Genomic DNA, 72,089 nt, shown 5'->3' with positions numbered 1-72,089 from the left:
ATGACAGATGTGTAATGAACAATCCCAGCAGATTTTAAAAGAAGCAACATGATTGGTCACTGATCATGATGTTATTTAACTCGTGGTTTGTGCATTGAAGAGCTAGCAGAAAAGTTTATACTTTATATAATCACTCATAGTTTATATAATGTGGTAACTAAAATTTGAACAGTGTTGTGGAGGGACTGGTGTTACTTAACTAAACCATGGTAACTGAATTCATGCATGATAGAATGAAGAAAGTCAAGGGCTGCCTATATATAAAAACATGGAGAATTTAAAAAACAAAGTAATAAGAGCACAGTGCATACCGGGATGGCTGGAAGTCTAGCTGGAAGCAAGGTTGTACGAAGGAAATGGGATTCATGCAGAATCTGTAGGGATGAGGCTTGAGACAAGATTGTGATGGTTCTTTGGCATAAGACTCCGAGATAACTTTCACTACCGTATTGAGCAGAAAGAAACTGCTCTTAACTTCATTCCCACCTTATACAGTTATTTCCCTATTCTCACCAGAGGTTACCCAGACATCAGAACTGCAGTCCATACGTTATCCCTTCTAGTGCATCGTTTTCCCCTGGCCTTGGTGCCTGGTCTGAGAAAGCTGGCTGACATGTGCTCCTCAGAGCCAGCACGTAGCTCCCTCTTTACAGCCAGCTAGAAATGACAGCAGGAGCCAGCTTAGAGCTGCCTCAACATTTTTTGTTATAGAAACCTCTTTGGTCTTCCCTCCATGTGATGAGGATCATAGACACTGGCAGTAAGTGTGGTCATCTGTAACTGACTGGCCCTGTAGTGGAGTACTGAAAAACCCAGGGGATTCAGTCAAACAGTGTGTTTCAGTGTCTATTTCACCAATTACTTTCCTTGAGCAACTCATTTCACTTCTCTGGGCCTAAGTTTCCATAATGGAAGAAAGATCTAAGGCCTCTTAGATATAGTTCTCTTTTAAAAGCTGTGGCTACCTCTGTTTTTGTCTGTGTTGTCTCAACAGTTATACTACATTGCAGGCAACAAGAGGAAAGGAGAAAGAGTAAACAGCCAAAAAGAATTCCTGCTCTAAGAATTGACAAAGGTTTATTTGACATTCATATTCAGAAATACTGGCTTTCACCAGACCAAAATATACTTTTTTCACTTAGCGTTAAGTAGTTTAATTGTGAAATAAATACATATACATATATATTAAAACATACACAAATAGACTCAGCTAAAGGACAGAAAAAAAGAAACAGAAATGATTTTAAATAAAAAATAAGTGTTGCAGTTTTCAGAGTAAAATGAGAGAAGAAACTCAAATAACTCTGGTAAAAATGAGGAACAAAAATTAAGTTAACTTGGAGAATTTGTAGGAGACGGAAGTTGAAGGTGGAGGTGGTGATGTGTGAATAAGAAGAACTAAAAATGGCCATTCAAAATAAAGTCTCTGTCTTTGTACTCTCTGCAGGACAAAAAAACACCACTATTTTATTTACCAAGGTTGGAACCTGAGGAAAAGAAAACACCATGCATTATTCTGGACTGTGTCTATGTGCATGTGTAATGCACCCTGAAAACACAAGGGAAAGAGGAGATTTAAAACAAGCAACTTGAGTTGAATGGGTTTAAGAGTCCCACATGAGTTAGCAATGGCCATGAAACAAAAGAGACTTTTCTCTCCAAAACCAATTATTGATTTGAGGAATTTCTCAAGTACACAGCAATGAAGACAGGACATGAAGTTTGCTCATTTCCTCTCACTGTATTTTTTCCTCACACTTAGCAGTATAACTGCTGCTTTTCTGTTCTTTACTGGGAAGGAATAGCACTGAAATATAAGACTGAGTGCCTGAGACAGCAGAAAGAGAGAACCACACCCCAAAATAATGTTCTTCCAATGCATTTTGAAGACAGTTCTATGTTCCTAATGTCTCAGTTATGTTTTTTCTGATTCAGTCTTAATTTTTTTCACAGTATGACTTCCATAATGGTGACACCGGAATCTTAGTAGCTCTTGACTGTCTGTTAAAGATGGGCTGTACAAACTAAAGGAAATAAACTGAAGGTCATTGCTGTTATTTATCAATATACCAGATAGACCAAACAAGCCAAAAAAATAAAAATAAAGAAAATAAAGAAGACAATTGGAAATTCTGGCTGATTCACAAATTGGCAGGGATGTTTTGTTTGTTTTTATTCATAATTTTCTAAAATTGCTCCCTTCATAATAGTCTCTGCCCATTAGCATAGAAGAAAGAATGGGCAGTATTCTGGAAATCTATGAGAATTATAAAAATGAACTCATCTCAAAGCCTCTGGGAACATGTACAAAATAAGCAAGGAATCTTACTTCTGAGAAATTATTGTACAGATCCTTCCAGTTCATTAGAATCTTCTCAAGTGGCGTGAATAAGTCCTGCTAAGAGAATCATTATGGCCTTACACCCCACAAAAGTGATTTTTTACAGATATAGGATAAGAAGAGAATTTCAAGGCTTCAGATCTTCACAAGAAGAGACTCGATTTCTGTTTTGAGAAATATATCTCCCCTAAAAGAGACTATGAGTTGCAAACAACTGTCTTGAAATTAGAGTATATCATACAAGTTATGTTTGGTGTCTGCATTTTGTTGGCCTCATTTTACGGGGCAGTAAAATGTCAGGTCACACAGAAGTGCTATAATTTCTTGTTGAAAAGGATGATGTTATTTGCATTTTAGGATCATTTTCCCCAAGATTTCTGTGGAAGCCAAGACAATTATAATAATTAACCAGTATTTGAGATTGCAAAATAGTCCTTTGAAGTCGTCAAATACAGGACTACCAAAGTGGGCTAAGAAAAGAAAAGAATGTAAAAGAGTAGACTGGAAAAAAGCCATAAAGGAATAACAAATTTTACCATGCAAAGAAGATGAACAACTGTAGAAGTACTGAAGAGTCATGGACTTGTTCTTCTTCTTCATGAACCCTTTGCTGGACAGACACATCTACTTACATTTTTTTTTTTTTTGAGAGGACATCTCTCATATTTATTGATCATATGGTTGTTAACAACAATAAAATTCTGTATAGGGGACTTGATGCACAATCATTAATCAACCCCCAGCCTAATTCTCAACAGTCTCCAATCTTCTGAAGCATAACGAACAAGTTCTTACATGATGAACAAGTTCTTACATAGTGAATAAGTTCTTACATGGTGAACAGTGCAAGGGCAGTCATCACAGAAACTTTAGGTTTTGATCACGCATTATGAACTACAAACAATCAGGTCAAATATGAATATTCGTTTGATTTTTATACTTGATTTATATGTGGATCCCACATTTCTCCCTTTATTATTATTATCATTATTATTTTTTTTTTTAATAAAATGCTGAAGCGGTAGGTAGATGCAAGATAAAGGTAGAAAACATAGTTTAGTGCTGTAAGAGGGCTAATGTAGATGATCAGGTGTGTGCCTATAGACTAAGTATTAATCCAAGCTAGACAAGGGCAACAAAACATCCATGGATGCAGATTTCTCTCAAAACAGGGGGGTTGAGGTTCTAAGCCTCACCTCTGTTGATCCCCAATTTCTCACCTGATGGCCCCCCTGTGACTGTGCCTGTCTTAGGTTGTTCCTCCCTTGAGGAATCTTACCCGTCTCTGGCTAACCAGTCATCTTCCGGGGCCATACAGGGAAATGTAAAGTTGGTAAGTGAGAGAGAAGCCTTATTGTTTGAAAAGGTTAGCTTTTTACTTCTTTGCAGATTTATGCCCTGTGGCTTCTGTGCCCAGCATTTGTCTTGAGGTATCTTTACCACTTGGAAGATTTATGATACTCAGTAATTTTCGATATGAGGCATGAATTCTACTAAAGAGCTGTAATTAGGAAGGAAGAAGAAAAGCTATAGAAGTAGCAGATGGAAGAAAACATGGGAAGATTGATTATTTCTTTGACATATCTTCTTGTAGAGTAACATAAGCATGTATAGCTTTTAAACTACTAATTAAATTGCGTGCACACATTAACATAATAGGAATACAGCTACATAACCAAAGCAGATCTACAATTACCAGCCATCTCCAGTGAAACCAAGAAAACCAGATAGGCACCCTAGGCATTTGTGAAAACTTATCAATGATATGATGGACATTGTCTAACTGAATTTGCATAGTTTGAGAAAAATCAGACATAATAAAACAACACATTCCTGGGAACTGTTCACATCCCATATGTTCTTTTAACAGTAGATCATCTATAGTCGCAAGATTTTGGAGCGCTGCAACTTGCACTTCTCCTAATTTTTGGTTGAGTTCCGACAGTATAGATCCAGTCAAATTTGTTGTTTTACTGTATGCACAGGCCAGCTTAGATATCTCCTTCTTGATTCCAATGGCAAGTCCAGAAACCAGTGGGATGAATGCAGCTACAACTGCAACAGCGCCGGGATCTTTGTTGAAGTTTTTTGATGATCATCTTCTGGAATGACTCTTCCAGAGAATGTTGATGTTGGAAGTTCTTCTTCATATCCTATCTTAATTCGTTTTCTGGGTAGCCAAATTAGGCTACAATCCTCTGTTTAAACACAAACAAACCCTTTGCCCACCCTTTGATATGCCCTTATACCATTATGAAGAACTTATTGGAGATCACCACACAGGAACTGCTTTTTTTTTTTTTAAGAGAAAAGAATATTATCAGAAAAATGTATTTACATAGCTGATCATCTGACACCCTTTAAATGATCAAAAGTAAGGGTATTTAAAGCATGCATTAATCGGTGATTTGCAGTTAGATTAATCCTATCAGGGAGTAATCCCCTTTTTCTTTCTTTCTTTTTTTTTTTGTTGTTGTTATCATTAATGTACTATTACATGAAGAATATTATGTTCACTAGGCTCTCCCCTATACCAGGTCCCCCCCACAAACCCCTTTACAGTCACTGTCCATCAGCATAGCAAAATGTTGTAGAATCACTACTTGTCTTCTCTGTGTTGTACAGCCCTGCCCTTTTCCCCACCCCCCATTATGCATGCTAATCATAATACCTTTCTTCTCATCCCCCTTATCCCTCCCTACCCACCCATCCTCCCCAGTCCCTTTCCCTTTGGTACCTGTTAGTCCATTCTCGGGTTCTGTGATTCTGCTGCTGTTTTGTTCCTTCAGTTTTTCCTTTGTTCTTATACTGCACAGATGAGTGAAATCATTTGGTATTTGTCTTTCTCCACTTGGCTTATTTCACTGAGCATAATACCCTCTAGCTCCATCCATGTTGATGCAAATGGTAGGATTTGTTTTCTTCTTATGGCTGAATAATATTCCATTGTGCATATGTACCACATCTTCTTTATCCATTCATCTACTGATGGACACTTAGGTTGCTTCCAATTCTTGGCTATTGTAAATAGTGCTGCAATAAACATAGGGGTGCATCTGTCTTTTTCAAACTTGAGTGCTGCATTCTTAGGGTAAATTCGTAGAAGTGGAATTTATGGGTCAAATGGTTAAGTCTATTTTGAGCATTTTGAGGAAACTCCATACTGCTTTCCACAATGCTTGAACTAATTTACATTCCCACCAGCAGTGTAGGAGGGTTACCCTTTCTCCACACCCTCGCCAACATTTGTTGTTGTTTGTCTTTTGGATGGTAGCCATCCTTACTGGTGTGAGGTGATACCTCATTGTAGTTTTAATTTGCATTTCTCTGATAATTAGTGATGTGGAGCATCTTTTCATGTGTCTGTTGGCCATCTGTATTTCTTTTTTGGAGAACTGTCTGTTCAGTTCCTCTGCCCACTTTTAATTGGGTTATTTGTTTTTTGTTTGTTGAGGCATGTGAGCTCTTCATATATTCTGGACGTCAAGCCTTTATCGGATGTGTCATTTTCAAATATATTCTCCCATACTGTAGGGTTCCTTTTTGTTCTATTGATGGTGTCTTTTGCTGTACAGAAGCTTTTCAGCTTAATATAGTTCCACTTGTTCATTTTTGCTGTTGTTTTCCTTGCCCGGGGAGATATGTTCAAGAAGAGGTCACTCATGTTTATGTCTAAGAGGTTTTTGCCTATGTTTTTTTCTAAGAGTTTTAAGGTTTCATGACTTACATTCAGGTCTTTGATCCATTTTGAATTTACTTTTGTGTATGGGGTTAGACTGTGGTCCAGTTTCATTCTCCTACATGTAGCTGTCCAGTTTTGCCAGCACCATCTGTTGAAGAGACTGTCATTTCACCATTGTATGTCCATGGCTCCTTTATCAAATATTAATTGACCCTATATGTTTGGGTTAATGTCTGGAGTCTCTAATCTGTTCCACTGGTCTGTGGCTCTGTTTTTGTGCCAGTACCAAATTGTCTTGATTACTATGGCTTTTTAGTAGAGCTTGAATTGGGGAGTGAGATCCCCCCTACTTTATTCTTCTTTCTCAAGATTGCTTTGGCTATTTGGGGTCTTTGGTGTTTCCGTATGAATTTTTGAACTATTTGTTCCAGTTTGTTGAAGAATGTTGCTGGTAATTTGATAGGGATTGTATCAAATCTGTATATTGCTTTGGGCAGGATGGCCATTTTGATGATATTAATTCTTCCTAGCCACGAGCATGGGATGAGCTTCCATTTGTTAGTGTCCTCTTTAATTTCTCTTAAGAGTGACTTGTAGTTTTCAGGGTATAGGTCTTTCACTTCTTTGGTTAGGTTTATTCCTAGGTATTTTATTATTTTTGATGCAATTGTGAATGGAGTTGTTTTCCTGATTTCTCTTTCTATTGGCTCATTGTTAGTGTATAGAAAAGCCACAGATTTCTGTGTGTTAATTTTGTATCCTGCAACTTTGCTGTATTCCAATATCAGTTCTAGTAGTTTTGGAGTGGAGTCTTTAGGGTTTTTTATATACAATATCATGTCATCTGCAAATAGTGACAGTTTAACTTTTCCTTTAGCAATCTGGATTCCTTGTATTTCTTTGTTTTGTCTGATTGCCGTGGCTAGGACCTCCAGTACTATGTTAAATGACAGTGGGGAGTGTGAGCATTCCTGTCTTGTTCCAGATCTCAGAGGAAAAGCTTTCAGCTTCTCGCTGTTCAGTATGATGTTGGCTGTGGGTTTATCATAGATGGCCTTTATTATGTTGAGGTACTTGCCCTCTATACCCATTTTGCTGAGAGTTTTTCTCATGAATGGATGTTGAATTTTGTCAAATGCTTTTTCAGCATCTATGGAGATGATCATGTGGTTTTGTCCTTCTTTTTGTTTATGTGGTGGATGATGTTGATGGATTTTCGAATGTTGTACCATCCTTGCATCCCTGGGATGAATCCCACTTGGTTGTGGTGCATGATCCTTTTGATATATTTTTGAATTCGGTTTTCTAATATTTTATTGAGTATTTTTGCATCTACATTCATCAGGGATATTGGTCTGTAATTTTCTTTTTTGGTGGGATCTTTGCCTGGTTTTGGTATTAGGGTGATGTTGGCTTCATAGAATGAGTTTGGGAGTTTCCCTCCTCTTCTATTTTTTTGGAAAACTTTAAGGAGAATGGGTATTATGTCTTCTCTGTGTGTCTGATAAAATTCTGAGGTAAATCTGTCTGGCCCGGGGGTTTTGTTCTTGGGTAGTTTTTTTATTACCATTTCAATTTCTTTGCTCATAATTGGTTTGTTTAACTTTTGTGTTTCTTCCTTGGTCAGTCTTGGAAGTTTGTATTTTTCTAGGAAGTTGTCCATTTCTTGTAGGTTTTCCAGCTTTTTGGCATATAGGTTTTCATAGTAGTCTTTAATAATTCTTTGTATTTCTGTGGAGTCTGTCATGATTTTTATGTTGTCATTTCTGATTCTGTTGATTTGTGTTGATTCTCTTTTACTCTTAATAAGTTTGGCTAGAGGCTTATCTATTTTGTTTATTTTCTCAAAGAACCAGCTCTTGGTTTCCCTGATTTTTGCTATTGTTTTATTCTTCTCAATTTTGTTTATTTCTTCTCTGTTCTTTATTATGTCCCTCCTTCTGCTGACTTTAGGCCTCATTTGTTCTTCTTTTTCCAGGTTCGATAATTGTGATGTTAGACTATTCATTTGGGATTGTTCTTCCTTCTTCAAGTGTGCCTGGATCGCTATATACTTTCCTCTTAAGACAGCTTTCGCTACGTCCCACAGAATTTCGGGCTTTGTGTTGTTGTTGTCATTTGTTTCCATATATTCCTTGATCTCTATTTTAATTTGTTCATTGATCCATTGATTATTTAGGAGCATGTTGTTAAGCCTCTATGTGTTTGTGAGCCTTTTTGTTTTCTTTGTAGAATTTATTTCTAGTTTTATACCTTTATGGCCTGAAAAGTTGGTTGGTAGAATTTCAATCTTTTGAAATTTACTGAGGCTCTTTTTGTGAGCTAGTATGTGGTCTGTTCTGGAGAATGTTCCATGTGCACTTGAGAAGAATGTATATCCTGTTGCTTTTGGATGTAGAGTTCAATAGATGTCCATTAGGTCTATCTTTTCTACTGTGTTTTTCAGTGCCTCCATGTCCTTACTTATTTTCTGTCCAGTGGATCTTCTATCCTTTGGGGTGAGTGGTGTGTTGAAGTCTCCTAGAATGAATGCATTGCAGTCTATTTCCCCCTTTAGTTCTGTTAGTATTTGTTTCACATATGCTGGTGATCCTGTGTTGGGTGCATATATATTTAGAATGGTTATATCCTCTTGTTGGACTGAGCCCTTTATCATTATGTAGTGTCCTTCTTTATCTCTTGTTACTTTCTTTGTTTTGAAGTCTATTTTGTCTGATATTAGTACTGCAACCCCTGCTTTCTTCTCGCTGTTGTTTGCTTGAAATATGTTTTTCCATCCATTGACCTTTAGTCTGTGCATGTCTTTGGGTTTGAGGTGAGTTTCTTGTAAGCAGCATATAGATGGGTCTTGCTTTTTTATCCATTGTATTACTCTTTGTCTTTTGATTGGTGCATTCAGTCCATTTCCATTTAGGGTGACTATTGAAAGATATGTACTTATTGCCATTGCATCCTTTAGATTTGTGGTTATGAAAGGTTCAAGGTTAGTCTCTTTAGTATCTTACTGCCTAACTTAGCTCACTTATTGAGCAGTTATATACACTGTCTGGAGATTCTTTTCTTCTCTCCCTTCTCATTACTCCTCCTCCATTCTTTTTATGTTGGTTGTTTTTTTCTGTGCTCTTTCGTGTTTCCTTTAACTGCTTTTAGTGGGTAGTTGATTTTATTTTTTTGCCTTTAGTTAGTATTTGGTTGGTCTGCTTTCTTTGTTGTGATTTTATTTTCACTGGTGACATCTGTTTAGTTTTCGGAGTGCTCTCGTCTAGAACAGTCCCTCTAAAATACCCTGTAGAGGTGGTTTGTGGGAGGCAAATTCCCTCAACTTTTGCTTGTCTGGGAATTGTTTAATCCCTCCATCATATTTAAATGATAATCGTGCTAGATACAATATCCTTGGTTCAAGGCCCTTCTGTTTCATTGCATTAAATATATCATGCCATTCTCTTCTGGCCTATAAGGTTTCTGTCAAGAAGTCTGATGATAGCCTGATGGGTTTTCCTTTATAGGTGAACTTTTTCTCTCTAGCTGCCTTTAAAACTCTTTCCTTGTCCTTGATCTTTGCCATTTTAATTATTATGTGTCTTGGTTTTGTCCTCCTTGTGTCCTTTCTGTTGGGAGTTCTGTGTATTTCCATAGTCTGTTTGATTATTTCCTCCCCCAGTTTGGGGAAGTTTTCAGCAATTATTTCTTCAAAGAAACTTTCTATCCCTTTTTCTCTCTCTTCTTCTTCTGGTACCCCTATAATACGGATATTGTTCCTTTTTGATTAGTCACACCGTTCCCTTAATATTGTTTCATTCCTGGAGATCCTTTTATCTCTCTCTATGTCAGCTTCTATGCGTTCCTGTTCTCTGGTTTCTATTCCATCAATGGCCTCTTGCATCTTATCTATTCTGCTCATAAATCCTTCCAGAGTTTGTTTCACTTCTATAATCTCCTTCCGGGCATCTGTAATCTCCCTCTGGACTTCATCCCTTAGCTCTTGTATATTTCTCTGCATCTCCGTTAGCACGTTTGTGATTTTTATTTTGAATTCTTTTTCAGGAAGACTGGTTAGGTCTGTCTCCTTCTCAGGTATTGACTCTGTATTCTTTGTCTGCCTGTAATTTTGCCTTTTCTTGATAGTTTGCAGAGCTGGCACAAGTGTCAGCTGGAAGAGCTTTCCTTCTTGTTGGTTTGTGGCCTTCCTCTCCTGGGAGAACAGCTACCTCTAGTGGCTTGTGCTGGGCAGCTGCACGCAGACAGGGCTTCTGATTCCTGCCCGGCTGCTATGGAGTTTATCTCCGCTGTTGCTGTGGGCATGGCTTGCTTCGGGCTGCCACTCCGATATGGTGGAGCTGTGTTTGAGGGGGAGCAGCCGGGAGGCTATTTATCTCCATGAGGGACCTCCGTGCTCCCTGCTGCCCAGGGTGTTAGAGTGCCCAGAGATCCTCAGATTCCCTTCTGCTGGACTAAGTGTCCCAGGATGCTTCTGTCTGGTTTTGGGGTCCCTGTCCCTTTAAGCCTTCCAAAAAGCACTCGCAAAAAAAAAAAAGCCACTTGCTTTTCTTTGTTCCCAGGCACCGGCCTCAGGGACCTGCTCACAGATCTTTCTGTCCTGTTTCCCTAGTATCCAGCAGCCCCTGCGTGCACTGTGTGTGCGCTCTGTTGTGGATGACTAGGGCTGGGTGTTTAGCAGTCCTGGGCTCCCTCTCCCTCCCTGCTCCACCTCCTCTCCTCCCACTGGGAGCTGGGGTGAGGGGCGCTCAGGTCCCGCTGGGCTGGGGCTTGTATCTTACCCCTTTCGTGAGGCGCTGGGTTCTTGCAGGTGTGGATGTAGTTTGGATGTTTTCCTGTGTCCTCTGGTCTCTATTCTAGGAAGAGTTGTCTTTGTTATATTTTCATAAATATATGTGGTTTTGGGAGGAGATTTCCTCTGCTCTACTCACGCCACCATCTTGGCTTCACCCCCCCACCACCATTTTTTATACTTCCCTTTTTTTAGTGTGTGTTGTTGTCTGCTGGTTAAAGTGCTTCAGGATTTCCTATTTCCTGTTTTATCTCCTAGAGTCCTTTATTATAAGTTTTAATTTGCAAAAAAATCACAGTTTAAAAATTTTAAATGTACACATTTAAATAAGATACAACACTGCATAGCTTTTCCAAACATTGTGTGCTGTTTAAAACAAAACTAAAGAAAAGGCTTATCCTTGAAATCTTTTTTAATCCCATTTGCTTTTCCTTAAATTTAGCCCCATCATTTAATTTGTGGCATATTATTTTTCTTGTAATTATTGTTTCTACATTCCACAAGTCACACCACAGCAGGAATTTCATTTTTCTCACTAGTATTTGTGAAGTCCCTTAAAATCAGAAACTGTGCCTTCTAATTATTTTTTATGGTATATAATGATAAGTTAATAGAATTGATGATTTTCATTGTATGAAAGCATAACCTATCTGCAGAAATGCACACAAATCATAAGTGCACAGTGCTCTGAATTCTGATGAATTAAATACAGTCATGTAACCACCTATCAAGTCAAGAAACAGAACATTGTCAGCATCCCCAAAAGTTCTCTTCATACTCCCGTCACTTCTCCTCAGCCAAGGGTAACCACTGTCTTGACTTCGTAACATCACAGATTAATTTGTCTGATTTTGAATACGAATAACAGTTGTGTCTGGCTTTTTTGTTGTTGTTTCTCATTATGTTTGTGAGATTCATCCATTGTGATGTATATAGTTTCTCATCACTAATTCTTCTCTGTATAAGATTCTTTTGAGGGAATATACAGTTTACTTATCCCTTCTGCTCTTGATTGGTATTTGACAAATTCCAGCTTTTGGCTATTTATTATACATATTGCTGCCATGAACATCCTTGTACATGTCTTTCAGTAAAAATATATACTCATTTCAGTGGGATAATTATCTAGGAGTGGAATTTCTGAGCCATAGGCTATGTATGTTTTCAGCTTAATAAATATTGCCAAAGAGTTTCCAATGTGGTTGCAACCAGTTTACACCCCTGCCAAAGTATTTAAGAGTTCAGATTGCTCCACATCCTTGCCAACACTTGGATTTGTCTGTCTTTTCCATCTTAATCATTCATGTGCGTGTATATATAGTGCTGTAGCATTGTGCTTTGAATTTGTGTCTTCCTCAAAGTTCAGCAACCTTTCATATGCTTATTGCTCTTTCATGTGTTATTATTTCATATGTTCATGGGCTATTTTGATGTGCTCTTTTGTGATATGCCTTCAAGAATTCTGCCCATATTTCTTTTGACATGTTTAGCTCTTACTGACTAATAGGTATCTTTCATATATTCTAGAGTCTTTTTAGATATGTGAACTGGAAATGCCATATTCCATGGCAAGGCTTTCCTTTGCATTCCATTAAGGTGTGTCATAATAAAGTGAAATTCATAATGTTAATATGGTTAGATTTATCAATGTTTTCTTTTAGAGTTAGTGCCTTTATAGTCTATTTAATAAATCCACACCTACTTCAAGCTCACAAAGATATCTTCCTATGATATTTTTTCTACAACTCTTATGTTTACCTTTTAAATTTAGAACTGAAGTACATCTGGAATTGATTTTTGTGTATGGTGTGAGGTAAAGATTTTTTTCAAGTGGTTATCAATCAATCCAGCACCACTTATTGAAAAGACCTCTCTATAGCAGTATCATCTTTGACATAAATCTGGCATCTCTATTTGTGTGGATTGTTTTTTGGAGGAAATGGTTGGTCTTTCTTCTGTTATATTGATCTTCTGTTATATATATATACTGATTTCTTCTGTTACATTGTCTACCCATGAGCCAATACCAGTTGTCTAAATTAGCTTTCAATAGGTCTTGATATTTGGTAGAATAAATTCCCCTGCTCTCTTTTTCAAATTCCAAATGACTTAACATCTATTCTTTGCCTTCCAATTTCCATACATAAATGTTATTAAAGATTGTCATTTTTCATAAATGACTTACTGAGATTTTAATTGAGATTGTGAGGAACTATAAGAGAGTTTGAGGGTGATTGACATCTAAATAATTTTGTCTTCCAAGCTGCAAGCATGATATACTGTTTATTTTACTCCTTAGTAACTTAATAATGTTATTTTCAGCATAGAAGTCTTGAATATTTTTCTCAGGTTTATTGCTAAAAACCTGATGCTTTTTGATGCTATTATGTGTCATATTTTTAAATTTTATTTTCTATTCGTTACAAGTATGTAAAATAAAATTGACTTTTTATATTAACCTTTTATTCAGCAATGTTACTAAGTTTTAATAGTTTGCATGTAAATTCTTTTTCATTTTCTACATACTGAATTGTGTGGTATGTCAGGAAGAAAAGACAACAATATTGTCCCATTTCTCAATTATTTTGCCTTTTGTGTGTGTGCATGTTGGGAAGAGTGTGTTTGTTTCTTTGTTTGCCTTATTGCATTGGCTAGTAATTCCAACACAGTGTAATAGTGATTATCTTTGGCTATTCTCAAGCTGAGAAAAAGCTTTGGATATTTCACCATTAAGTGTTATTGTTTTAGTTTTTTATTAAATTGATGTTTTTAAAACAAGTATTAGATTATTTATGCTTCCAAAGGAATGTCTATTTTGTAAGTGGTTTAGGAAACAATACGTTAAAGTCATTACTCAGAATATTTTGGTCTTTACCTTGGGGCTTGCTACTAGAACTTTATAAGATATATATGAGATACATAATAATATATATTAGCAAATATATCAGCATTATTGTTAATAAATCTAATGCCTTGTTTTAAATCTCAAAATGAAGGTGCCTTTGTTGTTTTATACCCCTTACTTTCCTATATTTTCTCTCTGAAGCTCTTTAGCTGCTTGTTTTTCAATAAAAATTTGTTAACTGATTAAAAATCAACTCTTAGTCATCTTCGTCCCCTTTTTAAAAATAAATTTGCAACACTTCTTTAGCGTAGTTTTACCGTACTTCCCTCTGTTTTACTTTTTCAATTCTAAGATTCCAACATAAGGCTTCCTCTTCTTCTATATAAAATCTAGTTATCAGCTATGTTCACTGAATACCTTGAAAGTAGGAAATGTTACGTAGGCCTTTTGCCAAACAGCACACTTACCTTCCCCATACACTTTAAATTGGCATGCTATCATTTGGCAATCTCTCCAATATACATGTGGGCTTAATTTGATTACTTCTAACTATAATTTCTTATTCTCAGTAAACTCTCAGTCTTAATCCTGTTATTGTTACCATTGGCAGAGATTGCCAATTGTCCCCCAAGATTCAATTTCTCTGTGATGATTTAAAGTAGAATTTCCCTCCTATCAGGTTTTAGCAAGACATACCTTTGGTCAGGTAGACAGTACATTTCCCAGCCTCTTTTGCACCTTGATGTGCCCATTTGACTAAGTTCCACCTAGTGATATTTAAGAAGAAACAAGTTTGCAACATATGACTCATGTCCTTCAAAGAGAAAGCTGTTTGCCTGTACATTCTCTTTCTTACTTTCTGCTGTCTGGGAAATGATAACAATGGAATAGTCAACTTGGACCCAGAAATGCTCACTCACTTGGGTCCCTTTTTGGCTTTGTACAGAACTGCCTGCCTGACTTGAACTGGTGACCTACACATGATTGTAAGATGAGAGAAAACTGAACTTCTGTTCTATTTTAAGACTGTGCAATTGGCTTTTCTTTGTTACAGAAACTTAGCTTGTACTTTATATTATTCAGCACTCAAATCTGTTTTATTTTCTCTGTCCCACTGAAATTTCCAAATTCAAAATAATGTTTTCATACTATAATGATGTATGTTTTATATATATTTATATTCTGAGACAAAAAATCAATTCTTTTCAAAACCCAAGATTTAATATGACATTGGTTAAATGTATAAATATGTAAATAATATATATTTCTTGAGTTGAATAGAGCTGAATTGGATTGAATCAAATCAAATAGAATCAAACTGAATTGTGAAACTATGTTTCACTTATTTTGTATAGGGTAACTGTAAAATAGAATAAAAATTGTAACTTTAAAAATATTCTGTTTTTATTCTGGGCACACTGTTATTATTAAATAATCAACTGTCCTATTACTTCATCATTGTTCTCTATTAGAATCCTAGCAGCTAGAAACAAATTTATGATTTTATTCTCTGGTGATTCATTACATTAGAGAGTGAAATTGAAGTGATACATCTTAGGCAGTCTGTTCATTAGAATGAAGGTCAGCGTTCTTGGGTATTTTGTGTTCTCCATTTTTGTGCAGTTGAAGTCAAATTATATAGCATTTCTGGGCTTTCAAGTGTTGATTATGTCAATGTCCTATAATCTTTAAACAAGTAAGATCAGAGCATAGCAGACAGTCATTGTACTAGAAACAGAATGCTCACGCAAAGAACAAATGAGTGATTTTTTTCATCTCAGTATGAATTCTGACAAAGCTGGGAGACCAACTCATCTTTTCAGTATTTCAGCTGCATTTTGGTTGGCTTTTAATAGTAAATCTCTCTACATTATAAATAAATATATGTAAATATGTATGCATGTAAATTTAAGTGTTGGTTATAATTCTCGTATTCCTCCTATCTCTGATCATTAATAATGTTTTCTTAGCTATGGGAATGAGACAGGGACCATGGGCCTAGACAGAGTAGGGTGAGGGCCTCTGGAAAAAAACAAAGCAATATAATCCATTGTGAGATTTGCTTTGGCCTACTGAGTGGGGTCCCAGCTTATTTTTCTAACTTTACCCAAGTGCTGCTTTTCTTCCTTCAACCCTAAACAAATGATTTGTTGCAATTCAGGCAATGTAGCAAGCAAGCCCAAAACAACATAGTAAAAACGGGAAGGATTCCATCTTAAAACCCAATTAATTAAAAAGTAAGGCAATAACTCAGCCCACCTTGGGAGCAAAGCAGGCAGCCTTGAGTGATATGCTCCCAGACCAGAAAGCTGACATCCTGGGATGAAATCAGAGCAGTAAAATTCTGGTAAATAACCAGGAAGACTAACAAGAAACTTAGTGTTTCTTCAAAAGCGTTTGAGACCACTTAGCAGGTGTGCATCCCTAGCTCTTTGTCTCTCAACTGCCTATAAAACCCCTAGACAACCAGCACCCCGGGACTCTCTTGTCCCCTCCTGGCCTGAGCCAGGAGCTCTGTCCTCTTGCTTTCTCTCTAAATAAAAGCCTCTGTCTTGCTCTCCTACCTTGACTGTTCTCAAAGTTCATTTTTCGACTCCATGAACAAGAACCCCGGCATCAGGAATATGGTTTCCTTAGAGAAAGAAATACTACTAGACTCATCTATAGACATAACTGTTTAGTAGAGAAGTTTGTGTTTTGTTCTCTCAATTTTCACTTTCCATTATGTTGCTTCCCCTAATTCATTTGTTCAACACCATCTCATTCCCTGTGGCTATTCATCACCTTCAACGTGGGTCTATAACTCTGTATATCTATGCTTTTCTTGACCCTTGCCTTCATCATTCCCTATTCTCCATGAAAATGTATTTATTCTCCGCTCCATTTTTTAAAGTTCTTAATTGTTTTATCTTTCACAAAAATTCTCAAAAGAGTTGTGTATGTGTGTATTTCTGCTTCTCCCACTAACTCTCTTATACCTTTCAAGTCTACCTTCTTTCTGGTTACCTCATCAGAAGAGCTCACGTGGTGGTCATTGGTGACCTTCGTTGTCAGGGTAAGGGACGTTTTCCAGTTCCTAGGGTGGCTGACATCTCGGTCACATCCAACATAATCTGTCGTTCCCTTCTTTGAACCGATCTCTTTCCCTGGTTCCTATGACTCAACTTTGCCCTGACTGAAGTGCCTCAGGATTCTTCTCTTCTCATTATCTCTCTCTCTATGTAATCTTCCCACATCCGTGTCTTCTGTTACATCTAAAATTATGTATCAACGTGATGAGGTGTCCCATGAAGGAGGGAAAATGCTATAGCCAGAGGCTGATTGAACAGAGGGAGTTAAAATTAGAAAGCCAAAAGCAGTAATAAAGCCCTATCAGGGTGGGAAATAAGAATAAACATTTTATGAACCAATGACAATAGAAAGCTATCTAAGACCTATCCAAGGTGGATAAAGGGTAGGAGCTAAAGGCAGAGAAGGAAGGATTGTCAGAGAACACAGGAACAGGAGTGAAGAGGGCTCTCTGTTGCCCTTCCCCTCCCTCTTGCTATGTCACACACCTTGCCACCAATGAACTCTAAAATGAGAAGGTAATTCAAGACAGGGACCAGAAATAGGCTAGGTAAGTATACAACAGTGATAAGGACCTGAAGGAGGGTGATGTGCTCTAGGATCTGCAAAAAAGGAAGGAGCCCAAATCAACTTGTAGCAGCAGCATCCATGACAGAAAAAGGGAATCTCTGCCAGAGTAAACAATTATATATGAGACATACACTGTGTGCTAATTAGGGCCATGCCAGCAGTTGGAACAAATGACTGAAAAATGTATGATGGCTCATCACAAAAGAAATTTGTTTCTCACTTTTGTAATGACCAAAATGATGGAGGGCAGGGACCTGGGACAAGCATCCTGGTTTACTTTTCCTGTCTGCGATGAAAAAAGCTGAGACATAAACAGTATAGTAAGAACAGGAAAGGTTCCATATTAAAGCTTAGATTCCATTTTAAAAGCAAGGAAATGAGGAGGTGAGATTCCTAACATATTCTTTAGCAAACAGACAATAATTCAGCCCACCTTGGGGGCAGGCAGTCCTGACTGATATGTTCCCAGAGGGAAGATGCTATCCTGGAGAAGAACTGACCAATTTCTTGTGTTAATTTATTTTGCAGAATTACCTGGAGGACTGATAATAGAAAACACTCAATGTCTCTCACCAGAGATAAGCATTTTGAGACCACTTGACACGTCTATACCACCACCTGGCCCTTTGAAAAATCCTTAGAAGAGGGAACCCCTAGGCCTTTAGGTCACCTCCTCTCTGAGGACACCCACACTTTTTCTCTCTTTAAGTCCATAACTTTAGATAAAGCTTTCTCACTGCTCAACTTACTGCATTTTGTCTTTTTGCTATTTCATTCTACTTCCAACTCTTCATTTAACCCCTGATATATAGGGAGGAGCTGCTGAGAGCTCAGGGTGACCCAGACAGAACTGCAGCTGCAGGAGCCTGCCTGAAAATCTCCTTTCTTTTGGAAGTTCTCAGCACATAATCTCTCTCCATTCCATGCTCTGTGGCTCCCCTAATCCTGGGGTGTAGGGGCTAGTTCCCACGAAGCACAGATCCAAGCAGACACATAACGCCAAGTGACCCTGGCTTTAAGAGATGGCAAGGGAATCTCCTCTATACCAAGAAAATGTTTAGCAAACTTTCCCTCTGCCCCTCTGCATTTTCCTGCTCTCAGCTGCCTGCAAGGCCTCTGCCATTCATTTCTACTCTCACTTTAATAATTTCCCTTCTTACCCACACTCTTCCAACCTGCTCAAGAATTTTCTCATTCAGAGTCAAGAATCCTTCCCTGCTTTCAGCTAGTGCACAGGAATAGACCTCCTAGACACAGCTGCTGGGGAGCAAAAACAATTGTTCCTGACTAGCAGACAGCTCCATCTGAACAGGGACCCCAGCTTCTTTATGCATTGGTTTCTCCACCTTTAAAACATGGCTTCCAAGTTCATTGTGCTCATCAGCATAAAGCCAGCAGAAGACATAAGAACATGAAGGATCATGCCGTGGGCAGATTTCATGGGCCAGGTGTGTTAGTGGAACACATCTGATCCACCCACATTTCAATGACCAGATGTCAGTTACATGGCAGTACCTAGCTGCAAGGAAGACTGGGAAATATAGTTTACTGTATCCCAGGATGGAGAGGAAACAGGCTTTTTGAACAGTAGTAAGTCTCTGACATGCATTGTAAAATGAGAATGCATATGTTTCTGAAAGGAGTGCACTTGAAATATTATGTATTCATCAGTGGCCAGTGACTTATTTGCAACATGAGCATGATTTGAATTGAAGCATAGTGGTGTGTTGGAATGCTACAATGAAAATGAGTCCATTGAACCCATTCATATCTTCCTGAAATGGAAGCACCCCACATAGTTCTATTTCAAGCCTTGGTACAAAACAACATGTCAAGTTTGGATATTTTCCCTGCTACCCATCACACAGTACTACTGTGTATAACAGGAATATTTAGTATGCCTTTCTTCATGCATTTCTCAATTTCGAGCCAACAAAAAAAGCCCTTGAACCTCTTTAAAAGACTGTTCTCGAATCCCCAAGGTTTCAGACTTTTTACACCTCAGAGCCACATCTGTCAATGGATTAACTGCGAAACAAAGAAAGAGCCAGGTATTCATTAGCTCTAGGAGGAAATCGCCCTGCCACTTCTGCAATTGCAAATACCATCATTCTCCTATGGTGATAGAAGATCATTTGAAACCAGTTTCTCACTAACTGAGATGACAATGAAACAAGTTATTCCTGCTGGCTGATTCTCTTTTTTATGTGCATTTTTGGCCATGAGGCATTAACCTTTCCCAGTAAACATGACTTTTACATCATTTTGGAAATATATGTGGTGAAAACGTACAGCTAGCTGTTGGTATGTGTTTATTGCAAGTGGCATAATATATTTTTGGCTGAGCAAGTGACTAGCATTCCTCGCACAGGGAAAGTGTTGAAGAGGTATTAGTTGAGCTAATTAGGACTTGGAGCAGCATGGTCTTTCACTGGCTAGTAAATAGATCTGGGGCATTTACTGTTATGTATCTCTATATGTAATATAATTCATATCCAAAGATCTTTGGTACTTTTTTTGTATATGCAAACAACATTTACTAAAATAAAGTTGATCTTTCTTAATATTAAAACATAGAAGTAATGGGAGGAAAGAAATTCCAGAAATGAAGAGTTCAATGACAAAGGGAAACAATGCTTCCACATTCTGAAAAAGGCATCCTTATCTTTTAAGTGTTTATTCTTTCATTCAGTAAATCTTTCAACATCCCATAGAATCTTGTTAATCACAGTGTATCTGCAGGGCAGCACACGGGGCATCACTTGTAGCTTGTTAAAAATGCACCAATTCACGATCCTGAATCAGAACTCTTTTGAACAAATCACCAGGTGACTTGTGTGCACATTAGAGCTCGAGAAGTACTGGATATACAGCACTCAATATACAATGTGCCTAGAGTTTTCCATGTGGACAATCAGTAGTCAGGTAGAACTTATAGAGAACATCTACAGCAATGGTTCTTAACTGGGGGAGTAGGGGAGGTGGATTTTGCCCTGCGTCTGGAAACTCTTTGGACGGACACAGCTGAGGGGATGCTGCTGGCATCTGGTGGGTAGAGACCAGGATACTGTTAAACGTCCGGTAATTCACAGGACAGTCGCCACAACAAAGAACTGTCCGGCTCCAGATGTCCGTGGAGCACTGCTGAGAAGCCAAAGACGGTGGTTCACAACCTGCAACACACATCACAATGACCTAGAAGGCTTGCTTAAGCACAGATTGCTGGGCCCATCCCCAGAGTTTCTGGTCACAAATTTAGGGTGAGGCCTGAGAATTTATGTTTCTGTTAAGTTCCTAGATAATATCGTTGCTGCCAGTCCTGGAGCTGTCCTTTGAGAAACACTGGTATGGAGCAACAGAAGAGGTTACTTGGCCCATTGTAGCCCTTTGCTTTACGTTCTTGATGGCTCTGGAAACTCCTGGCAAGTTAACCAGGGCCTGCAGTGCCTTGGTAGTTATGGGTTGAGAGTAGAAGATAAGAAGTGAAATCTCTTCGAGGGTAGCTTGGGGTGAGGGTGGAGGCCCAGGCAGGGCTGAGTCAACAGAGAAGACACAGCGCCATTGTCATTTACAGATGATACCAGATGGCAGCTGAATTCAGAGTCCAGACTGCCTGAAGGACTTGCTAATTACAAGAGATTTCAGCTGCAGGAAACACCCTACTCACCCCAGTAGCAGCTGGGCAGCCCTGGGGAAGGCCCCTATTGCCAGTAGAAATTTTTGTTTAGTGTAAAGTAGGACTTGAAGAGTAAAAATGACACGTTCAATTTGGACCATATTTAACAGGAGAGGGAGAAAGAAATATATTTATGATGGGGATGGTAGGAAGTGAACAGGGGCAACAGGTAAGTTTGATTAGAGAGGAATCGGAGCGCAGAAGGTGATGAACAGCTGGACCCCAGGCATCTCTGTGTGCCACACCCATGGCCGCTTTACACCAAAGCCTTGGAGTTAGAATCTGTGGTTCCTACTTGCCACCTGCTATATGTCCTCTACCATTTGTTATGCTTTTCAAAAAAGCTATTGATTTAGCACCTTCAGGAAGGAAGGAAGACATCTTCTGCTTTGTTTAATCAGCTAACTGCGTTTCTTCAGTTGGCAACCAACACCGAGATAATTTTGTTCCATGGGCGGCATTTAGCAAAACCCCAGGAGTGTGAATGAGGGAAAAGCAGCAGACAGGGGAAAAAGTACCCGAGCAGCTGTTTCTGGGCTCCACCCCAAGTCACAGGGTTCGGGCCAAGTCCATAATATTCCCTTCCTTTAACAAGATTTCTAGCAAAGTGGGAGTAGAATGGAGTCTATGTATCTAAAATAAAATTGTTTACAGTTTAATATGGTGGGATACAAGATTTTTAAATAGACTTTCCCCTTTTGAAATTTGTTTTGACAAGGAGAAATAGTACAAATAAAACCCAAGTAAATTCACATTTGAAAAACACTTCAGACTTCATTTTGTGCCCCTCTCTAGTACCCTGTAATTTGCCAAAGAGTATAGAGAGAGACGCAACACAATTTCCAGAAAGAAAATATTAATGAACAGCCCTCAGACACACCTTTCCTTGTTTTTGTTCCCTGAGCCCTTTCAGTGCATGCCCGACACAGCACAGACCCCAAAGCGCCCTCTCTCAGATTCACTTTCCTTTTCTACCTCTGACAATATCCCCAAGTGTCTAGTCATGTTTGAGGAGGGCCCAGAAAGGCCTTAATCCCAGGAGGGTGAGGTGGAGATACCTATGCAAGCCACTTCACTCACAGATGACCATCTTTCAGATTCCTCACAAATGTGACTCTGCCAATCAAACCAAGCTTCTCCTGTTAACATAGAGCCATGAGCCCACTGCTCAGACTTACATTAAAAATCCCCTTTCCTATTAGCATGAAGAGCAGTTTCCAGCCCACAATGTGAGAAGCTTGAAAGTTGCCACTCTGTCCTAACAATAAGTAACAAGCTGAACACACTGAGAAGCAACAACTCTTAGTTTGGTAAAAGATGTGAGGTAACAGGACAAATCACCAGCCCCAGTACTGGAGAGACAGATAGATGACTACGGAGAATTCTCACTTACTGCAACTGAAACCCTTGAGCTAACATCTCCCTGGAAACCAGATGTCCACTCAAATCAGCACGACTGTTAGAATGTAAGAAAGATAGAGTTTACTCATAGTCTCACTGAGGACCATGGCCCAAGAGCAGCCCATCTGTGTGCTCAGATGAAGCCCCTGCATTTGGAGACATCTTACATTACTTTCTCTGCAGCTGGGGACATGTGCGGGAAAGAGGCCCCATTTATCAATACATCAAGCAGGATGGAATGGATACATCTAGTTAGTGTCATAAAAGACCATGCTATGCACATTCTGATGCTATCTGTGTGTGTGAGGGGAGGCAAGGATCAGGGTATCGTTAGATGGATGACCTCATCTTCCTTTGAGGTCAGAGAGGACATGTGTGATTTTATCCATGCTGACCAGAAAACTCCTGACTGACTGCATTTCTAGGAGAAGTTGAAACTACAATTAAGAGAGGCATTTAGCCCCAGTTTGGTGACTGGCCTGGCAGGAGAGACACCATGTGGGGCCTGTGTCTTTTTTTGTAAGGTGGAGCAGGGGTATTAATGAGCATGAAGAGAGGCCACAGAGAAAGGACAGAAAGCCCCATCTTCCACTTAGTGATGCTCGCCTTTCTGCTTCCTGCCTACGACTGCAGCTACACAGTGTTTACTGTGGCTACTAAAACCTCAAATTTATAGTTTTTGGGTTGATGTTAAAAGGCATTCCATATACAAAAATAGAACTTGAACCAGTTTTTGCCTATGGAATCTCATTTATAAATATATGCTCATTTCTTCTGTGGGGGCAAACATTATTTACTTAAGAGGCAAGAACTTGGTCCTTGACTGATGGACAAAACAGCATCAAATTCTCCCATCAAGTCCTTACTATACAACTCCGAGGAAGGCATCTCTTCAGCGGGCCACCAAATCCCATGTTCTTGCATTGTTTACCCTAAAAGTCACACCATGGCCACAGTAAGTTTTCCTCTTCCTCGTCAGCATATGTGCATTGTGGGTATGTCGGAGCTCCTGAAATACAGCGACCTCTGACCTGCAGCTGCTGCTCAGCTCAGGCTGCCTTGGAATTTTAGTATCTTGTTACTAAAAATACAGAGCTCACAGTTATCCCTATTATTTGATTATAAACACATCACACACCTATCAATGTAACAAGTTTAATTTTTAATAGACACACTGTCATTTTTACGAAAATTATAAAGAGAATAAAGGGTAACTTCTCTAGGTTGCCACATCTCCAGCACAGTTAAACAAAAGTACTGGGCTAAGATACAGCCACTAAAGCTTCAAATTTCAGGCTCTATTTTTCAATTAAGAGATGTAAGATCTTCCTCTGTCTCAAAGCTATTAGATGCATTTTAAGTTCTCCATTCCCTTTGCTAAAGATGTTTACTTACCTGCAGTGGGTTTAATGAATCCTGGCTCTAGAACTTACATGTTTATGCTGTATTATGAATCCTTTTCTGTGTATTTCCTTTGTCTCCCTGATAACAACTTCATATACTCTGCCTCTAGTTAGGGCGAAGAACAGATCAATTATACTCAGTTCAAGAAAGACATGGAAGGCAGGATAGTGACCCTGGAGAAGCAAAGGAAGTCATTAATGGTGCCCAGCTAAGTTGAGAGTTCTGAGAATTCTTGGTGGTTGACTAACATTCAAGCACATGGGAACATTTTTGTTTTAGAATAGATCATTTTGTAGTGGCTCAAAAAGTTTTGTTCTACAGATTCCCTTGAGATACAAAGATTTTACCAGACTAATAGGCATAAAGTATTTCTGTGAAAGAGAAACTTGTTATAGAAACTAAGAGGGAAGAAGTATTTATTGGAAGCACTGATGTCTCAATATTAACCAGAAATCATTTGAAAGTATTTAAGAATTCTAAACAGTAACTTGATACATAACAGAGATGAAAAATACTTTCATAAGGCAAAGTAGGATAAAACAGTGACTCAGTATGCTAATTTTCCCCAGAGGCTTAATTTTCTTACTCTTGCAAGTCCAAATCTTTGTTGTAGTCCATATCCCTGGGTGTATTTGATGTTTGAATTGTTATGGCTAAAGATAACTGACCTTACAAATGAAATAATTATGACCTTGCACACACATATGAACACCCATAATTTTGTAGGAAAAATGAGAAGTGTTACCAAAAGTCTATATATTTCCCATTAAAATGTTAAGAGGACAAAGATAAGACAGGAAAAATATGCTTTAAATTCAAATCATCCAATAGTTTATTCTACCTGATTTCCCCCAAACACTTTCCTAGAAGGCCTCCTCTTACTTCCCTGTTCCGTCACCAACACACATCAGCCTCATAACTTCTTCTCTTCACTGCCCTTTAACTTCTTACGTTTATTCTTTGCTTCCAGCCCTGGGTAATGTGTCCTTTTCATTGACATAGAGAAGAGGAACCAGGAAAGGATCAGACAGAAAAGTCTGGATGATTCCTGAAGCCAGGTGCCTATCTGAAGAGTGCTGGCCTTCAGAATTCAAGCCAACACTGACTGAGTGTTCACTAGGTGATAGGCACTCTTCTAGGGGTTTTGCACTAATTCATGAACCTAAACGATGTGAGTGCTATTGTTATTCTCATGCTACAGAGAGGAAACTGAGACACAGAGAGGTTGATGCTTACTAACTATGGGTCTGTGCCTGGAGATATCTGGAAGCCAGTGATTCCTGAAGCTGAGAAGAATACAGTTTCATTTCACTTTTTTTCTTTAACTTAGGAAAGGAGTTAAAAAAAAGATTGGGGATTCAAGAATAAAAATGACTAAAAAGAGATATAGCAGAGTGAAGCCTCACATCCTTAGACCATGACAAGAAGGTTTCAAACTCAGTGTAAGAACTTCTACCAAATAAAAACAAAACAGATGATTTTTATCAGCATTCATTTTTCTTCCAGATGTAGTTCTAATAAACCAATTACCTTGTTCTCAAAGAGCTATGGGGTCAGTTAACACAGGCCAGTTTCTGCACCTATAAAATAAGTATGCTAGTAAATAAGTCCTGCTAGGTATCTCCTGGAGTTGCTGGGAAAATCATATGAAACAAAGCATGTACAGCTCTGAAATTACAGACAATGTGGGATAAACTCCCATCCACATCATGTAACATTTCTCTGTGAGATGTTCTAGACTTGGTATTTACACAGGGTACTGCATGGCTAATGTCCCTTAGCTGTAATGATGATATCAAACAGTCATTGAGCATTTACTATGTACCAGGCATGTAGTAATTTATGTATGTATTAATTAACTTACATTAATTAAATCATGTGCATTTACTATGTGAAAACATATATTAATTCATTTAAGCCTCCCAATAATCCTATGAGGTAGATACTATTATCTCTACTTTACACATGGGGAAACTGAGGCATGTAATGGTGATTTTGCCCAAGGTCACACTGCTAGGAAGAGTATGAGCTGGTATTTGAATACAAGAAGTTTAAAATATATGATCTCTAAGCATATGATCACAAAGACATGATCTATAAGGCATAATTTGTTTTTCTGTAAGTGATTTTATTACAGGTAAATCATCCACATCAAACTAATGATCAAGATCTTGCTAGTGTGTTTATCTATCATTATTCCAGAATTACTGATGTGTCTTCATCAGCTTCTCATCAGTTGTGGAAAATCCACAAAGCTGATGGAGCACATATTGTACATCATAGGGAAGAAATAAAGAAATAGGGCCCAGTTCCTCCCCCAGGGCTAGTCTATCTAATAGAGATTTTTTAAAGTCCTTACTGTTTGGTACATTTTTAAATGTTTAATCTTTATAAACTAGATTATAATGGGGTAAAATGGGAATCTACTAATTGAGAAACTAAGTTCCTTAGATTCTAGTGCCATTCTACAGACATTTGTCAAATACCTACTTTCAGAAATATAATCATGTGCTCCTGATCTTGAGGAGTTTAAAGTCTAGTGAGGGTGGCAGAATATTAAATAAATTATTTCAATAATGTATGATGATATTGTATGTAATAAGAGAATTATATGTAAGGTGCATATGGAACACATAAGTGTGAACTCATGTTAATTCTTAAAGGAATCAGGCATTAATCTGGCTAACTAGGAGGAAATTTTAGATGAAACTCTGTATACAAATTCATTTGCTGCATAGTTTTGAGTTAGATATGTGGGGAGAGAGAGGAGGAGGACAAGGAGTCTTTCAATGTTAAATATATTAACTGGGTCTTTCATAAATGCTCTTTATCAGATTGAGGAAGTTCCCTTCTATTGCTACTTTTTAAGTGTTTTTATCACTAAAGGGTGATGGATTTTGTTACATAGATTGTTTGCATTAATTGAGATGATCTTATAATTTGTTTTCCTTATTCTGTGAACATGGGATATTATATTAATTGATTTTTCAACCAGCCTTGCATTCCTGAAATAAATCCCACTTTGTTATGGCGCATAATCCTTTGTACATGCTGCTGGACTCAGTTCAATAGAATTTTGTTGAGGCTTTGCACATGTTTATTCATAGTGATCTGAAGTTTTCTTTTGATATAATTGTCTGGTTTGGGTATTAGGCTAATACTGACTTCAGAGAATTATTTAAGAAGCATTGTCTCCTCTTCTATTCCTTGGAAGAATTTGTGACAGATTGGGCTAATTCTTCTTAAAATACTTGGTAGAATTCACTGGTGAAATTATCTAGGCTGAGCTTTTCTTGGAATTTGATTATGAATCTACTTACATTAAGTCTATTCAGAGTTTCTGTTTCCTCTTGAATTAGCTTCAGTATTTTGTGCCTTTCTGGGGATTTGTCTTTTCACCAAGGTTACATAATTTGTGGCGTAGAATTGTTTAGAGTATTTGCCATTGAGTATTTTCAACAGTTGCCCCATGGGGAGTGAGCTCTGAGTGAGTCAAGTCAAATAAAGATGAGCCTTCGAGCACATGATCCAGCAAAATGCCATACTGGTAAATGAAAATTATCTGGGAGTGAGGCTTTAAAGGACACTCCAAACCCATTCCACTCCTTCCAGTGGCTTCTACTCTGCTGTTTGTCACAGATACTGTAGTTGTGAGGATGTTAGTTTTCAAGATTACTGTAGAGCTGGGGAGAGGGAATGGGAGCAGAGCACATTAAAATATCCACTGTTCACTATTCTCATGGTTACTGAGTCATTTTTCTTAAATAAATGCTCCTCACATTGTTGCAAGCCTTTGGTTAATTTCCAGAGTTCTGAAAAAGTTGATTTTGACGATTTTTGCTAGAGTCCTCATTGCATATGTAGAGGAGTGGTTTTCAGAGGTTCTTGCTCCCCAAAGTGCTTTTGCTGCTGTTCATTCATTGCCAAAAAGCAGCAACTCTGTTGCCTCAGTAATGGGGGATAATAGAATATGTCCTCAGGGAATATGGAAGGAAAACCCAAAAGCCTAGGAAAGGTATGGAATGGGATCTAGGCACACAGTGAGCCAATGTCACCTAAACCATAAAAAAAAGAAACTTCTAGGAGCTACCCCCTGTACATTTGTTGATTTCTGTTTTGTTCATTTACTTTTAGTTTTTAATATAAGTTTATTGTTAGGAATTATGATCTTATCTTTGCTGAATTAAACAGAAAAGACATTTTTCCATTCTAGTTGGGTGATCATGTGCCCACAGTTTTTCATGTGCTCTAGTGACAGCCTGTAGAAAATTCTAGAAGCAAAGAGGGCACCCAGTCAGGGCAGACAGGCAAACTAAGAAGTCAGTTCCTGCCTGCCTATGTTGGTTTGTCCTGCATATTGTTATGAGAGAAATAATCTATAACATTCCTAGATATAAGATTAAAATTTTCTCTCACAGTGGATATAAAGCTTGATTCTATAGCAGCCATTTTTCTTTTTATTGAATCTAAAATAAAAATACTATAGGAGAAGTTCTGCTTTTAAATTTCTTTGAGTTTCCTATTCCATCTGAAATTCGAAACTTCAGATTTTCATAGTGGACAGAGACTTTCTGAAGAACTTGCATACAAGAAAATAAAAATAACAATATGACACATTACAGAAAAATAGGATAATACAAGGTCAGAGGTCAGAAAAATTTTTAAATCTGTTTATTTAATCTTCTTGTAAGGGGCCAGTCTTTGCTGGGTGCTTAGGATAGAAAGTTGAAAATGCCACGGTTTTGTGTTGAAGGAATGCGCAACTTAGCAGGGAAGAAAAATACATAAGCCAACAGCTATCATGTAATACAAACAGTGCTAATAGCAGCACAGTAAGCCTCTAGAGAAACACAGAGGAGGAGGTATGAGATGCCCAGCTGGTAGGTTCAGGGAAGGGAAGCTTCCCTTCTCTGTTTGGAGGGTAACTTTCTCCACGTGGATCTGCCCCTGGCAAGCAGGTCAGGATCCCAGTCAAGTCAGGTGGGGTGTCTTTGGACCTCATGACTTTAAAAGGCCTTCTCAGAGTTTCTGAGGCACTTCCTGTTAAAGGAGGAAATTGATACTGTTAAGTTCAAATGCAAGTAAAACATCAACAGTATTTTATCACCATTTTATTTGCCCTTCTGAGAAGTCCTGGCCATGGCCACTCCAGAAATGTTTTGGCAACTGGTCACAAATTCTTTTGAGAGGGAAAAATAACATCTCACTTCTGCAAGATGTATAAAAGAGCATGTCTCCTTTGTATGTCCCTTCCTCTAGACCAGCTATCAGTTTTCTAAAATAAAACATTAGGACATTTGGCAATATGAATATTACAGTAATTATTTATTTACTTTGACCCCATCCTGACATGGTTTTCTCCCTTGGCCTTTGGCAAATATTTTGAAAATGATGTAAGCATAACATGTTTTCTCAACATTGAGTCATAACGTTATTTCACTCATTTTAGCCCCTCTGGAAAAATTCTCTTTCATGCATACTGCAGAAATCTGTGCAGTTCCAACCTCATAAGCCTGTGTAAAGTTTGCCTTTATTCTTGACCATAATCTCAAGGTATTAAAGTATTTTACTCACTGGGCCTCTTTCACATGGTGATTCTATGCCTCTGTTGTTCAGTGTGAAGAAGGATCCCTGTGTGATGAGGAATTGTGAGTTTGCCCGAAAGCGAAAGCGAGGCACATTCCAGTCCTGAGGCTGAGGGGCACAGTGGGGTGCAAGGGAGAGCAGAGGCCAAGTTTGCAGGGCAGGGCCACTTTCTCCTGGGGCCTGAAGACACTGCAGTAAAGTGATCACAGTTTTCTACTGTCACTGCCAAGTTTGTTAAGAATATCCTCTCTTCCAAATGTAATGAAGATAGAAAAGAATCGTAGGCTTTATTTTCCATTCCACTCTCACTAGAGACCTCAGGGTTACAATCTGAGGAACAGGGGGACTGTGAGGTGGGGCAGGGTTCCCAGGAGAGGAACGGAGGCAAGAACAGCAACAGAAACTTCCTATGGCCCAGAGCAAGGGAGGCGAAGATGGGCCGAGGCCAGGCAAGCTCAGCCGACCCACAGAGGGAGAGAGGGCAGTGAGGCAAACCGGAAGCGCCGAGCCCCGACGGAGACAAGCAGGTCCTCCGATCGCGGAGAACTTGCGTTTCCAAGTCTTTCACGTGTAAATATCCCATGGCCTAGAACAGTCAGCCTCCTTACGTTGCTGTAACCCAGTTCCCATCAACAGAGTACTTAGTATTTCCTTCTTGAGATGTTTGGCTTCAGAAAAATGGTAACCTTTCCTATAATGCTCTCATAAGAGTGAATTGGTCTTGCTCCCTCTGGGCCCCCCGACCACCCCACCGCCTCCTACCCCCACCGCCTCCTACCCCCACCGCCAAGCTATAGAAAATGCCTCTGGCTGGCTATTTGGAAAACTTACAAATTCAAAAGGGAGATTGGAAAACTAGACCCTAAAAATCTAGAAGCCAGGGAAGCATCGTACGTCTTGTTGGCTGAATTAAGTTACAGTGTCTTAGGGCGCCATGGGAATGAACGTGCTCCAACTGCTTTGGTTCTGTAGGTTTCTCCATCTTTGCCTTGCCCCACGGAGAGGGTGGAGCCCTGAGGGAGAGAATGTGGGCAGAGCTGGTGGAAAGGTGATGACTATCCTTCCTAGGCAAGGCAGGTGACTTTTTCAAATAACCCCACCAAACCTACACCCCCTAATGGAAATATAATAAGGAATAGAAGCCAGCAGGCAAAATGCCCACTGTAGAAAATAATAGCAACACTCTCCAGTTTGCTGACCTAACTCGAATTACTAACAGTAGGAGGCATTTTCTGGTAAAGCTGGGCTTGTATAAGGGCAGTGGACAGTGAAGAATGTAGGACTGAGAACCAAGGCCAGCAAAGTCACATGAAGATATGAAGTAAATGTCAGGTTAAGTGAGTTAGCCTGGAAACCCAAGGCAAAGGCTGAGGCCAGTCAGCAAAGACACAACCTGAGAAAAACCAAGCTAGGAGAGTGGAGTGACCTGTAGAAGACCAGTCCGCTCTTCTGTTCATGACCAGTTCTGGGGCTCCCATGAAGAAAAGGTGGCATTGCCTACAGGAGGTGATAATTTAGATGGAAGGAGAGTTTGAGTTGAAAATAAAAGCAAATCAGTATACATAAGTAAATGGGAGAAAAGGATACTTCTTTCTTACAATTGTATCCCAATTAATAAAAATGCTGTATAATGGAAGTAGAAAAACCACTATTTATCAAATACCATTAACAAATCCCTGTTGGAGATAAGAGTTATTTTGGATGCTAAAATTAGATGGCAAAAGTATGATGATAAACAGGATATGTGTAGAGTCTCAGATTATCTTCCCACAAGGTACTTACTAATTACATGGAGGAATTTATGATTTTAAGTGGACAATCCTGGCAGATGCCTCCTCAACCAAGTGATTGGTGTTAACATCATTGGTGATAAGATATATCGAAAGCACATGCTCCTGGTGTGATTCATCAGAAAGGGCACAGCATCACTACTGTGATATTCTTGCCAGGAATGCATTCTTTCACTTCTAGTAAATTCTACAAAATAAATAGCCAATAGTCTTTAAATCTATCAGGTTCATGAAGCACAAAGAAAAAGAGTCAAATAAGTTACCAGAATTGGAGTCTAACACACCTACCTGCAATGTGAGACCCGGGTTGGATCCTGAACCATGGGAAAAGACACTAGTGGGACAACTGGCAAAATTCAAATAACATATATAGGTTCATGGTATTGTGTCAGTACTAAATTGCAGGCATTCCTTGTTTGATTGTGCTTTGCTTTACTGCACTTCACAGATACTGCTTTTCTTTACAAATTGAAGGTTTGTGGCAATTGTGCATTGAACAAATCTGTTGGCACCATTTTCACAACAGCATTTGATCACTTCATGTCTTTGTGTCACATTTTGGTAATTCTCAGAAGATTTCAGACTTTTTCCTTATTTTTACATTTGCTTTAGTGACCTGTGAGCAGTGATCTTTGATGTTACTATTGTAATTGTTTTGGGGTGCCATGCCCATATAAGATAGCAAACTTAATTGATAAATGTTGTGTGTGTTCTGACTGCCCCACTGACCAGCCATTCCTTCCATCTCTCTTCCTTTCCTTGGGCCTCCCTATTCCCTGAGACTTAACAATATTGAAATTGGGCCTACTGAGAACACTCAGTGGCCTCTAAGTGTTCAAGTGAAAGGAAAAGTCACAATCTCTCACTTTAAATCAAAAGTTAGAAATAATTTAGTGAAAGGCATGTCAAAAGCCAACATAGGCTGAAAACTAGGCCTCTTGAGCCCAGTTAGCCAAGTTGTGAAGGTAAAGGAAAAGTTCCTGAAGGAAATGAAAAGTGCTACTCCAGTGGACATACCTTATTGTAGATATAGAGAAGTTTTGGTGGTCTTGATAGAAGATCAAACCAACCACAATATTTCCTTAAACTGAAACCTTATCCAGGGTGAGACCCTAACTCTCTTCAATTCTATGAAGGCTGAGAGAGCTGAGGAAGCTGAAGAAGAAAAGCTGGAAGCCAGCAGAGGTTGGTTCATAAAGTGTAAGAAGCCATTTCCATAATATAAAAGTTCAAGTTCAGCAGAACAAGTGCTGATGTAGAAGCTGCAGCAAGTTATCAAGAAGCTTCAGCTCAGATCAGTAAAGAACGTGGTTACACTCAACAACAGGTTATCAATGTGGGTGAAACAGCCTGCTATTGGGTGAAGATGCCATGTAGGACTTTCAAAGCTAGAAAGGAGAAGTCAATGCCCAGTTTCAAAGATTCAAAAAACACCGACTTTCTTGTTAGGAGCTAATGCAGGTGGTGACTTTAAGTTGAAACCAATGCTCATTGACCATTCTGAAAATCCTAGGGCGCTTAAGAATTACACTGAATCTACTTTGCCTGTTCTCTGTCAGTGAAACAATAAAGCCTGGATCTATTTACAACATGGTTTACTGAATATCGTAAGCCCACTGTTGAGACCAACTGCTTATAAAAGAAGATTCCTTGCAAAAAATATTACTGCTCATTGACAATGCACCAGGAGTTCTAGTAGAAATGCACAATAAGATTTATGTTGTTTTCATGCCTGCTGGCATAACATCCACTCTGCAGCCCATGGATCAAGGAGTCATTTCAACTTGCAAGCCATGTTTTTTAAGAAATACATTGCATAAGGCTTTAGCTGCCATAGGTAATGATTCCTCTGATGCTTCTGGGCACAGTCCACTAAAAACCTTCTGGGAATGATTCACCATTGTAGATATCATTAAGAATATTCATGATTCATGGAAAAAGTCAAAATATGAACATTCACAAGAGCTTAGAAGTTGATTCCAATCCTAATGGATGACTTTGAGAGGTTCAAGATGTCAGTGGAGGAAATAGCTTCAGATGTGGTGGTAACAGCAAGAGAACTAAAATTAGAAGTGAGATCTGAAGATGAGACTGAATTGCTGCAATCTTCGGATGAAACTTTCACAGATGAGTTGTTTCTCATGAATGAGCAAAGAATGTTTTCTTGACATGGAATCTACTTCTGGTGAAGATGCTGTAAGGCCTGTTGAAATGACAGCAAAGGATTTAGATATTATATAAGTTTAGTTGATAAGGCAGCAGCTGGCTTTGGGAGGATGGCCTTCAACTTTGAAAGAAGTTCTAGTTGAGTAAAATGCTATCAAATAGCAACCTTTGCATGCAACAGGGAAATCATTTGTGAAAGGAAGAGTCAGTCAATGTGGCCAACTTGATTTTTGTCTTACTTAAGAAACTGCCACAGCCACCCCAACCTTCAACAACCAGCACCCTGATCAGTCACCAGCCATCACTGTCAAACCAAGACCCTTCACCAGCAAAATGATTACAACATGCTAAAAGCTCAGATAATGGTTAGCATTTAGTAATAACATATTTTTTAAAGAAGGTATGTATACTTTTTAGACATAATACTAGTGCACACTTAATCAACTATACAGTATAGTATACACATAACTTTTAAATGCACTGGAAAACCAAAAAGTTCATTTGACTCACTTTAAATAGCCAGGATCTGGAACCAAAGTTCATACCTTGATGTCACATGATGGTATTTGGACATGGGGCCTTTGGGAAGTAATTAAATGGTGAAGGTAGAGCCCTCCTGATTGGGGTGAGTGCATGTTAAAGGAATCCCCAGGGAGCTCTCTCACTCCTTTCACTATGTGAGGAGAACACATTGAGAAGACAGCCATTATGAACCAGACACCAAATCCACTGGCGTCTTGACCTCAGCCTTCCCATCCTCCAGAACTATGAGAAAAAAATATTGCAATATTTCTTTATGAAATCTTTCTCAAATACCACCTTCAGAGCCACTGTGAAAATATTATTGGTTATATAAGATCCCTAAGCTAAAAGGAATATTTTCTTAATGCCCAAGAACACAATAAATGGCTTTCACTTAATATATATGACAAATTTGAATGAAAGTTTTTTCAATATATCTTGAATTGATTTCAGGAATTTGATGAGTTTGTTGTTTCACAATGACTAAATATAAGAACATAAGACTATTGAATAACACCCCAAATGGGGGTAGAGTTTAGTGACACCTGTGGACTGCTAGAAATTTGATGAGAATCCAGCATTTACAAACTAATTCCAAAAGCAATAGAACATCTTTGTTAATGCAAATAATGTTTGAATGTTAAGACCTTCCAGGTAACAAGTACAAAAACACCCTTAGATTACCTCAAATGATAGCACTTTATTGTTAAGGACACACCAGGAATTAAGAGCAATTAAAAACAGCTACAGAGCCAGGCTTCTTAGAGACTGGAGTAACTTTCAGAATCTTTCCATAATAACAAAGCTGGGCCTTATGGAGACCCGAAGTGCTGTTCTGTATACAACATGGCTATAAAGACTTTGCAAGCATTTTATGGCCCAGCAGCAGAAAGGCTTATTTGATGCACTACACAACACGGTTATTCAGCTACTCCCTGGTGCTACTTCCTGGGCTCTGGCTGCTCCTGATGGTATATTCTCTGCTCTGCTATCTGCCACAGGATTCTTATTTGTTCATAATATCTGCTACCTCATAATTTCTACTGGATTATCACTTCTTGCTACTTTGTCTCTGTGGATAAAGTGAAGGTTTGTGTGGCCAGGATTCTCACTTGGCCCTGGTTGGCTAGCTCACTACACACATGTGGAGTTGTTATTGACTCTATATAAGGAGCTCCGCCCAGTGCTCTGCATGACACAGTGGCATGCTGCAAGGCTACAGGAGAGCAGAAAGGAGACTGGAGTGGTGGCAGCACTGAGGACAGAGACTGAGATGGCTGTGCTGGCAGAGAGGCCCAGAGGCAGAGGCCACCTTGCTGCCTACAGACTCGCTCTGAGTGGACAGGATTCTAGTGATTGACCTGCCACCATGTGAATAAAGTTGAGTATAACCCTTTCACCCCAAGAACGTTCTACTGTTGTTTCTTTGGTCACATTGAATCCATAGTGAACTTGTCTGGGGCTGAAACCCATTGGCAAGACACTCTCTTTATCAAGCTCCATTTCTGCATCACTTATGTGTTTGTGACCCTCTCTGTGTCTTTTATATTTAAAACCACCTAAAAGAGGGACTCTCATCAGATTTGCTACTTAATTGTGGGGTCCAGCTCTCATGGACTGACTAGTCTGTAAATGGTTGAGTTTTAGTTGACATTTGTTTCAGGTCTAGTTCAAGAATGCCAGTATTTCCATTCCAATTGCATCAAGGCATAGTTTCTATAAATTCTATGTGTAGAAATCCCTAAGAAGGAGACAGTGGGCATGACAAATTCTCTGTGGATTTTCAAGAAAGTGCTATAAGTATATTGCATAGCTTTTTCACACAATTCTTTGTACCTCCTTGAATCCAATAAGCTAAAAACAGCTTTAAGTTTTCCTGCATAAAGTTGGTTTTATTATTGAGATCAGCAGCAGGATAAGAGACTGACTTAAAGGATCTGAATTACCATCAATCATCCCTAAACAAAGCACAGTTAACGGGCTTCTGGAGCCATAGAGCCTTTCCTGCTGCTGCCGTGAGCATTATGTGCTAACCAGCTCAGCTAACCAGCCCACTAGTTGTAACACATAAACAGTCACACCCAAGCACAGCCTTCAGTAGCAAAGTGCATCTGTGATGAATGAGATTCAATCAGCCTTCTGGCCTCCCAGGCTCAAGATAACATTTCTGCTATTGATAGTATCAATTTATAATTTAATTTCAGGTCCTAGCTCTTAAGAGATAAGACTGTTTGCAGAGCTAAAATCTAATCCAGCAGAGGGTATTGGACAGAGTTCCATAAATTCTGATGACCATGAGATAGCCTGATTTCCTTAAAACTCTGCTAGAATACATTTATAAACCTGAATTTCTAAGACAAGCAATAGTGAAAAAGGTAACACCAAATTTGGTATTTGCTTATCCATTTACCCAGATGTGTGAATTCACGGATCAGACTGAATGTATTCTTTAAAAAAAGGAGAAGAAAAATCCACCTGTAATCTTTATAAAAGAGCAGGCAAAACATGGCTTCCTCTGAGGTTAGTCAGTGAAAATTGATCCCTTATCTTTATTCATTTATTGCTTGCTTTTTATTTAAGAAAACCACCCATGCTTATTTTGAAATTTGAAAATAGTGCAGAATGAGAAACAAAGGTCAGTATTAATAACCATATCTGGCTGCTTTTCTGAGGGTCTGCCTTCTGTACCTTTGTAAGAGGATCTGCCTCTGTGAGCCCTGCCACCTTCAGCTCTCCTTGACAGAGGGTGCTCCTTGCTGCTCCTGGATTGATGTAGGCATAGGCTAAGTCATCAGGCAGCTCCCGACCCATCCAAGGAGGATAATTTTATTGCACGTCTGCTTAGCCTCTTTCTTGTGCTCTCTTGAAGGCATCAGTTCTCTCAGGTGAAGAACACAAATAAAATTCAGAAATGCTCCCTCAGGCTAAGAGGTTAGGAATCATGCCAAGATTTCTCTGAATGAAGTCACTCTCTGCATAATCTCTCCCTGCTCTGGCCATCTCACATAACCACATGCTCCCCTTTGATTAAAGAAGAATTAAAAGCAATGTAGAATCACTCAGGGGTTTGATTGCCAGTCATTTTCTTCTTTTACCCAGAGTCTATTTTATAGGATAATCCCAAGATGATTGCTTTCCCTTCTCTTTCTCTTGCCATTTTTTGCATGCATGTGTGTGTGCAAGTGTGTGTAGGAGACCTATGAGATAACAAGCAACCATAAACAATAAGCATTCCCCCTGTCATTTTTTTTCACTGCACCACACCCTCTTCCTCTTTAAACAAAGAACTTTTGAGAAGCTGCCTTTCTCCTTCTAGGGAAGTGCAGAATCATTAAATAGAAATTATAGGGTGGTTTAGCCAATTTCTCCATTATAGTGTGAATTCTTCAAAGCTGTTATCCTAGGATGCTGCCTGCATACTTCTCCTTTTTCTAAACTACTTCCTCCAAAATATAAATAACAGTGAGTCAGTTCATGAAAGTGGTCATTGCTACAGACTGTAGCCTTTGAGATGTAGCCTTCTTCTCACTTCTCAGGCCGTTTCAGCAGTGCTAATCCCAAAGCATTAGATTCTGAAATAGTACAAATGTCAGTTCTTTGCAAAACAAATTTTGTCTTGGAAAAACTGGATAAAGATAAAAAAAATTTCACACCTTAAGTGTGACTACTTTAAATGTAAATCATAAGTGTAAAAAAATAGTCATTATTATTTAAAAAAAAGAATCCTACCCCTTCAACCATTGTGGAAAGCAACATGGAAGTTCCTCTAAAAACTAAAAATAGAAATACTATTTGACCAGGGAATTCCACTCCCAGGAGTTTACCCAAATAATACAAGTTCTCAGATTCAAAAAGACATATGCACCTCTGTTTATTGCAGCACTGTTTACAATAGCCAAGAAAAGGAAGCAACCTAAGTGTCCACCAGTAGATGAATGGATAAAGAAGAGGTGGTACATATACACAGTGGAATACTATTCAGTCATAATAAAGAAACAAACCCTACAATTTGTAACAACATGGATGGAGCTGGAGGTTATTATGGTCTGTGAAATAAGCCAGGCAGAGAAAGACAAGTACCAAATGATTTCCCTCATTTGTGGAGTATAACAACAAACAAAACTGAAGGAACAAAACAGCAGCAGACTCACAAACTACAAGAAGGGACTAACGGTTACCAAAAGGAAAGGGTGGGGGAGGGTGGGTGGGGAGGGAGGGAGAAGGGGATTGAGAAGATATTACAATTAGTACAGATGGTGTGGGGGGGATCATGGGGAAGACAGTGTAGCACAGAGAAGACAAGTAGTGACTCTGTGGCATCTTACTACACTGATGGATAGTGACAGCAATGGGGTGGGGGGGGGACTCAATAATATGGGTGAATGTAGTAACCACATTGTTCTTTATGTGAAACCTTCATAAGAATGTATATCAATAATACCTTAATTTTAAAAATTGTAAAAAAAAATTTTATTTGAAAGAACCCTACCTGAAGAGTGGGAACTAAAAAGGACAGAATTTTGCTCAACCTGAATCTTGACTATTTTTTTTTAATGCAGATTAATTTTTGCCCGATTGCCAAACACTTTATAGAATAACATTGTCCTGGCATCCATGTAGGAAACTGGCATAGGTGACTTAGACAATTGGCATCTAATCCTGGTTTTACTTCTTGCTCATTGTAAATTCTTGGGTAATTTATTGTCCCTCTTTTTCTATTCCATTAAGTGGGAAGATTGTTTAAAGAGATGTCTAAAATCTTTCCCTGCTTTTATATCTCATGGGCATAAGGTTTGAACACTCAATTCCTTCCTCTTATATATCCACATGGAAGAATTTCCACAAAGAATCATTGTAGGTCTTGCCCTCACATCACTTCTAATTGATGAGCTTAGAGCCCATCCATGTGGAGCATAAGCTAGACTGCAGGAGGCATACTTTCTCCATTCCTCCGTGCTTTTGGATTCTTAGGACAGACCTCTGCCAGAAAAGCCTATGGTTCTCAAGCACAGGCTAAGCACTGGGTGAGCAAATTTAATTCTGTAGTAAAGTATGAGCTTATCTCAAGCCATATTCTTCAGAGACATTTATAAACAGTCAACTGGGTGACTTGATGCTCATTTTTCCTGACTCCTGTGGTTATCTCTCCAGTGGTTCCAAACTTGAGGTGGTAGGAAAGAGTTGTTATATATTAAGTTCTCTGAAAATTTTCAATAAAAGGAACAAGGGCTTGATGGGAACAACTAGAATTGAGGAAGGAAGGAAGGAGGGAAGGTAGGTTGAAAAATATTTGTTGAATGGGTGAATAAACTGTTGGACAAATAAAGAAATGCCTGTTATTTGTTAAACAGATTTTTATATAGATGCTCAGTTAAATGAAGCAATCTAATATTTATTGTATTGTTTCCTAAGTGTGTGTGTGTTTTGTAGTTTGTGTGTAAATGTATTTTATTCTGAGCAAATTCCGTACACAAAGTATGTTTTCAGATTACAGTAGATAACAGTACATCAAGACTTACCTGGAGTTTCTTTTATGCACGGTAAACCCTAGATTGCAAACTCCTCTTGAGTAGAAAACCCATTCCTTTTGGTTTTCTTGTGCTTAAGATCTAGCTTAGCATTTCTTTTATTTGCTAAAATAAACACGATGATAATTTAGAGCCCTCTCCTAACTGAGTGCTTGCTGGATGCAGGAAGTTGATTATTCTGAACTCTGAATATTAATTCAAAGGGAATCTTGACGGGACACTTAGGAAAGGAAGGAAATTAGTGCTCATTTGAGTTTGTTTATGAACATAAATAATTTATTTAATGATTTAAATCAGAACAACTTTCATATTTTCTTATTAGCTCTGTTTTTATAGCTGTAGGTTAGAAATGTTATAAAATATTTTCTTGAATAATGGAAATTCCTTTTTAAGTTGTTGATGGGAGTATAAATCGATACATTTTCCTGGAATGATTTGGGAAGATTTGTCAAATGTTTCAAAAATAACCATTAACTTTCACTTAGAAACACCACTTCTACAATTTACTCAAAGGAAATCATCATGTCTATGCACAAAAATTTACATGCAAAATTTTTTAAGTAGGTATTACTTATAATAGTAAACATTTAGAAACTTTTAAAATGCCCAACAATGAGAGTTTTGATTATTTTTAATAGTAAATTTATATTCTGGAACATTATATCCCATAACATTATAAAGCAAAAAACACAATATATTCTTAAGGTTATAATGCAGTATTACTAAAGGGTGTAACTTTTTCAAATAAACATGTTTGTCTATACATATGCTCCAAGACACCAATGTTTTTCTCTCAGAGTTGGCTTATGTACATTAGGGGATAGCTCTCCATAGGTTCTCACCTTTCTGCTTATTTTGCAAGAGAGGTACTGGCCCCTCCTTCTTCCACACTGTCCTCCCAAGAATGCTTGTATTATGAACAGCCTTGGAAGACAGAGATAGCATCTCCCCCTGGGGCAAAAAGTACATTGGTTTACTGTCCAGTTTAATAAAGATAATGTCTCCCTCCAAAACGAAGTGCCTGTAGGCTATTGCCCGTAAAAACAGATTGGGTTCCCTAGGTTCAGTGTTCCTCTCCTGTACCACAATCCACTGTGTACAGGGGTCACTGGGCTTCTTTGTGTCTCCCTGTGGGAATTAGGGCTCAGAAACTGGTTCAAAACGTGCTGTTCCTCTATTACTGCAGCAAACTGTCCTTTATCTCGAACCTAGGAATCCTGTGTCTTCTATAAGAATCTATGAATGTGGCGGGCTAACTTTATACTTGTGATTCTTGATAATATGTATACATATTATTTTATTTATGAATTTTTAGTCATTTCTATCTTGCTACAATAAATACAGATAACTTTTATGGCCAGACATTTAATGTTGATTTTTAAGAGAACCTGAAAGCTGGGTACAGTATTACAATAATATGCTAATAACTGTATGAGAGAGTGCTGGTCTATCATAGCAGAAGGCCTGGGGATGAGGCAGCTAAAGAGACTTTGTTAGTAAACTTGGATCTTCCTGTGATCTTTTCATATATCAAGAGCCTTACAGTGCTCTGCTTTCAATTCAGAGCCTGTTGAAATCTCAGGCAATCCACTGACTATTCTTTCTGCGGCTCATGGGGCAAAGAACTGTCCCAGCAAAATAACTAGGTCTCCTGGAAAAATGTCAGCTGCAGTGTCTGACAGGGAACAGGTGTTTAGAGCATAGGTTTCAGAGTCAAGAGCCTGCTGCCTTTAAATGTAACTGTCAAATGATCAGCGTCCCCTGGCAAATGGCACTGGGAACAGAGCCTTTCTTTGTAGAACAGATGAGATTTTATAGTTGCTGGAGGTTATAAATGTTTGTGAATATGGCTGTGTGTACATATGTTCTCTCATCAACACCCACTGGAACATAGAAGTAAAGTGTTTATGAAAATGCCCTTATCTGGCGGATGGTTTCGTTTCTATAATTTCAAGTGATATGAAAAGAATGGAATGTAATCATCTGAACATTTCCTTGGCGTGTATCTACACTGCACCTAGGAACACAGAGATGGTGGTTTAAGACAAAGAGAACAAAGGAAAGGAAGGGAGAGTCTTCCCTTGCCTCTTAAGTCATTGTGTTATTTTCCGAGCAGAAAGAGGCGGGGTTGGTCCATGTCTGATTGATTTCAGCGAATGCGGACTTAGAATAATTAAGTTGGGGCTTTCTTTCATTCCTAAAAGAATTTTAAAGTAACTATTACTATGTAAATCCAATTTATAAGAAGTCCCGTTAGGTAGAAGTTGAGTCTCAACAACTAAAAAAGTTAACCCATTATAAATGAGCACGAATAAACCTAATCCAGTTCCCTAGCACACAGTTGCCTCCCATTTACCATTTCAGGTTTGGAGTGGACTTCCAAACTGGGCTTTGCTTCCCAGTCCCCTTTTTTCATGGCACTCTGGAGTCCCATACGTTTCTTTATGACAGTGGTAGAGGCTGTTCTTCCTCCCAACATTTATTCTATCCACCTTAATAACGGGACTCCAGTTTTATTCAGAATGCCAACATATCCAAAGACTATATTTCCCAGGATTTTTGCAGTTAAATGTGGCCACGTGACTGATTTCTAGGCAATAAGAAGAGGAAGTTCCCTGTGGATTTTCTAGGGAGATTCTTTAAATAGGAAGCAATACTGCTACGTCCCTTCCTTCCCCTTCCCCTTTTCCTCTCTTCCCTTCCTTCTACCCCAGGGAGACAGATGGAATTCCTGCATTAATCTTATACGGTGCCATTATCTTGCACATGAAGTCAAGGGGAGCAAAAAGACAGAAGAGTCCTGGGTCTCTAATGACTCAGCCCTTTCTCCAGACTGTGTCCTCTCAACTTTGTCGTTGTCTACGTGAGAGAATAAACCCCGTGTGTAATGCTACGTCATCAGTTCTAACTGGGCAACCCGATTCCAGCTGATGCAGATCGGCAGCCCTTAGATTAGACATTTTTCACAAACCCTCTTGGGTGAATGCCTTAACGGGATTAGAAATCTTCAGGTTATGAAATCAATAAAGAAATGATGTAATTGGTAGAAGAAAATAATTTAGGCACTGAATTAGTAGAGAGGATTAGGTTGTTTTCAAATAAAAACTGATAGGGATTCTGCATTGTTCCATATTTGAAACTAACAGAAAACAATATGTAAAAAAGATTGTCTTCATTATTTCATTCGGTATTATTTAAGCCAAGAAAAAGAAGGAAATCCTGCCATTTGCAACAACACTAATGGACTTTGAGGGCATTATGCTAAGTGAAATAAGTGAAACAGAAAGACAAACACTGTATGATCCCTCTTAAATGTGGAATCTTAAATATCTGAACTCATAGATACAGAGAACAGATTGTATCTGTTGCCAGAGGTAGGGGTTGAGGAATGAGGGTTGGGGGAAATGGGGTGAAGGTGGTCACAAGGTATAAACTTCCAGTCATAACATAAATACGTCCTGGGGATGTAATGTACAGCATTGTGACTATAGGTAACAATATATTTGAAAGTTGTTAAAAGGGTAAATATTAAAAGTTCCCATCGCAAGAAAAAAAATTTATAACTACATGGGTAATGGATATTAACTAAATTTATTATGGCAATCATTTTACAATATATACCGATATCAAATCATGTTGTACACTTTGAACTAATACAATGCTAATTCCCTAGCACATATTTGAGATATGTCAGTTATATCTCAAAACTGGGGAAAAAATACTTCATTCAGTTTTTACTCACGTAAGAGAGGCATTATAGTGACATGATTTGAAATCACTTGCTTGGGTTTGTACCTGGCCCCATGTCCGGCCAACGTTGTGACACTTAACAATCTCCTCTCTCTCTTTATATCTCTCTTTCTTCATCTGAAAATAGCACCTTCTTCACAGATTGTTGTGCATATTAGGCTATTTGATCCAGACACCTGGTGACAAATAGTGACTGGGATATATTGGCACCTAAAATTATATGTCCTCTATGTTTTTAAATATTTGTAACATGTTAAAATGATCATCTTTATTACTTATCTAGCAAAGTGATACTATTCTGCAGGAAGAGAAAAACTAAGTATATGGGTTTGTGTGAGTTTATGTATTGGAAGGGGGAGGGTAAAAATCCCAGTCGGGCAGTCAAGAGCATGGAAATCACTTCTCTCACTTTGTCTCTGAGCATTCTTCTCCATCCATCACCGAGGACGGCACAAAGTACGTGATGAAGTTGTTACAGTATGTAATAGTAGGCATCCTTAACAAGCAAATTTTATCTCTTAGGTTTGCATACAGACCTTAAAATATTAGAATTTGAGGTTCTATGGCAAATTCAATCTCACTTACCTTGGTTTCTGACAGACTCGAGGATTAAATCTGCAGCCTAAATCCTTGTATATATATATATAATTTTGTTCATTTTACTTCAAAATTTTCATTTCCAATTGGAGAAAGTCTTATGCATTTCTAGTGGTCTGTAGCTGTATCACTTGAATCTTTAAAAAATGAGTAGTATATTCATTATACCTTTGAGTAGCTGCTTGTCCAGAGGAAAGAAAATATTCTCCAGTATCTCTCAATGTTGATGTCTTCATTCCTGGCTTTGTTCATATATATTGTACATGACAAGAACATATGATAGCTTTAAGTACTCTTATTTTTCTTATCTTATCTTTACTTATCCCTCCCTCTCCTACCTTTATTATGTTGCATTTCTAATTCTTCTCTGTTAAATTTATATTCTTGGTTACTTTTTGCTATTTCTTAATCATCTACATTAATATTGTATGACCTCAGAATTTGTTCCTGGAATCCACCCACAGAAAAGAATTAGCTCTTCATCACCAAATTATGCCATTTTTATTAGTTCATAATTGAGTATTACACAATAATTCCCCTCTGGTCCTCATTCTGACAACTGATGATAATAACAATCATTATTTTCTTTTTCTTATTTCTTCACCAGCTGGGAAGATGTTTTATGTACTATCCCTAGGAAGAGTGAACCAGTTTTCTGTATCACTCAAAGTCACATTTTAATAAAATTATTCCTTATACAAAAGCTTTCTACTATATCTATCTAGTTGGCCCATCTATAATGCACTCATAGTTTCCTTATTTCTAAATCCTACCCATTGACAGCTCTCATCAAGTCCCTGTTGACCACTGACCATACTATGATGTATCCGAAGATTCCAGCCTAAACGTCTCAGTTTCAATAGATTCAGGAATGATTTCAACAGTTTTAGTAATGGAAAATGTCCTCTGAGCTCTCAAAACCTAACACATCTAGAATCCAGCTCCTTATTCATTATTGCTCAAATTAGCAAAGCCAGAATCCCATTCGCAAAGTGAAGAATTGCTCAGAGAAGAAATTTGAAATGAGTTCAAAAACTAGCATCTCCCAGTTAGCCTCAGTCAGGATAGATGAAAAACTTGGATTTGCTTGGCTTCAAAAATGATTTTTAAACTTTTGGTTTCATTTGTTTCCTTCAAAACATACTTTTAACAGAATTGCTTATTTACGGACGATCCAAATGTACCAAGTTTTACTAAATTCCATTTTCTTGCTTCCCTAATAGTCTAGTTCTACTGACCTAATTCTTTTCATAATTTACTAATATTGCCTCTGTTTCTCTCTCCAGATTGTGCTTATATCTTGTTCACTGTTGAACCACAGAGACACACATAAAAATGTTTCAATAAAAATTTTTTGAGGGAAAGAATGAATGAAGTAGAAACTAATGAAAAGACTAGCAAACCTTCCAGTAGATAAGTTTAAGAAAGAAGGGGAGAGGCTATAACCATGATCATGGACTATTGCCTGTGTATTGAAGGTTAGTATATAGATGCTCATGCTTTCTTTTAAAATAAAAATGAGGCAGTGGCATTTGACTCTTGATAACTTTTAAGACATGCTGCTATTCCCCAGTAATCTCTTCCCATGTCCTTTTTTTTTTCTTTTTTGCATTAACATGGTAATTTTTGTTCCTGCCAAAGAAGTCATTTGAAATAGGAACATTAGTTCATTGGAGCAGAAGTATTGCTCTAAAAGAGAAAGACTGTATTCTGTTCAGAACTGAATAAGAAAACACAATTTACGTCTGTTTTAAAACCTCTATCATTAGGACATTTGTTAGAATAACAGTAAGTCTGACGGATTTCTTTAGGGCTTTTGGAGATTCAGGCACATTTTTAATACATATTATTGCACCTAATCCTCACAGTAACCAGGAGGCAGGAATTGTGGAGAAAGCTTAAGAGTGATGTCAAAGCAGGCACAACAATATCTCTATTAGAAAATGTGCTTGATTAGGAATAAGTAGGCCTGAGCTCTGGTTCCCATTCTGCCACTAACTTGAATTAACTCAAGTGATTTGACTCCTCTGGGACTTAATTTTTTCATCTATGAAGTAAAGGGTTTAGACTGTAAGCTCTAGAGTATTTCTCTGTGTATTTTTATCAAGAAAATAAATTCCAACCGCTCATTTCAAAGCCAGAATTCTTAATTCCAGGGATGGAAAATGACACAGGAGGCTTAAGCATCATTACAGAGGTGAGGTACCTTCTTGCACTCCCCCTTTGCCCACCCACCTTTGCCCATGATAAGCACATTGAGTTAAACCTGGTCACCCTTTGCAATGGAAATAGTCTCTTGCTGCCTCCCTATCCCCTTTTTCCTGTGGTTAATGGTCAGTAGCCGACTTTCAGATAAGACATGGGAAAGATAATGCCTAGGGGTCAAACTTTAAAATGTAAAATTGGGAGAAGGGTGGTAGACATCTACCATAGTAATGGAAACTAGGAAGAATACTATCTATATGTCAGAAACTTTAATATGTTTGGGATGACTTGAAGAAGGTATCAGTCATCAACTAACAATGCCTGGAAAGTTAGAAGAGATGCTGTAGAATATATCTGCATCCTCTAAACCGTGGGGTGAGTGTAGGCCACAGGGCAGGTGCAAACAGATTTGAAGCAGAAGAGGCTCCTTTCTGAGATGTTCGCCAGACACACTAACGATGGGGAAAGATGTCCCCCGGAGAGGGGTGCTACCTAGAACCAGTTGCACCTAGCATATTTAAAACTTGGAGCAGAGCACTTTTTAACACCCTCTTTTCCATGCAACAGCATTATTTTCAGTAATAATCATGAAATGAAACAAATTACAATAATGACCAGGAAAAAAAATCACAGCCTGTCTACTTCTAAAAGCTAAAAGGCACCCCAGAAATAAGCAAACAATTCCCTGTTGTTGATTTCATCATAAAATTATACCCATAAAAATAAGCTAATTAATTTTTAAAAATGAATGTTACAATACCAAAAGGGAAAATAAGTAATGGAGCAATACTTACAAATGGAAATAAAACATCAGCCTACATACTGGTCTGTTACAGTAATGAATAAAAACAGTAACAGGGCTTAACTTTTACAAATTAGTAAATGACTTCTTTAAAATATTTTTTTCTTCACATATTGACATTCTTGACAGTGTAGCCTAGCCAATAGGTAGTTGTTCATGGTTGTCCAAATATATTTATATCAATTTTAATTTAAAACAATTTTTCAAATGAAGCAGCAAATACATATATATATGTATATGGAAAATCATAAATGTACAGATAAGTTGTACAGATATTTTTAAGAATCTCATTTTACAATAAATTCCAGAACTTACAATACTGCCAAATGTCTTTGTTTCTTCAGAATTGATTGTAGCAACTCTCAAAGCTCTCTCCAGTCAAAAAAGTTTCCACTCAAGTAGCTTCACCAGAAAATTCTGGTTCTTCCAATTGATGATCATTGTGCTCTCTTGTTCACTTTGTATCTACTGTTGAAATGCAGAAATATCTAGTTCTTCTGGAGTTGGAAAACTACTCCCCAAGCAAGGTTGAATGATTGTGAACTTTTATGAATTTACTCTTCAAGCAAGTACACGTAGCTAACCTCTATGTTCAGAGCCAGCTGTATAATTTTGAGTTCTCTCTGTTTCCTTCCATAAAGAATATAATGTTTCTTCAATGATAAATAATTTTAATATGTACTAATTTGAAGCCATACATGGGTTATTAACACTTAACTGTAACTGTGGTAATTGATTAGGACTTAAACCAACAAAGATTTTTTAGGAGAGGAGTATTTTATCATTAATGTTTAAACTTGCTGTTTCAGGGGAAGAGTAAAAAGCAGATCAAAGTTTGTCATTATGCTGTTATTTATCAATTCTCTATTTATATACTTTAATTGCCTCAACCTTGATCACCACTTCAAAAAGCTAAAAGGCACCTCAGAAATAAGCAAACATCAGTGCTCTGACCTAAAGAGGAAACATGGAAGGACTTCATTTCAGTTAGTCTTTTGAATCAAGGTTGCTGTGAGAAACAAGGAAATGATTTTTTCCAATATTTCTGTTTATATTGGGAGATAAAAATAAAATGGAAAACCTTGAAAATCACTCCAAGAAGTAGAGTACAGAGGCCAAAACCCAACTCTGATTAAGAATTTGACTTACGGCAAAAATGTTTTTTCCAGTTTTTGGGAGGAGGGGAATTATGTGCTAGGGAAACTGTATAAATACATGTATAAGAAGTAAATGGATCCCTTCCTTACTTCACACACAAAAATGAATTCTAGACAGCCTAAAGAGTTAAATGTGTGACAATAAAAATAAACGAACAAACAAAAAACAAGAAAATATAGCTCCTGACTATTTAAGTGATATTGGGTTGAGAGAGCAATGTCAAGGCATAAATCAAAGATAGAAACCACAAAGGAAAGGACGGACATAGCATAAAAAGTAAGTTTTTATACTTTAAAACAAACCATAAACAAAATTAAAAGGCAAATGATACCCTGGGAAAAAAATACATTATGTCACATGTAATTGAAAGTGCTTTCCCAAATCAGTAGAAAATAACAATAATAAAAATTCTGAATGAAAAATGGACAAACATGAAAAGGCATTTCACTAAAACAGAACTGTGAATGTCCAAAAAAAAAAGGTCAACATCACTAATAAAAGGAAAATAAGCATATAAAACAATGACATATTTTGCTCTTCAATTTAGGATTTATGTTTTAGTCTATCCAGTGTTGACAAGGATCAGCAAAACGAGTGTTATTTGACATAGTGAAACAAATAAATCACCCTTTGGGGAGGTTATATCTCCAGTACAAATAAAAGCTTTAAAAATGTGCCTTGCAACTCCACTTCTAGGAATATACACAGGGAAATAATTAGAGATACACACAAGATTTATGTACAGAAATCTTCATTGTCACATTATGTTTAATATAGTACAGAAATCATCCAAATAACTAACCGGAAAAGAGTGGTTAAGTAAATTATAATCTATCCAATAACAAAATACCATGCAATCCTAAAAATATCATAGTATTGAGGCACATTGTTATATTTTTAAAATGTTCATAATACAGTGTTAAATGGAAAAGACAGGATATAAAACTATTTATACAAGATAATTTCAATTTTTAATAAACAAGATGATTCAATGTTTAAATGATGGTTATATTAGGATTACAGCTTTTCTTTTTTTTCCTCTACAATTACCTATATATTCTACATGTTCTACAATGATCATATAATACTTTCATAATCCAAAATAAAACAATGAGGTTATTAAGAAGTTAAAAAAAAGTACTAAACTTGGGATGACTCCACTATATGGCTGCCACCCTTACCCCTCAGCCACAAAAACTTCTTTGCCAACTTCTTAATGGAGATGGGGGAGCTTCCTCTGGGTTTCTTTCCCACCAACTCTGGTAACTCTGGTAATTCATTGGTTCCTGGTAATTTGTTAATCAATTTATTGTGTAAAGTGACTTGATTCAACATATCTCCTCCCCTAGACACTCCAACTGAGATAAGAACCTGTTACGGGTTGAACTGCATCCCACCAAAAAATTTGTATGTTGAAATCCTAACTCCTAGTACCTCAGAACATGACGTTATTTGAAAATAAAATAGTTGCATACGTAATTATTGAGTTAGGTGAGGCTCTTACTAGAACAAAGCAGGCCCCTAATCCACGACTGGTATCCTTGTATAAAGGGGAAATTTGGACACAGGCACAGAGGAGAAGGATGTGAGGGCTCTATGTGAAAATGAAGGCACAGTTTGGGGTGATGCTTCCACAAGCCAAGGGATGCCAAGGATTGACAGCTAACCACCAGAAGCTGGGGGAGAGGCATGGGACACGTTCTTCCTCACAGCCCTCAGAAGGAAGCAGCCGTGCTGACACCTGGATCTTGGGCTTCTGGAAGTTCAGTTATTGTCTCCAGAATTGTAAGACAATAAATTTCTGTTGTTTAAGCCACCAGTTTGTGGTTCTTCATTATGGAAGCCCTACGAATCTAATACAGACCCAAGCCTTTTTAACACTTGGGTCAGGTGTCTGTTTCTCTGAAGACTAAAACCGCATAGAAGGGCAATTATTGTTTTGTTCAGGGGTTGATCACTTTATGATCTTTTTGCATTGCCAAAGATAAGGCACAAATCCCACCCTGCAATGGAGGGACACAGAATCAAGGAGCTAAAACCCTCTGCAAAATAACATGAAGATGGCCTTCACCAGGGATGGAGTTTACACCTGTGGATATTTCTCATTAAGAAACATGCATTTCTCTTTAGGGGGTGGACTTTCAGTGGGGGAATAATAATTGGAGGAGAGTTACTTTGGAAGCAAGAAGGCTTCTCTACCTTCAGGTATCCAAGCTTCAGACTATAGGCTGGAGAGGAAGGGTGGTCCTCTCTGGGGGAGTTTAGGCTGTAAATTAAAAGGGGCTATTTATAGTTTCCAGTATTGTTCTTTCTGAATTTCAAATCTCTTCTGTTATCCCCAGGACTTCAGAAAAATCTTCTTAAGGATTATAGACTCACTTATCAGCATGGGGAATCTGAGGCCAGGGAATGTATTCTGCAGGGGTGAAGATGGGAAAGGAGTAATCGCTTACTGAGAGAATCCAGTCTCAAGACCCCAAGAGCTGACATGCACAAAAGCCATGTTGTGGTCTAGGGACTCTTAGTTGGCTGAAGTGGTAGGAAGCCACCAGGACAGATTTGGCAACCTGGGGATACTCAGAAATCAGCTGGAATATAAAATTGGTAAAAGACTGGACTTCCAGAACTCTGGCAGGATGGGGCTTACACTGCTGTTTTTTAGGTACTTAATTATTGTGAGGTCTCAAAACTGAGTGAGTCTTTTTATTACTATGCCAGATATCCACATTTTCTGAAAAATCCATGCTTTTAGCATCTTTTTTTCAACTTCTCATAGATTGGTATCGGATCTGCAGTTCTAGGAACAATGTATTCCACTACTACTTTGAATTATGGATTTTATTCTAAAATATTGCAACTTACTAACAAAAATAGCATAGCCAAATGATGATAATTAGTGTTTGTTCATGCAGTGCTCATTTCTTGGTGAGATTAATGTATCTCAAATAGATTCATGTCTCTATCACCCCAACCACAGCTCTAGGATACATCATCATAATCTGATTTAAGATCCCTGCATCTTCTTTTATTTTCCTTCAATCTATTTTCCTTCCAGAAGTTAAATTAACTAAAAATACTAATTTAACCCTCTAACCACCCATTTAAAATTCTTTAATACTTTCCTAAGGAAAAAATCAAATTTGTCAGTGACTTCGTGCTGCCTATCATCTGCAGCCTCATCTCCTGCTCTGTCTGGGAATTCTTTTCCTCTCTTTGCCTAATTTCTAATTTTTCTTCAGGTCTTAAACTTAACATCACTTTCCCAGGGGAGACTTTACCAATCTTGAATCTAAGTCAGCTGCCTAAACCATTATGCTCTTTAGATTTCTTCAATTAAAGCTATATTTTAAAATTATGTATTAGTTGATAATTTGTATAATATTGATCTTCCCTACTTTCAAGTGCTATGAAGGAATAATTAAACCACAAAAATTCAACTGAGTAATTTAAAAGATCAAATTGCCTTTATTGAACTAATCATAGATCAAGTAACATCCCAACTAGCAAATGGAAAGGAGCTCCACCGAGCTGTAGAAAAGGAAAGGTTTTCAGAAGCGGAGAGAAAGTGGGAAAAAGAAATTATTAGTGAAGAATGTGTCATTTTGGGCAAGGTCACTCTCCTGAGGGAACAAAAGTAAATTTGTTCTCTTAGTAAATTTCCTAGTTCTGACTAGGAAATTCTACATTGACTGGTTAAAGTTACATTTCCACGGGGCCTGGGGAGAGGAGGGGCATGTGTGGGGAGAGGGTGTGGAAACTGCACTTAGATTAGGTATGAAATCTTGTTTTTCTCACATAGGGCTTTAACATGAGTGACTCCATTTGGGGCCTTTTTAATAATTCCCCCTTTTGATCAGACTCTCATCTTAACATTAGAGGTGTGATCAAACTTTAAGGCATTAGCACCACTTTCAGCTACCTCTGTGTTGTTATCACAGTGTGGTGTTAACCAGCCACGACATTTCTGTGTAATCTCCGTGATATTCATAGGTTACAACTTCAGGCTCATAGTTTTTATGTTGGTCATCCTCTTTGTTCTTTTTCTGGCATTCCAGTGTTAAGGAGGTAATTTGCTTGGTAGCTGGCAGCAGCATCGATGAATTTAAAGCTTTTGGGAGAATACAATACACCCAAGAAATTATTATGATTGTTACAAGCAGGATAATTCCCTGTTTAGAGTGCACTTCAGAACTATGGTCCCCAAGGCCTAAACCAATCAAAATCAAATAAGTCAAAGAAAGACCCTGCTGAAGAATTCACCTTTTTAAGCCTAGTGTCTTGCTCAGTGATCTTACGTCACTGAGTTTCAACTCCTCCAGAAGTGTTAATACAGGTGCAGCAGGTGGTGTTGGCCACAGCACAGACACCTACATGCTCAGCTAAAAGATAATCAGTGGCTATCATATTATAAAGAATATAAGTCTATAAAAGGTCATCCTTTTATAAAGGATCAACTTTGGCCAGAGAGTCTAGAGATCTTTGTTGAATAGCCATTGTCTTAGCAGTGGAGTCTGCAATATCTTTAAGAGTTAAAGATCAATTTCTGATAATTTTCTTATTTACTCCTAGCTGGGGAGATATGGCCCTGCCAAAGGAAGTGAATCCTGGGTCATGACTGCCTTCTGGTAAGTCTTCTCTAACTCAGTGATGTAAATCCACAGAAGTCAACAAATGAGATGTTTTATTTCACTTGTGAAAAGTTAGGGGTATCATTAGATCACCTAAGAGAGATTGCCCAGCTGTGTGCCAATCATATAGGCATTCATAGGGCCAAGGAGAATAGCGGCCACCACAAAGACAAAACCAACTGGGACACAAACCACTTCCAGTAAGGTGGCACTGTAGATAGACAAGAGTTTTGATGACAAACCCAGCAATCTGAAAGGCAAAGTTTACCTCCAGACCCCTGCTTAGCAAGAGCCTGGGAGATACAGGTGATGGTGTTATCTGTCCAGGCCATTGCTGGAGTAATGGAAAGAAAAACAAGGGTTTCATGTTTAGTTAAAGTATGAAGTCTTGATCTGGCATCATAGGAGGGAGCAGTATACTTCAGTGTCAGCTATCTCTTCCTAGTCAATTATATTTAGAATTCTCCAACACTTGTGTAAGACCAGATGTCAGGTGGAGCCTTCTTCAGCTGTGAAATGCATATCCAAAGTTTAAGTCCCTGAAGTTTGGCTGCCATCTGGGCAGTAAGAAGGACCTAGTGTAGTCCCTTCCAAGGAGATTCAAGGGCAGTCTTTGTTCTTACCAGTTAAGTTGTATGATCTGAACATTCTCAGAAATCTGTATTCTAGAGAGCTTGTCAGATTCCTTTCCATGATTTTCTCTGATGATGGAACACATTTGCAGGAAGCTTTTGTAAAAGCAACTGAGCAAAACAATAACTGTCTGTAAATGATAAAAGACAAAAATGGCCATGGTTAAGCATCTGATAAGAGTTCATTAGAATGCAAGTGACAAGGAAATGGGGTTATTTTTGTGGCATCCATTTTAAGATGGTAACTAGAATTAAAAGTGTTATTATAATAGGATATATCAGATTTCCAGGAATTTGACATAATCTGGGAAACATTTTTAAAGACATATTATAAAGAAGGCTTAGTATTACTTCTTACTTGACAATACTTTCCATGTAATTTAGCATATCAAATAAGCCTAATTAGTTTAATATCTCCCTTTTCATTAAGAGAAAGAACAAATCCTTTGAGACGTTCTAGGGACCTTCTGAAAAAACTAATACTAGCTCAAGGTCAAAAAGACTATCTGATTTGGAGGAAGTTTGTCAAAAATATCAAAAGGATTTTAAAACACTTGATGAAATAGGGTCATAGGCCAGTGAGAAACAATAGTTACCCATTTAACCAAAGTAATAATTAAAGATTTTGTAGGTAAATGCAGAAAATTAGTTGTAAAAAGCCTTAGCTCTTTCCTTATTGAAAAGACTAAGTTTTTTTTTTTCCTAAGGAATCAAAGACTGGTAAAAACAAGGCATAGAATCTTTATTTTTCTAGGCAGATTATATTAAAGGTAAAGAAAAATGTTTATGATTTTTTTATTAAAAGCAGACCAATAATCTAAGAAAATGTCCTTTTAAGAGAGAAAAAATAAATTCTAATTTTTCACCAGTGTACTTTAAATATTAAAACTCATTTTTAAATAAGTTCATTTTCATCTTAGCCATATGGACCACACATTCAAATTCCTTTTCAAAGATCCCCTCTCCATAAATCTACTACTTTCTTTTTTACATTTGGATTATTTTCCTATATTTCCCTCTTTAAATAACCACTCATTTTAGGACTAAATTACTATATTATCTTTCAACAAAAATGCATTTCCATTTCTTATACCTTCTTTGCTAAGAACATACATCCTACTGGGGACTGCAGCCTGATTTCAAACTAATGGGGAGTGGGAATGCCATCGGCAGTTCCCAATGTGGATTCTGAGGACAGAACCAAGGTTTAGGGTTTAGAATTTATTGTGGACTTGTTAAAAGAAACCTGTGTGTAACACCAGCAGTTCCCATTATGGACTAAATCAGCTGCCTGTAGTAACTGGGTACTGTATACTGGAACTGGGGAAAGGACTAAACTAGCAAACCCCAGCAAATGGGGACTACAGACTGGATCTGGGGAAAGGGATTCCAAACCGGGGAACTGCAGACTGAACCAAGGGCCATGGACTCAGGTTTTGGATGGAACAATTTGCAAGTTCAAGCTGACATGCTAAGCCCTGGACTGGAAAGCCAATTGGATCAGGAACTCAGTGCAAAGAGAGCAGAGCTCAGAACTAAGAGACAACTTAATGACAGCCCTCAGAATTGGGAGAAACACAGTAAATTCAAAAGGGGTTTGCAGGGGCCATGCTGTGTTTCTCATTGTACTTGAGCTATTGGAAGTCCTCAATTCCACTGCTGCCATCAAATCTGTTAAACAACAAAAATTTAACTGAGTAATTTAAAAGATTAAATTACCTTTAATGAATAATCTACCAATCAGGCAGCATCCCATTTAAATAGAAAGGAGTTCTGTTGAGCTGTAGAAAAGGAAAGGTTTTTTAAAGGTAGATAAGGAATGAAAAAATAGAAATTATTAACAAAGAATGTATTGTTTTAGACAAGGTAACCCTCCTAAGGGAAATAAAAGGAGTCTATCAGCAAATTTTGACTGGTTAAAGGTTACATACTTGAGAGGTTGAAACTGCATTAGATTAGATAGTAAGTCTTGGTTTGCTGATGTAGGCCTTTAACATAAGTGACTCCATTTAGGGCCTGTGATTTTATTTTTAACAGCATAGATTGCTTTCCTGTTGGGCTGTGATGAAAACCAAAGTTCTAACACAATTTCTTGTATATAATAGATATATTATGGATGCTTAATAAATACTTGATGAATGAGAAGGTATATATCCTTGAAATACGACTTGAATTGTGTCTTAAAAGGAAATACTCAAATATATAGTTGCTTTTTTTCCAAGGTCAAGATTGTGTTTTTAAACAAGGGTGAGATCTACTTACATGCTTTAAAGATGATAAATGGAGCAGATCTTTAAGCCTAGAATTTTTACACTTCTCAGAAGCAAACCTGGCAAAGTTTCTCAACCCACCATTTAGATAAAATAAGAATATCTGGGAATCTAATGACACACTTCACTGAAAGGCACCTGGAATAATTTTACCCTTCCACCTCTAGACCTTACTTGGACATGATTTGATAATCTATTCTTCAGCTTTGTGTAAGCATTAGTCTCTCCCTTAAATTTCTTTTCTCCCTGGAAGAAAATATAATCCCTTGCTCTGGGGAACATCAACTAGGTCTGTAACTCTGGGCCCCAGTTTCCTCATCTATCAGACTAGAATAACATCTAACTCCCTAATTGACAGAACAGAACTATCCTGGGGACCAAGCAATTCGTTACTGAAAATGTAAAAATTCTTATTTCTTAACACACAGCAAAATGTTAGGCACAGAACTATTCAATAAACTCTATTGACATGCATGACTAAATGTTCAGTTTCCAAAGAGTTTATCTAATGGAGTGTCACTGGTGTTTCTATTTGTACACATAGACCTGTCAGTAAACTCCATCCTATGGCTGATCAGATGGGAAGTCTAGGAATACAGAGAAAAAGAAAAGGAAAAAAACACAAAGCAAATTTGATTAATAAAATAGAAGCAGTGAATTTGTTAAGGTAGAAATAAATTACCAATGCCAGGTTTATGCATTTTTATGTCAAAATTTTATGCAAGTTCCCTTATATATAGTCTCAGTTCCCAATTTTGACAATTTTATTAGTAATATTGAGAGATTTTAAACTATCATTACATTTAATCTTCTTCCTAAAGCTCCTTGTTTCTTTGGCAGTAAGATATAAATTGTCATTGCCTATTCCTACTGAACTTTGAAGTATAAAATTCTTTTTGCTTGGCTAACCTAAATCAGCCATGTAATGTAGCCCCTTTGGGTAATAATTATACCTGAAATATGCACCTGAGTAGAAGAAAGAAAAACATTTCAATTCTAGCTTCCTTTCATTTAGTTTTATAATAACTGATTTATGTATTTCTTGGGTCTCCTATAATTCAACAGGAATAAACCTCTCCACCTCCCAAGTGGAGATGAATTATCTAGTCCCCTCCCCACATACATACACACATACACACACACACACACACACGATTTTAATTTTTAACATTAAACATTATCATCATGTTACATGTCATTACTTGTTACTCAGTTATTCTAAGAAATATATTATTAAATCAACTTAAAAGTGGCAAAATTGAATCTTAGTAAATAGCACTCTGAATTTGCTGCCAAGTGTCCTATGTCACTTCAACCCCTATGTCAAAAAAATTAATGTACTCAAAATATTTTTACTCATCGTAATAATAATTTTTTACATCATCAATAAGCAAGAAAATTAATATTGATAAAAGCATTTTATGCTTATTGGGAATGCAGTTCTCTACTGAGCCATAAAATGAAACTCTAGGTCAGTTTTAACAGTTTTTTTCTCCTTCAATTTTTAATGAAAATGTTAAAGGGAAACTTTTCTGTAAAATGTTAAAACGAGATTTTGTTTATGTTCATAGTTGTTTTGGACACCAAAAAGGCAAGCAGTGAGATGATTCATCCGGGCAATTAATTTTGTTTATTAAAGTAGTCCTCTGTTACCATGACAACATTGTGTGTGTGTCATGGGGGTAATTTGACTGTTAGGTTCAGTGTGTCATACCACCCCCTTTCTCTCTGTCTCTGTCTATCTGTCTCTCTCTTTCTTGTCAATCCCTTGGATGACCAAATAATAATAACAAACACCCTTTTCTTATGTCACCTTTCCTCTTCCAAACTGCTGGGCCATATGCATACTCTTAGGACATCCCTATTATCCTGCTTGATTGAAAGAGGCACCTTCATCTCTGTGCACTCAAAGAATAAGAGACATTGTTCCCTTTCCAGAATGTAGACACTAGTAAGAGTCATGTTCTGTGTATGCAGACATGACCAAAATTCTCTTTTTACAAACTATATACAGTTTTTGTGTGTGCATGTGTAGCTTTCAAGCCAACCCAATACATCTGGAATATATCAGTGCTCATATTTATTAACATAATGCATAACCACCATAAAAATGTATTAAGTGTAACACAATATATACAAAAAGAGAATACCTATATTCTACTACACAAAGGTGAACATCTTTTGAAAATTCTCTTGATATATAAATGGTGAATACAAATATTCAGACTATAAAATCTCTTCTATATATTTTTAAAGTATTATTTCTATATTAAGAGAATCATTTAATCTACTAGCAAGAACTTCATCTTAATTCTATGTAAACTCATGTGATCAGTTTTTAGAGTCATGCAGTGTTTTCTCAGATGAATTAGAATTTTTCAGTCAGTTAGGTATCCCCCTTCTTCTTTATCTCTAGAATTATAACCAAGTTTTGGTTCAGCTCAAGCAGGACCACATGGCAGGCAGCAGGGTGGAATCCAGGTCATCTCCCTTCTCATCTGTTCACATTACCTTTGTTTGTTTACAAGCATTCTTGTTGGTCTTTAATGAGATGTCCTATATGCCATCTAGTCTCCTATCACTAGGCCATGCCTTCCACATTCTCTTTTATACAAGAAGGACTTTTGATTCTCCAGCAATCTCTCAGCTACACATCCTGTTTGAGGGATATAGAAAAAATTGGCTACTCTCCTAAAACTCTTTGGAGCTTCTTGAAACCCATCTGCCTAGGTAACTTCAGTGGCCATGGTAATGCAGCATCTTTGGGATCACACAGGACACAGGACTTCTGCACAAGGCTTAACAACTCACCTGTCATTCTAAAGATAGAGTTCCTTCTGCATCCTGCTCCAAGTGTAGTTAAGGTGGTAGAGCTTTATCCATTTCAGCTCTAGATTATCTTAAGGAGTGACACCCTGTCCATACAAGTCTCTAAAATAAAGAAACATCCTCTCCAGTACTCCCTCCCCCTGCTTGGACAACCTTTACCTAATGTCCAGGGATAGGATCCTATTATATTTCCAAACTATTAGTTATAGAAGCAACTAAATGTTTTCTGGGCTTAGCCTTTTAGAAATACAATATTCTGACCCTTACAGGTCAAATTCTGTGAGTCTCAGGAGTCTATTTTGGAATTCAGAATCCAGGGTATTGACATTTTGTCCTCTATATTCAATGTAATGTCTCCTCTGAGACATTGCATGTTAATGAATTAATAGGAAAAGGAGAAAAAGATTGTATCACATAGAGAACTTTAGTTAACATACTAGAATTCTATCTATCTGCCTACTTATCTATTTATATATCTAGAAATCTTTTTCTTTTTGCTCTTCAGAATTCAGACCAGTCTATTGCTCTTATTTCTCATAATTCTACAATTTTTCTTCTTGTGTGAGGCTATCCTTCAGTAAACACCTAACTCATTTATTCTGTCTATACCATTTTGAATTATTCTACTTTACCAGCTGTTGAGTTTATTGGGTACCTTGTTAATTCCAAAAATCATAGTTTCAGATGAAAGATGGGTGTCATTTCAAACATAATAAGTTATTATTTTCTAACAAATTAGCATATCAGAATAGATTCTTCCTTTTTTGTGTGGAGGGGGGGTTTGATAAGAGGCAGTGCCTGTAGCTCACACTGGGAAAACTACTCAACTTTAATGTAATATCTGAAGTAGATTTGGGCATAAAAGCGTCTTAATCATTTATCAGGAACTTGAAATGAAAATTCTGCAGTGTCCCTCCTAACTGCTTTTTCTTTTATTCTTATGCTAACCCCTTAATTAGTCCAGGTCTCCTTAATCATCATGTAGGCCAGGGGTCTGCAAACTAACTCTGTAAAGGACCAGATAGTAAATATTTCAGACTCTGCACTCTGATCTCTGTCCCAACTACTCAACTCTTGTGTAGGAGAACACAGGTTGCCATAGAAAATTCATAAATGAATGAGTGTGACTGTGATCCATGTAAACTTTATTTATAAAAATAAGGAGTCAGATCCCTACTCTAGACTATCTGGTCCCCATCTAAAAATGTCCTCCCTTTTCAATTCATTGTGCATTCTCTGGACTATTAATCTTTGGAAGACACAGCCTCCCCAGCTTACACGACACACTTAAATATAAACCAATCTCTTGGCTTGGCATTTAAGTACGTCTACAATATGACTACTGGAAAGGGAAAGAAGCCCCGAGCCAAGCAGACAGAAGTGTTGGGAAAACAAGTCTACCGTGGGCTCTGGCTTTGGGGAGGACAGCCTAAGGAGAATTTTCAAAAGACATAGAAACTTCAGTCATAAACCAGGTCACTCTCAGTGCTTGCTCACCTTTCTAGTAATGCTGGACACCAGAGGGGCAAATCCAGATGGTAGTCAAATATTAGATGGTGAGGATGAATTATTTATAGCTTTTTCTCTGAATTAAAGGCCCTGAGCCAGAAGTCCAAGAAGCCAGGGACTGGCTATAGCACAGTCCTGAGCCAGGCACTCTGCAGTTTTATCAATTCTCAGTCAAGCCAAAACTTGATTTCTAGGCATTTGGATACCATCCAAAAGGCTGGAGTTTGAGGCAGGGCAAGGGACTGGATACATAATAAGCCAAGGAACTAGACTTACTACAGTCAGGAACCCAGAGAAACCCAGTCCTGTCTTAAAGCAGACACTGTAAAAGTCTGTTCAGAAGGATGATGTTGGTTGCATTCCCATAAAAAAGGACTACCTGATGCTGGGTAAGGCTTCCCTGGAAACTGCCTCAATAAGGTAAGTCACTTCAGAGGAGCTGCCCTCTGCAGTAAATGTGCAATGGCCCCTTCTTGACAGAAGTCAAAAGAACATGTGATAAGAGACTGAAAGACCCTAACTAAAATAACCCCCAAGACCATGGAAGAAACACAAATCCTCATTTGCAAATATTCAGTCAGAAATCTAATTGCCATGCTGAGCAGACTCTTTGTATTAGCAAGTGTTTAGCTGCAGTCTGGCTTTAAGAAAAATCAAATAATGTTCAAAGACCACTTTATTAAGTCATCTTGAAAAATCACTGTCATGGACACCAATGATATTTATCATCTATATGAGCAATTAATGTTTGCTCATAGAAAAAACTAAATGGAAAATCAAATCATAATTAGATGGTAACTAGGTAAGCATGGACTCAGGACAGGGGTGATTTGATATATAAATTGTTTAATGACATTAGGCTAAGATTACCTAAAACACATCCACTTCACCATAAAAATATCCTTGTTGTGAATGGATCCAGAGCATGCTGTGTTCATTGCCTACAGTTCCTTGCATCTCTCTTCATAAGACCAAAGCCTTTCTTGGGAAGGAAGCATTTGAGTTTCAAAGGGATAATTAGGAACATACATTCCCTTATATTCTTGGATTATGATTAGATAAAATTTACCTTCTGCAACTCTCTTTTTTCTGTATTTCTATGACTGATCAATCCTTATTTTGATAGACATGATTTTTATTTAAATAAATCTATATAGATAACCAAGTTACAATCAAATCCTATTAGCTTGGGAACCATTCTTTATCTTTCCCATGACTTTGCCTATCTCTGCTCTGGCTTATTACCTACTATTTTAACTCTCAGGGGATATTCTGTTATTTAATTTCCAAGATCATAAAAGTACCCACATGCTGTCAAAGAGAATACCATGAAATGAAAACTATAGAGGCACATAAATGCATACACAAGGAACATTGGATGCCTTATCTGGTTGGCATAAGTAGACCCTTGGGGTCCCAGCTGTTGGAGGATAGATCAGTAGATCTTGTTAAAGTAATTTAATTCCAAGACTCACTACACTAAGGTCTACTTTCTGCCTCAATTAGTATTGGCTTAGGAACAGATGTGAAACTATACCTGTGGGGGCTACTGGTAGAGTGAGTGGGGGTAAGGGGAGGGAGGGGGGATGAGGGTACAGAGCATGTACGACAGAAGATTGAGCTTCTGGGCAGCTGGTGAATGTAAAGCTAGCATGGCACTGAAGGCCAGCATGGGTCATAATAGGGACTCCCAGTGAGAAGAAAATGAGTAAATGTTGGCCTGGGTAAGGACAAGGAGAGACTAAATAATATTCTTGGGAGCTAAGAACCAGAAATCTGTAATGAACACAATTTGGAATAACAGCCACACAGCATGGAAAACAGAAAACAAATGTGGAAAAATGTAGCCCTAAGTACCTGTGAACAGAGACTATTTAGTGTTCTGAAGTCTCTGGTTATGGGTTACTCGACCATGGGCAAGTCAGTGATGCTCACCAGCTCATTTTAAAAATGGGGACAATAAAACTAACTCATGAGATTATTGTAAGACTGTGCATATAAAGAGCTTATTATGTTATCTGACTCATGGAATACACTAGTAAAAGCCACCTCCCTCTTCTCTAGTGTAGGAGATTCTCAACCTGGAATCTATGACCCTGGGGAGAATCAAAGCTCAAGAAGTACAAGAGTCCCTTCAAATAGTTTTCAACAATGTGTGTGTGTGTGTGTTTGTGTGCACACTTCTTTACCAATAAAGTTTCTATCTTCCATCAGATTTTCAAGAATGCCATGACCAGATTAAAGGTTGAAAACACTGTGCTGGTGCACAGTAGTAAGAGATCATTTCCAGATCTCACTTGTGATTCTAATATAAGAACAAGCCAGTATCCCATTGATTCAGACCAGGTTGGAGTATACCTCAGGAAACAGCCCTATAGTTCTGACAGCTGGCCATGCTTGACAGTGAAGAGTAATCACAGGCAAAGTATTCTTTGTTTGATTTAATTCCCCACTTAGATCTGGCCATACACTGAAACTTTTCTCTTTCTCCGTTCCTTCCATCACCACCTAAATCATCCTCATGATTTGATCCTGCTCTTCTATTCCAGGATGACAAATGCTACCATCCTTATTTCTTGGTTGGAAACCAAGGTGGTCATTGTAAGAAAATTAAGAGATTGCAGACAACATTCTCCTCTTCCTTTTCAAGTAATCTCTTTCCCAGTGTTTATCATCTAGAATGTATTTAGCACAAGAGTGTTTTTAGAAGATTATACTAACAAAATTGAAGCTTTCATTTATGATGAAAGCAATGATGACAGAGAATATTCTGTATACTGGCACTTACAAAATCAGTCTACTTGGCAAGGTGGAAATAACATTTGGAAATATTGAAAGAGAAACTTTGCATTAATGTAAACTAAAGAGCAGGTCTGGAAATAACCTATCTACCATTTTTGAAATGATAAAATCATTAATTATTCTGTATACAATGTGAAGATAGTAAATTGAGACATAAAATGTGTCTTCTGTAAATTAAAAAAAATTAGTCAATATAAATTCTTTGTCAAAGTTAATGTTTCTAGATAAATAGGAAAACATTAATAGAATTATTAATAGAACTAATAAGAATGTAAAGAATCATAAAGCTAGTCACTCTAACATATTCATGAGCCAATTAAGAGAATATGGTTGGCATTCCATATTGGTGGTGGAAGGTTTGGTTCAAAGAATAATTGGTCTTTTGGAGTATGAGAGTATATGCTGAATTCTTCCTCATATATAACCTGCAGATAATCAATGTCTACTTTATGTCCTTTTTAAAAAAAAAATTAGTAACTATCTCTAAAGCCACAATAAAATATTCTAAGGACAAAATAATGTTTTGGGGAGGTGATTTTCAATACATGAGTATTTATTTAATATTGTATTTATGGAGCCATCAATTCCCTCCTAAAGAGGCTGTCCTATTGTGGATTCAGGCATTTGCATTTACATTGCTTTCCTTGTCAGTCAGTTTTACTCATTGTGGTTTAATGAAGCAAGCTTAGAAACATGGATTAGAGGAAGGCAAATAGTAAAACTTTTGTGCATCTGTTTTAATGACTCTGAATCATGCATGTTTTAGCTGAAATGTTTTATGGTTACCCCATACCACTGTTAGCTCAAATTTCAGTCTCAAAACTATTTTTAAATCAGATTTGTTATAAAGATTATCAGTTTATAGATCATTAACAAAAGAAGGTCTGGTTAAATTTTCAGATTATAGGAGTAGAAGGCAGATGTGATGAAAACCAGTAACAAGGGATAGATGTTAAAGAAAAGTAGAATTTGACATAACATAAAAAAGCCAGTTTAGACATTCCACACTGGACAGGGCCTGTGTTGGTTTGATTCATTATGGCATCCCTATTTCCTAGGACTATGTGTGTCATACAGTAGGAACTCAATCAAAAACCTGCTAAGTGAGTAAACTTGTGAATGATACTCTCTAAAGGTGGCTCACACTAAAATGTTACTAGGATACTTCAGTAGAGCCACAATAGTATGTTAGGGATATTGTATAGGGGACTCAAGTTTCACTTAAGTGTTTTAGACTTATATGAGCTCATTTATGGCTATATGCAATTATGAACAATATTTTAACATTAGAGAAATATGATGAATGAAATTGTCATACAGAAAGCAAGAGTGATATGTTTGTCTAACAGAAAGTAAATTCTCAAGTTCCTTTCCAAGCTCTTCTATAAAAGCCAGAATAAACTGAAAACATGTACAAGACCAACTAACAAATAAGATGTTTATTAAACATTTATATATGTCAGATGTAATCACTCTAAGTTACTTTGGTTGAGAATTTAAATTAGCAAGAACCAAACTGAGAGTAATTTTTTCGATTTTCAGGTAAATTGGAACACTTAGCACAATTTAAGAGATGGCTAAGATAGTTGTTATGGGTTACTAGTCACTACTAATCAGAAACTCTTAAATATATTTGTAGTTTTTCTACTTCAGTCTTATATTTGGTTTCTTTCCTTTTCTTAAGAATAAAAATCTCCTTGATTCTTAGTTGTTTGCAAAGTTTTTAGCATCCTTTTCATGAAATTGCTCTCTTTAGATAGTCAATAATTTGTGATAAGTTGTCAGTTTCAGCAATTGGCTTAAAGCAAGACCATAAATATTCAGTTTATCACAAAACATCTGCTCTTTGATTGCAATATGCTACTTTTATGATTTTGTTTCAAGAACCCTGAGTTTTATTTACATGTACTAAATTGCATTCTATAAAACTTGAAGTGACTGGTTAGCATTAAGCCTTGCAAATAATAACAAGATACATGCAGACACATGCTAATAAACTGGCCTTCATATCCTTGCCTCATAGTACAATAGTTCATAGTTCCTCAGTAATTTTATAGAAGAGAGGCGAGAATTCAGAGGTGTGGAGTCCATTTCAGACCTAACTAACTCCACACACACACACATAACAAGAGTTAATAATAGAACTTTCTGCTAACACTTAAAAACAGGATATATGTATGAAGGTCATGGGTTGTGGTGGGGAGAGCTATCTTTTATGATATTAAGTTATTCAATTCAAGAAAGAAGTATCACTATTTGGACTGACTTGAGTCCTCTTTATATAATAGAGATTCTTGTTGTCTGTTTTTGTCTTTTTACTATAAAGTTTATAGTTCCCTCGGTACAAACTAAGACCAAAGTTTGACCTGTAAAGCAAGCTTTGCAAAGCTCTCAATTACTTGAAAATCCCTGGATTATCTAAAAATCCCCCACATACCATATTTATTTTAAAGGAATTGTGTGTACATGCCTTGTTCATTAATGACAGATGGAGAGTGCAAGAAAACATAAAATATTAGCAGCTAAAAGATGATTCAAGAACTGTACAACTGAGTACTGAATAATACATCTTGGTAAGCTGGCCAAAAATGAAAGAGAAAAGCATGGCCACCATGTTTTTTTCTATCAGTGAAATTGACCATTCTGTTTAGAGATGATTTCTTGAAAATCTTTTTATTTAGCCTGTTTGATGATGTCTCTAATTTGCAAACGAAAAGGTAAAAGCAATGATGTTTGAAAGCTTCTTAAGGGTTGGGCTGAAAACAGGAGGTGATACTGGAGTATCTGAAACAGATCTGTATACAAAATACATAGGAGGGGTTTAAATGAGGCAGGCTTACTCCCTAAATTAAGGCTTTAAAAGCAGAAAAGTGGTACTCACAATCCAGCTTTAACTCTCAGGAGGGATTTCCCCCAAATGATTTGACTAATAAAGTTACTGTATCTTAACTAGAAAAGTGACTCTCCTAGTAATTATTGAAATGCTCAAAACTTCTTTCACAATGTATAGTTTAAATGAGCAGGATTTTGAGTGGATACCTAGGAAGCTAACCACTTTGATTCAGAGTAATAATGGTAGGTACTCTATATTTAGCTATATGTTGCCTTCAAATTGTTAAATGGAATGAAGACTGACCCATTCATTTATATCACCTAACTCTGTTTAGCCAAGTAAAATTCTTGTATATGACATTTTACTTATGTAGAATCAAATAACTGCAATATTGAAGAAATTAAGCCTGGAAAAGTGCTGTTAGTGATTATCATAGTTTATATTATTTATTTTGAAAATGAAATGCCTAGAAGCTTTTCCAACAATCTTGGGTAATGGTTAACCTCAATGCTCAACTAACCTGTCATTTTCATGATGAGTTAGCAGGTACCCTAATTGGATGTCTTAAAGCTCTGGATGAACAATTCCTGTTTAGTCATGAGAAATGCCCAGGGGAAAAAGTACAACTTCTGTTTACTGTTCTCCATATGATCAAATGAGGCTTCTGATATTTGTTTATTTTTTTAATTATCTCCAAAAATGCAATTCTAGAAATAATATCCTACATGATGCATTTCAACTAGTAGTTCTTAAATGCTGCAAATCTACCAATACTCTTAGGCACTATTATATTTTCACTCCTTTGATATAAATTGAAGTAAAACATTCTTGTTTCTCTACTTTTTTTAATTCACTGGTAATCAGTCCAAAATTTATTAATTTTTTTTTTGTTCGTTCAATAATGTTTTCTTAAAACCCACATTTCCCATGGATTAAGCCATCCACTAAACTATCCCTGCAAGTACTCTAGGCTTGGAAGAGCTGAGGAGGGAGAATATTCACTGAGTACACCCAATGCTGATACTTAATTCTGGGTGGACATACAGATATGAAATGTAATACCTCAAAAGTCAAGATTTGGTATCAGATTTATTATGAAAGAAAATGAGTGACATTGAATATAATACCAAAATGTTTAATAGTAGATTAAAATGGAGCATATTGAGAAAGAAATTAAAGGTAGCATTTAAAATAGTGATTTGAAAATAATAAGCACTTGAGAAAAATTCTTTGTTCAATGTTACTTGGGCATTTTATAAAATAAGTCAAAACACATACTATGTAACTTTTCCTTAAGGCATATTATTAAGATGTTTTATGAATAACAAAGTTCACTATGAGTTGGCTTGTGAAAAAACAGCATTAAGATGTCTTTAGTCCAAAATTATGACTTTCCAAATATACCCGCAAGACTTTAAAGTATCTAGACTAGATTCCCCTTGACCAATGGCTTATTTTCCAGTCTTGCCCCGTGGTGCACCAAAACCAGTTCCGAATCTTGATTCCCATTTAAATTTGAAAAAGCCAACTGCTGAAATTGCCAGGAACACCCTCCTAAAAACATACTTTTAGAATGAGCAGTAACTTTTTTTGCAGTCAGTGTAGACAGTTAACCATTCTTTCTGACCTCCGATAAACAGTAAGCAAACATATTCAACCAAAAGCTGATCTCAAATTGTATGATCAGGGTTTCTTTTAATATATTTAAAGTGAAATATACCTTTTAATATCTTGTAAGTAAAGACACTGCCATCAGCTACCATGTACTGAAACAAAGGCAACTAAGCTCAAGTGACAAGACAGTTGAAATAAAACTAAAGCCACATGTCAAAATAATTTAGCTGCTTTTGGTATATTTCTCCAGTGCCAACTGAAATTGATATTGGGAAACACTCATTAGAAATTTGCCTGTGTACCCTGGCATCTACCTCACCAATTCTTCACTGCCACTCAGTCTCTGGACAGCCTTTTGTTCATCTTCTCTTCCTCCTATTCAAAGGAAACCATTTGCTAATTGCAGTGCCAGGAACCAGATCTAAAAAAGCCTTGAGCTGTTTTACTTCAATTTGTGTCTCAGTCACTATACAGTCTTCCTGTTTGTTCCCTCTTTTCTGTCTGTGATCCATGAGATCTGCAGCCCAGCAACTCTGTTCCATTCCATCTAGGAAACCTTTTTCCCTCTGACTTTCTGAGGGCATTTCCACTTGAAATTCCCCCTTGAGTTCATTGAACAGCTTCAGGGTCTGTCTTGTTTCTCTTCCCCGCACTCTGTCGTCCGTAAATACCAAACATTCCCTCCACCTTGGTGTTTGTTGTTTTGTTAGTTTATCTGCAGAGTGAGTTTTTGTTTTATTTTTTGTAGGTCAGAAATCAGTCCTTGTTTTATTAATATGTATACAGGAGATTGAAAAGAAAAAGGACTACACCATCCCCTGATAATATATGCAAAAGCGTGTGCCTGTCCAAGTTCCACTGCCCTGAGCTGTCCCGTGAGTGGTTCTTTGGAACTTGCCTGGCTGGAACGTTCAGAGGTCTCATGAAACCTAAGATCTCCCTAGTTAACCCTCTCTCAACCAGAGATGATCGTGGCATTCCTACCACTGGACAGTGGAGAAGACTACTGGGTTTGTTGAATGGGGAGGTTTTCTTTGCTATTCTTATAGCCTTTCTTTTTTTAAGTCCCCAGTCTTGTAGGACTGAGCCCTTAACTTGTGGGGTCTGGTACTAACCAGGTAGTTAGTATCAGAATTGATTTGAAACACTGGACACCAAGTTGATGTCAGGGTGTTAGAGAATTGGTTCTTTGATGTGGGAAAAGCCTGCACATTTGATGTCAGAAGTGTTTTAAGTAAATAAAATGTTTTTCTTTAATTTTGAAAGTAGTTTTGACTTCAGACTTCTAAATTGGGTCCTAGGGACCCAAAGGTTTTCATGGGCCATACTCTGAGAAACTCCATTCTAGCATGATAGCAAAATACATTGTTTTACAAAATAATACTGGACAATGGTTATGAACAAGAGATTGATATGGAATCTTTCCTAAAGAGGAGAAAGAGAATGTTTGGAGAAGCTCTCCTATTGAACAGCCATACTCTTGAGTTTATAAAGTAGGTAAATAGAACCCTGAGCATTTGCAGAACCCATTCAGAATCAATAGGTATTTAAAACAATGTTTTCTAATAGCATTTACTCAAGAATTCCATTTTCTTGTGTAAAGCAGCAATGGAAAAGGACCATGGCTGGTCAAGGGAGAAATGAATGCAAGTGCTCATTACTTTGTAATCAATACAGAGACCATGGCCTCTGCTAATATTTCTGTCTCATTCACTATGCTACATGCTACTTGAAAACAGGAAATGCTTTTTAAGTATCTTTAATTCCTAGGCCAAATGCAATAATTAGTATATAGTATTAGTATATATACTAATATATACTATATTTGTATATAGTAGGAATTGAATAAATGCTGAGTAAATGAATGAACAAATGACAGGCTAAAGATACATGTAGTTATTGAACATTGTTTGACTTCAGGACAGGCAAAATGCAAAACAGAGTTGAGATCTGAAATGAGACCAGAGAAAAGGGTACAAATAGAAAAATTTAAAGTGCTGGGGAATTAATTTCATTTTTGATTTTTCTTTGCATTTCCTCTCAATCCATACAATACAGCTTTTCTCCTTTACCTAAAGCTGTCCACTTTAAGCAACGTTGCTAATGAATTTAGTAAAAAAAAATAATACTAGAACAGTATACCAAAATGTCATTCAAATACTAAGCTCCTGTAGAAGCTCAACCCTGCAATCACTCAGGTAGGTGAATTGCTCGTTGCAAAGGAGGAAAGGTGGAACCATCTAGTAACAGAAGAATTTGAAGTTTGCAGCTTGGTTTACATCTGCCTCTGCCTTTTGCAGACTGTATGAACTTGGTTTATTATCCTCTCAGCTCAGTTACCTCCCAGGCAAAGTCAAATTAACAGTGTAGAATCTGCTTACCTTATAAATTTATGAAAAGTTAATTGTAAAGATAATAAAATAAATGATAAAGGCCTAAGTAAACTGAAAGCATTTTTGTCTTGTACTCTACCTAGTTGTCAGTGGGGAACCTAGTGAACTTCTGGAGCCACTCAACAGGTGACAGGAGATGAAAGTTACATAGCATCTCTCCTCCTACCAGGCCTGGGCAGAATAAATATTCAATACACTCAAGGCATAGGACAATTTTTGCTAGTTTAACCCTGTATCTTCTGTCTCTTGTACTGCCTTGCTATCCAATAATGATGTAACAGAAATGATGATAAAGAACTCAGGTAAACCCTCTGCAAGAAGAGGGGATTTAGTAAAGGAGGAGCAAATAGTTTCACACTCTGCATACCTAAACCTACCCCCCACCCCCACCCCACACACACGCACCTTTCTCCAAAGGTCAAAGTGTTAGAGGTTGGTGGCTGTGCTTTTTCTATGGGCGCAGGTGGTAGAGTGGGGAAAAGGTGGAGAAAAGAAGCAATTTTCTCCCCTATACTTCTTTATAGTTCATTCAAACAATGCATAGAAGAAAATAAACATGGGAAAAATCTGTCTTAGACACAAGGCACTTACTTCATACAATTACTGCTCAAACATAAAAATATTTAACATGGACTGTAAACACCAAGAAAAGGGAATACTCACTTTTCTAAGCTAGTTATGAACAGCCTTATACTACTGAATTATCAAGCCAAAAATAAAAACTAATAAATTTAGAATATTCACCTCGGAAAGAATAGTGGAAAAAATATTGATTTTTATAGCACATTAATGTTTTTTGACACAATAAAAATATCTAGCCATTCCAAAATCAACCGTGATGCAATTAAATGTAAAGGCATTTCATTTAGCTTCCTAATATCTGACATTTATTCAAATGAAAAGGAACATAATCCCCTCTTGAATTGCTACTCTTTCAGAAAATGAAAGATTAGTGATGTTATTCACTCCTAAAAATGAAATATTTAACCCATTCATGCAAATAATTGCATCTCGAATCCAACATAATAAAATAATGTAGATAAATACAATCTCTAACACAAGTTGAAAGCATGATCTCAACTTTTCTTAACCAATAAGACTTTTGTGGAGGTGGCATGATGCTAACAGTAAAACTGGTAAAATCTTTTATTTGACAAATAATACAAGAGTGAAGAGGATTGATACAAACCAGAAATCTGCCCCCATTCCCCAAAATGCCATTTTGTCATAGAGACCTGCATTTGAGCACTGCTAAGTATCTGTGCAAGAAGACTGTCAGCCCAATGAAAATTCAAAAGAAAAGCAAAACTCCAGCTTATTGGAGGTTATAGAGCATTGTGATCTATAAATATTTTATTAATATTTAATGTAAGAGCTTCAGCCATAATATTGTTTGAAGCCCTTTGACAATATTAAACTTTGAAACAAAAACCAGTCATTCTTTGATTGCCTGTAGGAGACTATAGGTTGAATTATTGTCAGGTTTAACAATTACACTTTACATCTCCTTGCTGAAATTCACATATCCTATAGTAAAATGGATAAAAGGTGATCATATCTTAACTGGGACCTTAATGAGGGCTATGAAGTAAACAAACATTGAGTATACCAGTGAGTTAAATAAAGTAACTACAAACATTCTCATCTAAAACCACAGACTTTTGCTCCAGTAGATCCAGATCACACAAGATCATTGCTGTCACATTAACAAGCTGAAGAAGCTAAAAAAATCATAGTCTCATTTTTTTAACTCATCACAAAATTGAGTACATGAAGAAACTGGAATGAACAAAATTCCATAAAGTAAAAAACTTTCCATATGGGAGAAAAGACCTGAGGCCATTGTCATCCCTAGAAAAAAATAGCAGGATGATAAAATAAGCAGCCAGATCATTAATAAAATTTTAATGGCTGTGTGGGTAAGCATGACAGATAAAAATTCAAAGGAGGTACAGACATAATACAGGACTGCAGCCATCTGAAATTTCTTTCCCAGAGGTCCTCTCTGAGTGTTCAGGGACTGTATACCACATACTGGATAACAAAATCAGAATGACTGTAAACTTCTTGTCAGAGAAGATATAATCCAGAAGACAACCAAACAACATAGAATACTGGAGAAAATATATAGCAACCTAGATTTCTATATCCAGCAAAAATATCTGTCAACAAAATAAAGGCAAAGTAAAAACTTTTAGAAAAACAAAAGCTAAGAAATGTGTTTCTGGGAGTCCTACACAAGGGGAAAAAATATTCTTTTCAGCACTAGGCTGAAAAAAAGTGCTACCAGATGGAAACCAGGTCCATAGAATGTAAATGTGAGTGCTAGAAATGGTAAATATGTGAATAAATATTAAAGACACTTTGTTTTGTATTAACCTCTTTAAAAAATAATTAAGGAGTGAACAGAATATTAACTTAAAAAATCTGAAAATGATGCTCAAACATGAAAACAATTCAGTCTAACTCAAATTGGAGAAATTTAGATAGAGATAACACTAAGGTATTGTTTCTCATCTATCAAACTGGCAAAAATTAAAAAGCAAGACAGCATATCCTGTTGGTGAGGCTGTGGGGAAACACACTCTCATACATAGTTCATAGGGAAAAAAATTGTTATATCTCTTCTGTAAAGGGACAATATTTAACAAAAGAGAAATTTGGTAATATTTTGAGTCAGCTATCCCATTTTTAGGAC

Source organism: Manis pentadactyla, chromosome 17, assembly GCF_030020395.1.
Source record: "Manis pentadactyla isolate mManPen7 chromosome 17, mManPen7.hap1, whole genome shotgun sequence".
NCBI lineage: Eukaryota > Metazoa > Chordata > Mammalia > Pholidota > Manidae > Manis > Manis pentadactyla.
Note: the sequence above shows the minus strand (reverse complement) of the source record.